Source organism: Brassica napus, chromosome C4, assembly GCF_020379485.1.
Source record: "Brassica napus cultivar Da-Ae chromosome C4, Da-Ae, whole genome shotgun sequence".
NCBI classification, from domain to species: Eukaryota; Viridiplantae; Streptophyta; class Magnoliopsida; order Brassicales; family Brassicaceae; genus Brassica; species Brassica napus.
The window spans coordinates 15726041-15792053 of record NC_063447.1 but is presented as its reverse complement, the minus strand read 5'-3'; the positions used below and the strand labels follow the sequence as shown (position 1 = coordinate 15792053).

Below are 66013 nucleotides of genomic sequence, written 5' to 3'. Positions count from 1 at the left end.
TTTCCGAGGATATTCCGAGGAAGGCTTCAGATTTTGTTCCATCGATCGATTGTTCAATCCAATCGATCGATCACATTCTTACGGCTTTCGTCCATCTGGTGATCGATCGATGCGTTTTTCAAAACAAACTCATCGATCGATCCAAAAACACAAGTTCCTCGGAATATTTCGAGGGAATTCCGAGGAAGCTTTGAGATTTTGTTCCATCGATCGATTGTTCAATCCAATCAATCGATCACATTCTTACGGCTTTCGTCCATCTGGTGATCGATCAATGCATTTTTCTAAACAAACGCATCGATCGATTCGTTTATAAAAAAACGTACAAGATTGAAACCCCAAACACTAGTTCCTCGGAATTTCCTCGGAATATTCCGACGGAATTACGAGGAAGACAAGGGTTTCCTCGGAATAGTCTGAGGAAATTCCGAGGAAATAGGGGTTGTAAACCGAAAAAACGTTTTTCGGTTTGAATAACACCTACATAACCCTTATTAAGTGTCTTACGTTACGTATGAAGTCTAAAATTTGTTCCTTACCCCTTAATTAACACTTTTCCGATTGTATGAACGAAATCCCACAACATAAGAGAAACACTTAATTATACGTTTTAATGAACGGTATAGGGAATACTTTCAATTAGATTTGAAATTTGTTATTTCATAGTTTATGCTAATCTATACAAAGAATCCTCAATGGTATACATTACAATTGTATAAGAAATGAAAACCCCCAAAAAAAATTGATGTTTTGAAACCCCAAACACTAGTTCCTCGGTATTTCCTCGGAATATTCCGACGAAATTCCGACGGATAGTAAATTATCCGTCGGAATTTCCTCGGCATATATTTTTATTTTACCGGGCAAATATTTCGCGAAAATTGAAATTATAATTCCGACGGAATTCCGACGGATAATATCCGTCGGACCCTAGGTTTTATAACCACGAGCCACTTCTTCTTCCCCATTTCTCTCTTCCTCCTCTGCGCGACTCCTCTCTTATTTCTCCGGCGATTTCCCCCTGAAATCCGACGATATCTCCGGCGATCTCCCCCTTTTCTTAGACAAATCATGTAAGGACCCTATCCCACTCTCTTAGGTTCTATTTGTTAGGTTTTTGTGGAGTTTTGATAGATTTTTGTTAAGGTGATTGGTTAGGACTGTGATTTTTGGTCGTATAATAGATTTAGAATTGTGATTTGGTTGAATAATTTGTTTTGTTGAATTGATTTATAATTTTTTTATAATTTTTTTATTTTTTTGTATTTATAAAATCGATTTTAGTATATAAAATCGATTTTGTATTTTACAAAACGATTTTTCTATATAAATTCGATTTTTTGGATTTTACAAAAAGACATTTGTATATAAATTCGATTTTTGGGATTTTACAAAACATTTTTTAATATCTATACAACTTTTTTGTGATTACAAACTATTATTTGGGATTTAAAAATATTTTTAATACATATATATTATTAAAACTATTTTTTGTAATTATTGAACTATTTTTTATTTATCAAAACTATTTTTTTTATTAGAACTATTTTTATATATTTATTAAATATTTTTAATATCTATAAATCTTTTTTTTGATTAAATTATTTGAGACTTTAAAAAAAAAAATAATTTATATATTTCTGTATTTATTAAATATATTTTTTTAATTTTCAGGTCTCATGATGATCAGATCTGGCCTCGACAGCGTCGTGGTCGTGGTGGTACGGGGAGCCAGTCTCGGGATTCCAGCCATTTTCAGGATTCCCCTTCGCCCCACAGCTCCAACCAGACATCTCCCTCTGCTGCACCCGCTGTTGCTCCTCTCGCTCCCGCTGCTGCATCCGCTCCTCCTCCTCCGGGTCCTTCGGGAGTGATGAGTGTTGCAGAGTTGGTTCAACAGCCCGGTCGTGACCATCTTCCATATCTCACTCCGTATCCACATGGACGGGGTCAAACATGGTAATTAAACATTTTTTTTCTTTAAATTTGGATTCATTATTAACCGTATGTTCTTTTTATTAGGTTCAACCGATCCGGGAACGGGATCAGCGCATGGATCAACCGTATGATGTACTCGGCCATCGACAGTGGACATCCGACTTTCACTCACTTCCCTACCGCCAAGCAGGTTCTGTGGTTTCGTCAGTTTGCGGTAAGTATTCTAATTTTTTACTTATATTTTTAATCTTTAATATAAATTTTCTACTAATTGTGTTTTTTTTTCAGCAAGAGTTCAACTGGAATTCCGATGAGACGTTCTTTATCTATCACCACTTCGTCCATAAAGTTATGGACAACTATGGGAAGCAGATCCACGAGTGGAAGAAGAAGTGGGAAATCAATAAGGTTCGATTTAATTTATTAAACAATTTTTTAATTTATTAAAATATTTTTAAATTTATTAAACTATTTTTAAATTTAATAAACTATTTTTTTTTATTATTAAAAGGTCCCAAAGTCGATGAACGACACGGTCTGGAAGGAGTTGTGTGCGCATTGGGATAAGGAAGAGACGAAAGAAACTTCTTCCACCAACTCCACCAACCGCAGGAGCGACCGTAAAGGGAAGGGCATCTACAAGCATAACTTGGGTGCTCAATCTATTGCCACTCTGGGAGATCGCATGGTAAGTTCAAACGTGTTTTCTTCAATTATTTGAGTTTCAGAATTTTAATTTATTATGCATTTCTTCTAATTTCTAATGTTTCTTTAATTTTTTTTTTTTCAAGGCGGAAGAAAATGATGGCGAGCCAGTTGATGATCTCGCCCTAATGAGGAGGGCGTATACCAACAAGAAGACCGGCCAGATTGATGACGGTCTTGTGAGGGACGTGGTCGACCTGGTCCAAACTCAGGTGGTAGACTAAGTGTCTCAGCTTCAAACCGAGGATGACGCTTCGACGGCTTCGACCAACTTGTCCCGGTTTCGAATCAACGAAATCGTTGAATCCGTAAATTCTTTTTTAAAAAAGTTCAATTCATTTATTTTTTGGTTTAAATTTGTAAATTTGGCTATTTTCTATTCAGTCGGTTCCAAAGAAGAAGGGACGTTTGGTCGGTTTGGGTCGTCGCACCCGGTCGGTTCCTCCTTCTTCTGCACCACCGCCCTTTGTTGATCCAGAAGTACTTACGGCTCAGTTGAAGGACAAAGATGATCGTATATCTTTGTTGGAGACCCAGATGGCGGCTCAACAGGCGGGCTATGAGGCACAGAGGAGGCTGAACCAGCAAATGATGGAGATGATGCAGAGGATGTACCCGAACGAAGTGTTCCCGGACGTGCCAGACCTGTAGTTTTTTTTTTTTCCAAAAACTCGGAATGTTTTATTTTTATTTGTCAAACTTTGAATATTAATTAATACGATTTCAATTTTAATTTTAATTTCCTATTTTCGAATTTAAATTTCAGAAATTTTATTTTTTTAAAAAAATTAATTATATTTTTTACGCGATCGATCGATCCGTTTATGGACATAAAGCCATCGATCGATCGATGATACAAAAAAACTTTCGGAATATACCGAGGGACAGGTTCCTCGGAATATACCGAGGAAATTTTCCCTCGGTATATACCGAGGGACGTTTCCCTCGGAATATTCCGAGGAACTGGTCCCTCGGTATATTCCGAGGAATATGTCCCTCGGTATATTCCTATCGATCGAGGTATATATGTCCAAAAACGCATCGATCGATGAACGTCCGAGGAGATATCCCGACGAAGCTCTCCCTCGGTATATTCCGAGGACTTTTCCGACAAACATGGGATCCTCGGAATTTCCTCGGAAGTTTGTTTCCTAGGAATTCCGTCGGAAAATTTCGATGGATTTCCGAGGAAATATGAAATTCCGAGGAATTATTTCCGACGACTTGTTTCGTCGGTATGTCGTCGGAATAACGAAATTCCGATGATTTTTTTCCTCAGAATCCTTGTTGTTTTCTTGTAGTGATATTTTTATATACAATAATCACATGCATCATGTATTTAATTGTAGTTCAGATATTGGAATAGTTAAAATATATCAATATTAGTATCTTAATAAAATTCAGAAATTTTAGGATAGTCAAATAAATATCTAAATAATTGGTAAACTGTTGAGATTGACTTTTTCTAAAATACATTCAACCGCATATTTCTTAAATAAATTAGATTTAAAAATGAAAAATGCAAATTTATTTAAATATATTATAATAATTTAATTCCAGAATATATAATATACTAATTTTTATAAAGTAACTTGTGTAAGTAATAATATACCATATATAGTATACTATATCACACATATGCTAGGTTTGTACGTATATATTATTCTATGGGTTGATTTGATAATAAGAAGTTTATCTTAATGATATATGTTTTAAATAGATCTAAAAAGGTGTTATATCACACATGTTTAGAGGATTATATCTAAAATAAGATTTTAAGTAAATAGAATTGATCCTTATTTCTAATGAAAAATGGATAGGTCCAAACTTAAATGACAACTTTTTAAGTAGATAAAAAATAGGACCCTAAATTAATAGATTAGATAATTAACGTAAATAAAATTAGTAGAATCCATTTTCAATTTTTTGTAACACTCTAGGGTCATCTGAGAATTTGATACATATCTATACAGTATTAATTTCTTACCCGGCCTTTTTCAAACTATAAATTAACTAAGAGTTATTTTTGGGTTCACCCCATAGGATGAACCTCTAGGTTCACCAGCCAATAAGATTTCATTATTTCAAATTCGATATCTTTTAAAAAAAAACAAAATATTATCAAGTTATATTAAGTTTTTAAAATAAAAAAGTACAAAAAAAATAGCAGCTACAGAAAAAAAAATTAAAAAAATATTTTTAACGTCGTCAGCAAAACACTAAACCCTAAATCCTAATCCCTAAACCCTAAATCCTGACCCCTAAACCCTAAATCCTAATCCCTAAACCCTAAATCCTGACCCCTAAACCCTTGGGTAAACCCTAAACTCTTGGGTAAACTCTAAGCCCTTGGGTAAACCCTAAACCCTTGGATAAATCCTAAACTCTAAATAAAAATACTAAACCCTTAATCCTAAACCCTAAACTCTTGAGTGTTTTAGTGTTTAGTGATTTTGATTTTGAGTTTAAGATTTATCCTAGAGTTTAAGATTTATCCTAGAGTTTAGGGTTTATCCAAGGGTTTAGGGTTTAGGATTTAGGGTTTAGGGTTTAGGATTTAGGGTTTAGGGATTAGGATTTAGGGTTTAATGTTTTGCTGACGACGTTAAAAATATTTTTTTTGTAATTACTACTATTTTTTATTTATTTCTTTTTACCTTTTAATTTTAAAAAGATAATATAATTTGGCACTATCTTGTTTCCTTTTTTAAAAGATATTGAATATGAAATAACACAATCCTATTGTTTGGTCTTAGGAGGTGAACGCAAGAATAAGTCGTTAACTAATGTATCCTTATATAAACATTTTATCACACTAGTCTTTACTTTGTTCACCAAAATGACCATTTCCATCACATTTAATCTTAGCACACATGAGCCTACCATATACCATGCGATCTTACAATTAAAACATAGAATTGGAACCCTAGATTGGGATAGAACTTACAAGTTAAGGGAGTTCAAACTTGAGCCAATCAAGAAGAATATTGCTAAGATCAACGGACGAAGTTGAATGAAGCAGGAGGATGAGTAGAACGAGATCGGGTTTTAAATCAATGACCAAGCGTCCAGACAAGTTTACCCATCTCGTCCCGTCCCGTACCGTTGCGGGTTAGTCATCGAGCGTGTCACAGTGGGCTTGTCCCGCGTGGGATGCGGTCCTCAGAATGCCAGCCCAAACCCGTACCACAGAACATATAGGCCTTCGCAGACCGTCCCGCGGGATGCTTCCTTATCAAACCGTCTACTACAGTTTCCTTCATGAATGTTCAAGTGGAAGAGTTGTGTAAAAGAGTTGTAGAAAGCTCATTAAGCTTCACTAAAGCCTTATCAAAATCAATGCCATAAAGCTCTGTTTGTGCTTGCGTTCTTGAGTTAAAAGCCTTTTTTTGTTATCAACATAAGATTTTATTAAGTTTGAATTTGATTGAGTTGTTATCTTTGTTATAACTTTGCTCAAGTGTTGTATGTCTTCATCAAACCATCTCTCTTTGTAATTCTTTGGATTTCAAAAAAAAATCGTGAATCACTTTGTCAAATTATACAAGTGACATGCTATACAACTAACTTTTCTCCTTAACAATATCATTGTAACCAAATTTAATTTAAGAAAAACATCATTTCACAGTACTGAAAACAAAACCAATAAACTTAAACAAGAAATTCAATATTGTAATAAAGCAATTCATAGTTGTGTGTAATAAAAAGAGAAAACCAAATCAAAACACCACCAGAGCTCGAATCGTCATCGCTGGAGCTGGAGTCGTCATCACCGGATCTCAAATCATCATCGCCGAAACTCCTTACGTTTTCTGGGGGAAAAGTCACAAGAATCGCTTTCTTCTCACTCTCTCTCTCTCTCTCTCTTTTTTTTCAGGTAAAATAAGAAATGGAAAAAAATGCGGGTCTATGTAATCCAGCATGACCCGTTTCGGTCTATCCCGCAAAAGGCTCAGTCCTGCAAAGACCCGTCCCACGAGGCCCGAAAATTTACGGGGCTAGAAAATCTCGTCCCAATACCGTCCCGCGGCATTCTTTTACAGGTCAGGCCCGCGGTCCAAGTCCATGATTGCCATCTCTAAGTTAGTTCAGTCCAATTATCTTGGGCTGTATACAATTGGGTACCAAACAAAACCTCATGCCAATCAAAACCAAAGCGCAAACAACAGACCCAATAACCGTATTGAGACCAAGTCAAATTGCAATTTGCAGTTTTATTTATGGTTCAGACCAAGTGGCCCAGTGTCGCTCTCAATTTCAGATTGGTATAAACCCATATTCAAAAACGCGGGCAAAGCGGCCGAGTAGCGATTTTGTCAAACTTGGGAAAAAAATCGGGTTTATTGATATCTTGCATATTTGCATTGTTTTAACCATCCATATTGTACACATTGATCATATAAATTAGGAATTAAGCATCTTTAGGATCCATATTGCATTCATGTCTTTATCAGGTACTGGAGTGTCCCATAGAGTGATTGGAGGTGTTTAGAAGCATTGTGGTTCAAATAGAGATGAAGAATGAAGTTTGGTCGAGTTTAGGAGAGTGCAATGCGGGTTGGACCAGCGGGTTCACAAACCCGTGTCGACTCATAAAGATGAAATGACTGAGAGCTCCAATGCGGCTTGGATCACGCGGGATGGCTTACCCGCGCACACGAGAATGGAGTTGCTCGACGTCTTGACGCGGGTTGGAGCACGCGGGTTCCCTTACCCGCGTCACGAAGAGAAGTAACCGATGGGTTCACGCGGGATGGAGCCACGCGGGATCGCCTACCCGCGCGCATGACGGAGAAGCCTCGACGACGATCCGACGCGGGTTGTGCCCGTCCATTTCTACCCGAGTCGAGACTTATCCTTTGTCGATTTTAAACAGTTTTTAAGGGCTTTTTAGACTTTTTAATGAAACCTTTAGGTTTTCTAGGGATTGTATAAATACCCTTGTTATCCCAAAGTTGAGACTTATCTTGTTTTCTATCTAATCACAAAGAACTTTTACGTGAAAGATCTACTCTTGATCATTATCTTTTGTGATTGCTTAATTATCTTGATCACTAATCATGATTAACACCAAATTATCATCGATTCTTTGGTTTATCATGAAGATTAGTGAGTAGTCATCTTTTGATTCATGGATTAGGATGATTAGGATGATTAAGTGATGATCTAGAATGTCTAGGATAGATTAATATGTTTCCTTGTTTGATTGAGTGAACTTAATGCTAATCTAGAGTTGACTATCTCAGATTAGAGATCTAGACATTTCATCGCCTAAAAGGTGTTCGATGAAATGTCTGAGCCAACTCAACATGCTTTTAACTTACCCCATTTGTTCTTAATGATTGCTAGCTAGACACAAACCAAAGAGATTTGATTTTTGATCTATGAGAGCAAATGAACTTTTGTCTTGAAAAAGAACTAGCTTAGAAATGTTATCTAGACTTAGGGAAATGTGTTGATTGAAGCTTGCCATTTTAGATTAAAACTTAGTCATCTAAAATCAAATTCCTATACCCATGGCTCCTCTTTTATTCAATTGCTTGAAAGTTGCTAGTTAGTTGATTTAGAATCTTGTTAGTTTAATGAAACCACTTCATTGAACTGAATGCACTTAAATTAAGTTTGAACATGCATTCTCTTTGCATCAAAATACTTAGAAATGGATTGACATCTTAAATATTACATGATTTGAATTATGACCCTTGAAAAGACCATTTCAAATTTGGCGCCATTTTCAATTCTAAGTTGATTTTGACATTGATATTTGGTCCTTACTTGAGACTAAGTATTATTATTATTATATCTAGTACTGATACTCTCTCCTAGCCCTTTTGTATCTCAGGTGCATGAACTTGCGGAGCAGAGGCCCAACAGACCTAGTTCCAAGAGTTGAAGATTTTAGAGCACTTGAAAGGGAGATTGCAAGGAGAAGAAGAGAAGAAGAGCAACAGGCTCACCTAGACAGATTGGGGTTTATGATGGATCAACATCAGAATCAGCCTCAAGATGGAGAGGGCATTGGCCAAGGAGCTGCCAACCTTAGGCCACAACACCTACAGCGCCAAGCAAGACCAATTGGCACACATGATGAGCCCAATATGCATGGGCATAGAGCTGGCATGAGAGCACCAGCTGTGGAAAACAACAACTTTGAGATCAAGTCAAGCTTGATAAACATGATCTTGAGCAACAAGTACCATGTTCTTGCCTTGGAGGATCCTCTAGACCACTTGGATAACTTTGATAACCTGTGTAGAACTACAAAGATCAATGGTGTCTCTGAAGATGCATTCAAGCTAAGGTTGTTTCCATTCTCTTTGGGAGACAAAGCTCACACATGGGAGAAGAGCCTTTCAAGAGATTCAATCACCACATGGGATGAGTGCAAGAAAGCTTTCCTCACCAAGTTCTTTTCTACTTCAAGAACTGCTAAGCTAATGAATGAAATCTCTGGATTCCATCAAAGGAATCTTGAAGGCTTTGGAGAAGCATGGGAAAGGTTCAACAGCTACATCTCTCAATGTCCTCATCATGGCTTCAATATGGAGAGTTTCCTTAGTACTTTCTACATAGGTGCTTTGCCTAAATTTAGAAGCCAGCTTGATACTGCTAGCAATGGTTTCTTGTTGGCGAGAACTGAAGCAGATGTTTTGGAGCTTGTAGAGAATATGGCTAAGAGTGATTCAGTCTACAGTGATGAGCATGATAGAAGCAACAGAGGCAGTGGAGGTGATGATACACACACAAAGAGAGAGTTGAAGGCTCTACAAGATAAGATGGATTTGCATCTTTCGGATAGAGCCAAACAAGAGAAAGTAAACTTTGTTGGTGAGAAGAAACAAGAGGAGACAGTTGTGGTTCATGAAGTTGATGGTCTAGAAGGTCAAGAAGAGCTATGTTTTGTGAATGCTAATGGGAAATGGTACAAGAAGAAGCCTAACTTTCAGTACAACACCTACCAACAAAAGACCTTTTACAACAACCAACAAGGTGGTTACCAAGCTAGGCAAAACTACTCTCAAGGCTTCTCCTCCAAAGGAAATCAGTCTACACAAGGCCAAGCCGGATCTTCTACTTCTGCTCCACAAGAGAGTAGCACTGATGCAATGTTGAAACAAATCTTGGAGTCTCAAACTAGAAGTGAGAAGCACATTGGATATGAGCTGAAGAACCTTCACACCAAAGTTGATGGAAGCTACAATGACCTCAACAACAAGTTCCTACAACTCTCCTCTCACTTCAAGGCTTTGGAGAATCAGTTTGCCTCTATGCCTTCAACCTCCAAGCGCCCAATGGGATCTCTACCAGGAAAATCAGAGCAGAATCCCAAAGAGTATTGCAATGTTATCCTCTCTACTACTATCCTCTCTACTACTTCTGAGATTAAGTTAAGTGATCATGAGAAAGAGGTGGATCAAATTGAAAGCTTCTTGTATGGAGCCAAATTTGTTTCCCATGCTGCAGCACAGATTGTGGATAAGATTGAACACAAGACTATGGAGAGGGTAAAGGCACAAGCTGAACTGAAGGTTGCAGCAGAGAATCTGAAGAGAGATGAGCACAAGGCTGAGAATCAAGTTGAAAGAGAGGCTGTGCAGAGTCTAAAGGAAGTAAAGTTGAAAGGAACCACTGAGGTTGAGCAGTCACCTTATGATAAGCTCCCATTTCCCCAAAGGGTCCTCACCAAAGCTCAAAAGAAGGTGATCTCTAAGTTCAGAAAGGACATAAGTGATGTAGGAATCAAGCTTCCAGAGATCTCACATATGCGGGATGCTCATGTTCAAATGATGCTCATCAGGGACATTCTAGCTCACAAAAAAGAAGTAGCAGAGCTTCTAGACATCTCTACTATGCAACTTGATCCACCAGTCACACATGATAGAGCCAAACAAGAGAAAGTAAACTTTGTTGGTGAGAAGAAACAAGAGGAGACAGTTGTGGTTCATGAAGTTGATGGTCTAGAAGGTCAAGAAGAGCTATGTTTTGTGAATGCTAATGGGACATGGTACAAGAACAAGCCTAACTTTCAGTACAACACCTACCAACAAAAGCCCTTTTACAACAACCAACAAGGTGGTTACCAAGCTAGGCAAAACTACTCTCAAGGCTTCTACTTCTGCTCCACAAGAGAGTAGCACTGATGCAATGTTGAAACAGATCTTGGAGTCCCAAACTAGAAGTGAGAAGCACATTGGATATGAGCTGAAGAACCTTCACACCAAAGTTTATGGAAGCTACAATGACCTCAACAACAAGTTCCTACAACTCTCCTCTCACTTCAAGGCTTTGGAGAATCAGTTTGCCTCTATGCCTTCAACCTCCTAGCGCCCAATGGGATCTCTACCAGGAAAATCAGAGCAGAATCCCAAAGAGTATTACAATGTTATCCTCTCTACTACTATCCTCTCTACTACTTCTGAGATTAAGTTAAGTGATCATGAGAAAGAGGTGGATCAAATTCAAAGCTTCTTGTATGGAGCCAAATTTGTTTCCCATGCTGCAGCACAGATTGTGGATAAGATTGAACACAAGACTATGGAGAGGGTAAAGGCACAAGCTGAACTGAAGGTTGCAGCAGAGAATCTGAAGAGAGATGAGCACAAGGCTGAGAATCAAGTTGAAAGAGAGGCTGTGCAGAGTCTAAAGGAAGTAAAGTTGAAAGGAACCACTGAGGTTGAGCAGTCACCTTATGATAAGCTCCCATTTCCCCAAAGGGTCCTCACCAAAGCTCAAAAGAAGGTGATCTCTAAGTTCAGAAAGGACATAAGTGCTGTAGGAGTCAAGCTTCCAGAGATCTCACATATGCGGGATGCTCATGTTCAAATGATGCTCATCAGGGACATTCTAGCTCACAAAAAAGAAGTAGCAGAGCTTCTAGACATCTCTACTATGCAACTTGATCCACCAGTCACACCAGTCACACATGATAGAGCCAAACAAGAGAAAGTAAACTTTGTTGGTGAGAAGAAACAAGAGGAGACAGTTGTGGTTCATGAAGTTGATGGTCTAGAAGGTCAAGAAGAGCTATGTTTTGTGAATGCTAATGGGACATGGTACAAGAACAAGCCTAACTTTCAGTACAACACCTACCAACAAAAGCCCTTTTACAACAACCAACAAGGTGGTTACCAAGCTAGGCAAAACTACTCTCAAGGCTTCTCCTCCAAAGGAAATCAGTCTACACAAGGCCAAGCCGGATCTTCTACTTCTGCTCCACAAGAGAGTAGCACTGATGCAATGTTGAAACAGATCTTGGAGTCCCAAACTAGAAGTGAGAAGCACATTGGATATGAGCTGAAGAACCTTCACACCAAAGTTTATGGAAGCTACAATGACCTCAACAACAAGTTCCTACAACTCTCCTCTCACTTCAAGGCTTTGGAGAATCAGTTTGCCTCTATGCCTTCAACCTCCAAGCGCCCAATGGGATCTCTACCAGGAAAATCAGAGCAGAATCCCAAAGAGTATTGCAATGTTATCCTCTCTACTACTATCCTCTCAACTACTTCTGAGATTAAGTTAAGTGATCATGAGAAAGAGGTGGATCAAATTCAAAGCTTCTTGTATGGAGCCAAATTTGTTTCCCATGCTGCAGCACAGATTGTGGATAAGATTGAACACAAGACTATGGAGAGGGTAAAGGCACAAGCTGAACTGAAGGTTGCAGCAGAGAATCTGAAGAGAGATGAGCACAAGGCTGAGAATCAAGTTGAAAGAGAGGCTGTGCGGAGTCTAAAGGAAGTAAAGTTGAAAGTAACCACTGAGGTTGAGCAGTCACCTTATGATAAGCTCCCATTTTCCCAAAGGGTCCTCACCAAAGCTCAAAAGAAGGTGATCTCTAAGTTCAGAAAGGACATAAGTGCTGTAGGAGTCAAGCTTCCAGAGATCTCACATATGCGGGATGCTCATGTTCAAATGATGCTCATCAGGGACATTCTAGCTCACAAAAAAGAAGTAGCAGAGCTTCTAGACATCTCTACTATGCAGCTTGATCCACCAGTCACACCAGTCACAATGATAAAGCCAAACAAGAGAAAGTAAACTTTGTTGGTGAGAAGAAACAAGAGGAGACAGTTGTGGTTCATGAAGTTGATGGTCTAGAAGGTCAAGAAGAGCTATGTTTTGTGAATGCTAATGGGACATGGTACAAGAAGAAGCCTAACTTTCAGTACAACACCTACCAACAAAAGCGCTTTTACAACAACCAACAAGGTGGTTACCAAGCTAGGCAAAACTACTCTCAAGGCTTCTCCTCCAAAGGAAATCAGTCTACACAAGGCCAAGCCGGATCTTCTACTTCTGCTCCACAAGAGAGTAGCACTGATGCAATGTTGAAACAGATCTTGGATTCCCAAACTAGAAGTGAGAAGCACATTGGATATGAGCTGAAGAACCTTCACACCAAAGTTTATGGAAGCTACAATGACCTCAACAACAAGTTCCTACAACTCTCCTCTCACTTCAAGGCTTTTGAGAATCAGTTTGCCTCTATGCCTTCAACCTCCAAGCGCCCAATGGGATCTCTACCAGGAAAATCAGAGCAGAATCCCAAAGAGTATTGCAATGTTATCCTCTCTACTACTTCTGAGATTAAGTTAAGTGATCATGAGAAAGAGGTGGATCAAATTGAAAGCTTCTTGTATGGAGCAAAATTTGTTTCCCAGGCTGAAGCACAGATTGTGGATAAGACTGAACACAAGACTATGGAGAGGGTAAAGGCACAAGCTGAACTGAAGGTTGCAGCAGAGAATCTGAAGAGAGATGAGCACAAGGCTGAGAATCAAGTTGAAAGAGAGGCTGTGCAGAGTCTAAAGGAAGTAAAGTTGAAAGGAACCACTGAGGTTGAGCAGTCACCTTATGATAAGCTCCCATATCCTCAAAGGGTCCTCACCAAAGCTCAAAAGAAGGTGATCTCTAAGTTCAGAAAGGACATGAGTGTTGTAGGAGTCAAGCTTCCAGAGATCTCACATATGCGGGATGCTCATGTTCAAATGATGCTCATCAGGGACATTCTAGCTCACAAAAAGGAAGTAGCAGAGCTTCTAGACATCTCTACTATGCAGCTTGATCCACCAGTCACACCAAACTCCCTTCCCAAACTAGAAACCCAAGGGAAGTTCACCTTGTCTTGCTCCCTTGGTAAGTTCACACTTGATGATGCTCTTATTGATTCTGGTGCAAGTGTGAATATGATCTCAATGGAGATGGTGAAGAGTCTTGGGATTGAAAACATGAAACCAAACACATCCTTACTAATGTTTGGGGACTCCTCTTCTACAACTCCAATTGGTCTCATCAAGGACTTTCCTTGGAAGATTGGAGCTTGCACCATTCCTATTGACCTCACTGTTTTGAAGATGGCAATTGGGAAGAGAGTCCCATTGATCCTTGGAACACCATTTCTCACAACAGTAGGAGCTTGCATTGACTTTGCCAACAAGAAGGTCACACTCCTCAATATAAACAAAGTTGTCTCCTATCCAATCAAGTCTCCAATGATGAATGTTGAGTACTGTGGAACCATCACTTGTGGAGAACCTTCCATTGAAAAGATTAAGGATGAAATGGTTGTTAGTGGAAAATAAGGTCTTGATGGAGAGTCCTCTAAAGAGATGTGTGATGAGCACTTGGAAAATGCTACAAAGGAGGAGGTAAGTAAAGCCACAAAGCCTGCTCATGACAAGAAGAAGATAATGAAAGAACCTCACCCTCCACCTCTTGATATGCTGCCACACACTCTCACTCTTCACCCAATGAAGTTCAAGGATGGAGCTATTGAGTACAAGATCAAATGCAAGGGAAAGTCTACACCATTCTCAAGTGCAAAGGCCATCATCACTCCACAGCTCCAAGATGATCCAATCAAGCTTCAAGAGCTTCTCTCTCAAGTCCTCACCATCACTCTTGAAAGTGGGAAGGATCCTCCTTCTCCACTCTCCGCTTGAGGTACCACACCACCTTTCCATTGTATATACCAGTTTTTCTTTGCATTTATCACTCTTTTCGGTATCTCCTTCAACTTCCTAACACAGAGACTGTGTGAATTAAGTTTGGGGGAGGTACCAAGTATTTGATCATGTTTCCTTTGATGATTTGAGTCTCATGCATTGCATTGTACATACATATACGCATAGAAAAACCAAAAAAGTTAAAAATTTTGAAAAACACAAAAAGAAGCATGTAGTTGCATCACTTGCACTTTTAGGATTGAGTTTAGAGCATATAGGTTGCATTCACGTGCATAGGGACAAATGATTTAAAATGCCTTGTAAAGAACTCTTGTCTAGAACTCAAAGTGACACCCTAGTTAAATATATCAAGTAGCTTAAGCATCTCTTGAAAGCTTTGCATGTTTCGAACCTTGAAAATTTTTCTTGAAACTTGTTTGCTTGCTTGATATTGGCATTGTTCTTAAAATCAGCTCCAATCTGAACTTGACTTGAATGAACTTAATCTCTCTTGCATATGGGCACTTGCATACTTGATCATGGATCTCATACACATTTGGGTTATCTTATTCCATTATACCAATCTTTGTTAACCTAAATGGCACTCCATACCCTACAACCCTAGCCATTCTTTGAGACCAAACATTGGATTGCTGAGGCCGCTTTTGATAGCTTGTCATGTGCAAAATTTTGAGAGTATTGGAGGCGAAATAGATTTGTTCTCATCTCTTGCTAGCAAAATGAGCTAGCATTTGGGGATGGTGAGAGGGGTTTGTGTGTTCTAAATGTTAATATCTTGGGTTTGGGGAGTGAGAAAGATGAACAAAAGAGTGTCATTAGAAAAGAAAAAAATAAAACTCTAGGGACAAAAGAAAAGTATGAAGCCCTAGATTATATACAAAAGACTTTCCTCCTTATATAAAAAGAAAAAAAAAGAAAAAAAAAAGGGGGAATCAAAGAGAAGGTGGGGAGGGAAAAGAGAAAGAGTTAGAGCTAAGTGAAAGAAAAAAAAAATTAAAGTCCCTAGTTGGTTGAGACAAGAGAAAAAGAGAGTTATTTATTGGGTGAGTGATGTGAGTGGGTGTTATTTTGGCTTTAAGATGGGGATGAAAAGGGTCGAACTTGTAATCACTTATAAAAAATGGGTAGAATGATGAGAATGGATCTATGTATGCATGAATTGCTTCTACTCTTAGATAAATTTTGCATAATGATCAAGCTCCTTGTTTTTGTGTGATAACCACCTTGAAATGACAACATTTGAACACTTATCTTCATTCACATTAGACCATTGCTTACCTAGCCAAATGATTGAGATCATGTGCCCATTTGTAAGGATTCACCTTGTGTGTGTGTGTGAATCAATGTGAGAGCTGGTTGAAGGAACTTGTTAGTTGATGAGTATTGCAACTTGTGTAGAGGCATAAGAGTGTGGATGGGCCTAGAGAAGCTAGAGTATAATAAGAGAGTTGCTCATGCTATTTGCTATGTTTCCTTAGGATGCTAAGTTGAGTTCTAGGAAGTGTTTCTTTTGGCTATGAGTTCTCACCTTCAAACCTCTCTACCTTATGAGTTCTTGTAAAGTCACTTGAGGACAAGTAAAGAACAAGTTTGGGAGAGTTGATATCTTGCATATTTGCATTGTTTTAACCATCCATATTGTACACATTGATCATATAAATTAGGAATTAAGCATCTTTAGGATCCATATTGCATTCATATGTCTTTATCAGGTAATGGAGTGTCCCATATAGTGATTGGAGGTGTTTAGAAGCATTGTGGTTCAAATAGAGATGAAGAATGAAGTTTGGTCGAGTTTAGGCGAGTGCAATGCGGGTTGGACCAGCGGGTTCACAAACCCGTGTCGACTCATAAAGATGAAACGACTGAGAGCTCCAACGCGGCTTGGATCACGGGGGATGGCTTACCCGCGCACACGAGAATGGAGTTGCTCGACGTCTTGACGCGGGTTGGAGCACGTGGGTTCCCTTACCCGCATCACGAAGAGAAGTAACTGACGGGGTCACGCGGGATGGAGTCACGCGGGATCGCCTACCCGCGCGCATGACAGAGAAGCCTCGACGATGATCGGACGCAGGCTGAGTGACGCGGGTTGTGCCCGTCCATTTCTACCCGAGTCGAGACTTATCCTTAGTCGATTTTAAACAGTTTTTAAGGGATTTTTAGACTTTTTAATAAAATCTTTAGGTTTTCTAGGGATTGTATAAATACCCTTGTTATCCCAAAGTTGGGACTTATCTTGTTTTCTATCTAATCACAAAGAACTTTTAGGTGAAAAATCTAATCTTGATCATTATCTTTTGTGATTGCTTAATTATCTTGATCACTAATCATGATTAACACCAAATTATCATTGATTCTTGGGTTTATCATGAAGATTAGTGATTAGTCATCTTTGGATTCATGGGTTAGGATGATTAGGATGATTAAGTGATGATCTAGAATGTCTAGGATAGTTTAATATGTTTCATTGTTTGATTGAGTGAACTTAATGCTAATCTTGAGTTGGTCATCTCAGATTATAAATCTAGACATTTCATCGCCTGAAAGGAGTTCGATGAAATGTCTGAGCCAACTCAACATGCTCTTAACTTACTCCACCAAAGACGTATGATGTTGGGGGAGTTTTGATAGTTGAATGATCTGTTCTTAATGATTGCTAGCTAGACACAAACCAAAGAGATTTGATGTTTGATCTATGAGAGCAAATGAGCTTTTGTCTTGATAAAGAACTAGCTTAGAAATGCTATCTAGACTTAGAGAAATGTGTTGATTGAAGCTTGCCATTTTAGATTAAAACTTAGTCATCTGAAATCAAATTCCTATACCCATGGCTCATCCTTTATCCAATTGCTTGAAAGTTGCTAGTTAGTTATTTTAGAATCTTGTTAGTTTAATCAAACCACTTCATTGAACTGAATGCACTTAGATTAAGTTTGAAAATGAATTCTCTTTGCATCAAAATACTTAGAAATGGATTGACATCTTAAATACTACATGATTTGAATTAGGACCCTTGGAAAGTCCATTTCAAATTTGAAATTAAATTGTTTTTTTTTTTTGAACTTGTAATCACTTATAAAAAAAGGGGGTAGAATGATGAGAATGGATCTATTTATGCATGAATTGCTTCTACTCTTAGATAAATTTTGCATAATGATCAAGCTCCTTGTTTTTGAGTGATAACCACCTTGAAATGACAACATTTGAACCCTTATCTTCATTCACATTAGACCATTGCTTACCTAGCCAAATGATTGAGATCATGTGCCCATTTGTAAGAATTCACCTTGTGTGTGTGTGTGTGAATCAATGTGAGAGCTGGTTGAAGGAACTTGTTAGTTGATGAGTATTGCAATTTGTGTAGAGGAATAAGAGTGTGGATGGGCCTAGAGAAGCTAAAGTATAATAAGAGAGTTGCTCATGTTATTTTCTATGTTTCCTTAGGATGTTAAGTTCAGTGCTAGGAAGTGTTTCTTTTGGCTATGAGTTCCCACCTTCAAACCTCTCTCCCTTATGAGTTCTTGTAAAGTCACTTGAGGACAAGTAAAGAACAAGTTTCGGGGGAGTTGATATCTTGCATATTTGCATTGTTTTAACCATCCATATTGTATACATTGATCATATAAATTAGGAATTAAGCATCTTTAGGATCCATATTGCATTCATATGTCTTTATCAGGTAATGGAGTGTCCCATAGAGTGATTGGAGGTGTTTAGAAGCACTGTGGTTCAAATATAGATGAAGAATGAAGTTTGGTCGAGTTTAGGCGAGTGCAACGCGGGTTGGACCACGCGGGTTCACTCATAAAGATGAAGTGACTGAGAGCTCCAACGCGGCTTGGATCACGCAGGATGGCTTACCCGCGTGCACGAGAATGGAGCTGCTCGACGTCTTGACGCGGGTTGGAGCATGCGGGTTCCCTTACCCGCGTCACGAAGAGAATTAACTGCTGGGGTCACGCGGGATGGAGCCACACGGGATCGCCTACCCGTGCGTATGATGGAGAAGCCTCGACGACGTTCTGACGCGGGTTGTGCCCGTCCATTTCTACCGGAGTCGAGACTTATCCTTAGTCGATTTTAAACTGTTTTTAAGGGTTTTTTAGACTTTTTAATGAAACCTTTAGGTTTTCTAGGGATTGTATAAATACCCTTGTTATCCCAAAGTTGGGACTTATCTTGTTTTCTATCTAATCACAAAGAACTTTTAGGTGAAAGATCTAATCTTGATCATTATCTTTTGTGATTGCTTAATTATCTTGATCACTAATCATGATTATCACCAAATCATCATTGATTCTTGGGTTTATCATGAAGATTAGTGAGTAGTCATCTTTGGATTCATGGGTTAGGATGATTAGGATGATTAAGTGATGATCTAGAATGTCTAGGATATATTAATATGTTTCCTTGTTTGATTGAGTGAACTTAATGCTAATCTAGAGTTGGCCATCTCAGATTAGAGATCTAGACATTTTATCGTCTAAAAGGTGTTCGATGAAATGTCTGAGTCAACTCAACATGCTCTTAACTTACCCCACCAAAGACATTTGATGTTGGGGGAGTTTTGATAGTTGAATGATCTGTTCTTAATGATTGCTAGCTAGACACAAACCAAAGAGATTTGATGTTTGATCTATGAGAGCAAATGAGCTTTTGTCTTGATAAAGAACTAGCTTAGAAATGTTATCTAGACTTAGAGAAATGTGTTGATTGAAGCTTGCCATTTTAGATTAAAACTTAGTCATCTGAAATCAAATTCCTATACCCATGGCTCCTCTTTTATCCAATTGCTTGAAAGTTGCTAGTTAGTTGTTTTAGAATCTTGTTAGTTTAATCAAACCACTTCATTGAACTGAATGCACTTAGATTAAGTTTGAATATGCATTCTATTTGCATCAAAATACTTAGAAATGGATTGACATCTTAAATACTACATGATTTGAATTAGGACTCTTGAAAAGTCCATTTCATTCATCAAGATAATTCGAGTTTTTGTGTGTTTAAATGTTTAAAATTGGATGTTAAGTATGAGATCTTCAACTTTGATTCATAAATGACAAGAAAACAACAAAAAACAGAAAGATTACGCTGAAATTTGGTTTGCGGCGTTGTAAAAAATTACAGAGGAAGTGAATTCCTAAAAAGAAGAAGACAAGATATTTACAGTTTTGCCATTAGTGATAAAAAAATAAAATAAAATACAAAAAGGGCTCACGTGGATTTGAAGTCATGACATCTCCATTATTATTGACTTTAGAAACCACTAGACCTGTCAATTTTTTAGTGTATTGCTTGTAGACGCATATATAATATATATAGTTATCTGAAAATTAAGAAAAATACTTAAAACTAATCTCTGATTAATCCCCGATTAATTTCCGAGTTTATGTCAACTCGCTAAGCCCATATCGACCGCCCGACTCACGCCTATCGTAATTTCAAACATGGGTATAAACATTAAATAAATCAAATTTTATTTCCCTTCCCGTGCCGCGAGCTTTGACTGGCTTTGACCAGCCTAGCGTAGCTTTATTTATCGCTTGGGACCAAATACGGGACGTGGCCATTTCAGATAAAAGAGATGATCATTAGTATATTCTATACATGAACGCCAAGTAACGCAAAGAATATATATATTTTTGAACATGCTTTAACCAAACACAAAATATTACCTTGGGATAAGGTTTTCATATTTATGTGTTTCCAGAAGAAAAAAAAAACACTTGAACACATTATATTAGGATATCGAAAAGAATCGACGGTAAAAATAATCCAGAATTTCAAGAACCATATATGATATCATAGCTAACACTTAACTAGCTAATTAAAAAAAAAAGTAATATATTGACATATATCGTATAAGACACTAGGGCTAAAACTCATTAATGTTGTTATTTATGGGTAAATAAAAAAACGTACTGATTATTAGTTTATTACATTAAAAAAATTAAACCCGACCCCATAATTTTCGTCCTCTTTAAAGATGTAGCTCGTTGAAGGCTTAAAACATACGATATGGTAGCAAGTTCCATGCAAAAGGACAACATATAATAACAACACTTCACTTTTCCTTTTTTTTCTCTCTCTCTCTCTCTCTTTTCTTTCTTCTCTCCAAGCTTCTTTAATGTCGGCTCTTCAGTGTCTCACTTTCCTCTTCTTGTTTCTTTTACTCCAAAACGCGACGTCAGCTTCGCCCCTCCCTCTCCGCCGGAGACCGGTTCACAACAACAGCACTCACAGCAACTTCGCTAAGCATCCACGACGTAGAGTGGTTTTTCCGGTGAACCGGAGTAGCTGCGACCTGTTCGCTGGCGAGTGGGTGCGGGACGCGACATACCCACTTTACCGGGTGGAGGAATGCGGCAGAGGAATGATAGATCCGGGATTTGATTGTCAGACTTACGGCAGACCTGACTCAGACTATCTTAAGTTCCGGTGGAAACCTTTCAATTGCGACGTCCCAAGGTTAACAAAACTCACTCACTAGTCACTAGCAGGCTATTTCATTAGACTAATACATTGATTTAAGTTAATGTTGTTTGTTTATCTTGCTTTTGAGCAGGGGCGTCCCTGAGATGTCCCTGGGGGCCTAAAACAATTTAGTGAAAGTCTTCTAAAATTTTTTTTTTTACAGATATCGGGGATTTTCTTTAAGTAAAATTTTTAAACAAATTTGGAGGCTCTATGCCAAGTTTTCAATTCGATGGGCTCAGGACCACCCCTGCTTTAAGGGACATTGTTATCGAGTTTATCATTTTTCTTTGAGTATTGAAACACACTCAAGCTTATGTTTAGAGACAGATTAATTTACGCTTAAGATTTACATCATAAATAATATTTGGATCATATATATCAGTGGTCCAAAAATTATTATATATGTACAACAACCACATACGATTTCTTATATGGTTATTGGACACTTTTATATATTTAAACATATAGTCGAGGTGTTAACAATCTTATGGAAGTTTCGCCTTTACGAGTTGAGTAATAAGTACAAGTTTAGTAGATTCGTTTTTATTAACAAAACGGAATTGATTTGCTGTTGTTGGGGAAGTTTGGTGCGATTAAGATGATTAGTTATTATTAGTTGTAGGGTCGACGCAATAATTTATATAATTAGTTTTAATGTTTGGAAAGCAGGTTCAGTGGGGTGAAGTTTCTACAGAAGATGAGAAACAAAACAGTGATGTTTGTTGGTGATTCGTTGGGTAGAAACCAATGGGAGTCGTTGATGTGTATGATCACTTCATCAGCACCGTTCATTCGTACAAATCTTATTCATGAAGATCCTCTCTCTACCTTCAAGATCCTTGTAAGTTCCAACACTACTTTCTACTGTCGGTTTAAGTAGGTCGAATTGGATAGAATTTTTTTTTTAAATCAATTGGATAGAATAAACTCGTGAAAATTGAGTCAGAAGTTGTATATTTACAAACGTCGTTGTCAAATGGTATTAGCTGATCAACTTGACGTCGTCGGTGGAACTTTCCTGGTCCAGTAAAAGGACAAAAGAAAAAAACTAATACCCTCGAAAACAAACATCAGTTACTATTCTTTTATACACTTAAATCTTTAAACTATCGTATTCGCTTACATTTCTGCAGTTCTGTGCATGCATATGAAATATTTTCTATTTTCAGTTACTTAAATCGAAGATCTACGAATTAGAACAATAAGGCCCTGTTCGTTTGGCTGTCGCTGGCGATAGCGACTAGCTGCAGTGATTAAATATCGCTGTTGTTGTTTGTTTCAGTATCCCTGACATAGCGATAGTCGCTAGCGAGCTCGATTGTTCGGTTAGTAATCGCTGCCGCTAGCGACTGATCTGCTGCTAAGTTGTTTGTTATGTTATTTCTATGACTGAACGTTAAATAAAATTACTTTAAACTTATAAATGACACAAAAATATAAATGCAACCTCAAATGAAATATTATAGTTTCATAAAGACAAAGTCTAAAGTAAATATAAAACTTAAATAAAGCATTACAAAATATTTTCTAGTATGGCAAACGACCTCCTCTACCCATCTCATTTGTAATGTAGTCACGTACACCTTCCATGGCTCTATCACCTGTTGGTTCATAAGGAGTATATCCACCATGAGCATGATCATCACTACTATCATCACTACTATCATCAGGTGATTCATCTTCATCATCATCACCATCACCATGAGAAGTATCACCGTCAACATTATCACCATGAGCATGATATTCTTATATTCTCTCCCAATGAACAAAATCAAAATCCTCTCGATGTGAATCACGTATGAAATTATGTAGTGCCATGGTTGCAACAACAAGCTTCATCCACTTAGTCAAACCAAGCAGGACAAATTCAGCCATGAAAACAAAAACCAACCAAACCAAGCAGCACAAATTCAGCCAAAGAATAATTAACAAAAAAAAACTTACGTCATTAGTCAATTTTGACATCCTTGTTTAAGAGTGATTCCTCCTAAAACCTGGAAAGGATACAAGAAGGAGCAACAATAAACATCAAAAACAATTAATGCGTTATGTATTCATTCACAGAAACTAAACACTAGCACAAACATAAGAGCAAAACCGACAAGCTTGGCCGCGGCACGAAGCTCCTTGGCCGCGAGAGAGAATCGAAGTGGAGTACTGAGAAACCCAACAAGCTTGGCCACGAGAGAGAATCAAAGTGGAGGATTGAGAATCGTTACAGCTTAACGGCAACAAGAGAAATATAGAAAATATTAGGTTTAGGTATAGGTTCATTAGTAGTTTCATTAAAAAACCAAGGGTAAAATTGTCATTTAATGGGTTTATTATTAAAATAATAAAACAAACGCTGGAAAAAATAGCGATTGAAAATCTTTGTCACTGCCGCTAGTGATTAGCCGCCGCGTTTGATCGCTCGTACAGCGATAGGTAAACGAACAAGAGATTAGCCACTGCCGCTGATCGCTGCCGCTAGCGACTGACAAACGAACAGGGCCTAACTGCTAGCTAATACAGTATATAAAACAAAACATGTTCTCTTAATTAATCTTTGTTTCAGGATTTAATGCAAATCAGTTTTCGCATTAAACTATATTTTATGTACGTAGTACGTTTACGATACTAAAGTTTTAATTGGTGATAAGATAATACAACTTTGGGTCTCACTGATGTATAATCCAATCATAATGAAAACAAGTTAGTGTGCTGAAAACAACATCAGGTATTTTCCTTAAAAATAATTGAAAAGTGACGTTTAGCACAAGAAATTCATATTAGCTTTTATATCCAACCTCTTTATCTCAAACTACTAATTTCGAATTTTGCTAATACATGGATGCATCAATGGCAGGATTACAACGTTAAAGTGTCATTCTATAGAGCTCCTTATCTTGTAGACATAGACAAAATTCACGGAAAGACAACTCTTAAACTCGACGAAATCTCTGTCGAGGCATCGGACGCTTGGCGGAAGGCCGACGTTCTGCTGTTCAACACTGGTCACTGGTGGAGCCACACAGGGTCTCTACGAGGGTAAGCTAAATTGTTACCTCTATTTTCACGTAGCTAGGGCCTAGGGTGGTGGTGAAAAGATCTTTTGGGTTAACAAAATTTGAGTGAAAAGTGAAAGTTTTGAGGGGAGTGAAACAGGTGGGAGCAGATGGAGACAGGAGGGAGATATTACGGCGACATGGATAGGTTGGTGGCACTAAGAAAAGGACTAAGAACATGGTCTAATTGGGTCCTTCGTTATATCAACTCTCCTCTCACTAGAGTTTTCTTCCTCTCCGTCTCACCCACACACTACAAGTATGTACCTCTCTCTTTTTCTTTTTCCAAGCTCATTTTGTTTTATATCCATTTTTATGTTCAAGTTAGTAACTCATGTTATATGACATGGTGGGTTCTTTGATGAGGTTCCCTCATATATAAGCACATGTAGTGTTGCTAATAAATAAATCACCGTGCTTTCAACGGCAAAGTAATTTTTGATAACAAGAAATATAATAAAACACATGCATTGAGTTGAGAGTTTCTAGATGTTGCCAAACCATATTAAATACAGTATACACTATCTAGTTGGCATTCTAGTTGCTACCAAACTACTATAGACTATATTAGTAGTGTAGTACTAACCATTGTGGCCTCAAATTTGCTAGCTAGCCAAAAAGTCTATACGTGGATAAAATACGTGTTTATGAACAATTATTTCATTAGAAATTACTAAAATGGATAACGATGAGACTAGTCTGCTGATAAAGGTCCACATATGAGCTGTGTGTGTTCATTTAAGGGCCCAAATAATAGTCCAATTGATTTAGTTTTGCCAATGAGAAAGTTTCTCATTTGCAAGTTGTAAAGCAAAAGGATATATAATGTACACCAAACATAACATTTAATGTTGTATCCTACCATTCCTACAAACATTTATAATAGAGTTCACTTGCAATAATTTTATAAAAGATTTAGCTTTTGTTTTTCTTAACATTTATCAAATTGTGATATTAACTTATTGGATTCTGCAATTGCAGCTTTACTTAAAATCTAGGGAATAATAAGTAAAATATTGATTACAAACTTGATTACTTGATGTGAAAATGTGATGCAGTCCAAATGAGTGGACTTCAAGAGCAAAAGCTTCAATAGCTCAAGGAGGAAAAAGCTGCTACGGCCAAACGACACCGTATAGTGGAACAACGTACCCAACAAGTTCATATGTGAACCAGAAGAAAGTGATTGATGAAGTGGTGAAAGAGATGGATTCCCATGTCTCATTGATGGATATAACTATGCTCTCTGCTCTTCGAATAGACGGTCATCCTTCAATCTACAGTGGAGATCTCAATCCTTCTCTGAAGAGATTTCCTGACCGTTCATCGGATTGTAGCCATTGGTGTCTTCCTGGTCTCCCCGATACTTGGAACCAACTGTTCTATGCTGCTTTGATGTTTTAAGATCTGACTAATCAAATATCATCCAAGTGTATCTATTGCAGTATAGTATGTTTTTATTGTAAGTTGTTATGATTAACTAGACGCATAATTGTAATCCGCGGGAATCTTTTTCTGCAACACTTCTTCAATGATTGTTATTAAGAAATGGTATCTTAATCGACTGAAAGAACATTTTTAGATGGATCAATGGGAAAAAAAATTAAAGGACCATTCATTAGGCCTAAGATCCCAATTTTATTTTAATAAAAAGTTTTTACACTGGGTTTAAGCTACTAATTTAAAACACACCCCAGTTGCAAGATAATTGTGACTCACATATTTTGGGTGCAGTACAATTTCGTCGTTGTAGTTTCGGCCATTAGAAAATCTTATTCGACGGATTGAAAGGGACGATTGAAGGTATTCTGTTGTCAGAAATTGTTTAAGCTTGTTAAGTAGATCGGGATGCAAAATATATGAAGGCATTCTCATCTTTTGGTTTGCTACTCGCCTTTGATTGTTAACCATAGTAGCCTAGGCAAAAGTTAGGATTTAACTAGGTTGCACTTGATGTACACAAATGTTATAATTGAATATAATTTTACATTCTTTTTACAAAAGGTATTCGGTTATTTCACTCATTTTAGATGTAGCTAATGACTATAAACTGGGAATGAATTTTAGTTGACGGTTAGAGATAAATATATTTAATGAGTCTAAGACAAAAACAAATACTCCCCCCGTTCCTAAAAGATAGACTTTTTAGTATTTTCACACATATTAAGAAAACACATTAAACTATCATAATAAATGTATCGTTTTCTGTAATTTTCAATTTTCAATAACTTTTAACCAATAGTAATTCAATAAAGACAATTAATTTTCTTGAAGTTTACAATTTTTTCATAGAAAACACAAAAAATACATCTTTCTGAAACAAACATTTTTTCTAGAAAATCTATTATTAAGGAACGGAGGGAGTAACAAGTTTCTGGCCTCTAACAAGTACATATTGTATAGGATTTGTTGCCCATAAACTTCACTAGAATCGAAGAAGATCATAAGCACTAATGGATCTGTTTTCTACTTTCTGTTACACATGCATAAAGCATTCTCTCTATCTCTCTAGAAAAGATAAGCAACAAGAAGAAACCCTATATGCCACAACAAGATGAAGAGAAAGCGATAAAGTTTTAAGTCTAGTTACTTGTATCTCAAGTTTCTGCCGACTTGTATATTTTGTTGGAATGGGCCCAATATATGTGCATTATGGGCAAGAGTGATAATCGGGGTGGATGCTACATACTTTCTCTTCGAACTCAATGAGAGTGGGCTCAATCAAAATGACCTTATTTCCCTTTTACATGCATGGTTGGTTGAACTAGGTTCTTTTGTGAATCTCAAAGCATTGGGCTCGCTTACCATTATGAAGTTTAATGCATAAATATTTGCTAAAAACATTTGAAGAAAATTTCAGTCGATTCAACGGAATACTACTATATTTAATCAAAACTAAACAACTAAAAAGTAAAACAAAGACAAAAACGAACGGCGGACCGTACAAGTGCAACAACTACAATTTGGAGTGGGAACCTTCTTTGCTTGATTAATCATTCTATATGGTCAACGAATATATACTCATCTTGATGACCAAGTCCAATCGTAAAAGTAGAGGTCTTATAGCTGACTCATTCTTTAGCTGAAAACAGTATTCGAACACAATAGCCAATCATACAATTACCGATTAATGTAATGATTCAAACTAATGATGTTATATATATATATATATATATATCTGAGAGTTGCCATCAAAAGACTATAGTCGCCGTGAGCGACCGAGAAAATATCTAAACAAGTATGTGCATAGAAATATAAAATTGTTTACTTTCTGGTAACTGAAATCATCTATTAGATAGAATTCAGACCAAGTAATGGAGTAACTTATGTATTGGAAAAAAATACCACATACAAATTATGAATTGGTACTCGAGAAGAATAAGACTGTTACTTGCTAGCTAGCGCATTGTTTTATTCATGACACGTGAGAATGTTTGTAGTCTATGTCAATGTTTGCATGCTCTTTCTTTAGAACCTCTCTCTTCCTGAAGTAACACTCGTACCTGTAACAAAACTAAAATTAGTACTAGTTTAATACAGTATATTATAAACAAAAGCATTGGTAATGGTATAATAATGTTTGGTCTTATGATATTAGCACATACTGGTTTTCTATTTATTTTCTCTCATAATTATTTTCTTAGGGAAATGCAAGGTCATATCTCTGTTGCAATTAAACCCTATATATTTTAAAAAATCCCATATATATATATATATATATATATATATATATATATATATATATATGTGTGTGTATTTTGTTCTATATGAAATTTGCTACTTTGCACCATATATATGTATGTAATTTTAATTTGTACTCCTATAATTAACATACTATATTGTATGAATTGGAAGATCATATTTTTATAAATTTACAATAATATATTCTGCAGAAACATTATTGAGTTTCCGTGATTTATATGCATTTTAATGTATAAATTTGGTAATAATGGTTTTTAATAAAACTTTTATTACGTATAATTTAATTCACTTTTTTTGATATTTGATCTGCGATTCCGGAAAATACGAGTTCGGTTCTTCCTTCTACTCTTATTCATCTTTGTTGTTAGTTCTTCTCCATCAGCCAATTGTGAAGCCCTAATCTAACTTTAACAAGAAACATGCTCTGGAATTTTTCTGTATTGATTCAATGGACTGTACAAACTTCTTAATACAGGAAGAAAAAAATGATCTACTTTCCTAAACGTATGATCTCTAAGAATACTAATATAATGATAATTAATAGTATCGGATATAAGTAGAGATAGTTAGATAATTTGTTCATGGATACCAAAGTTTGATCTTTGTAGCACATAAAAGGATAATATTCCTTTTCCAACGAATACCGTTTGTAAGAATAGAACTATCCGTTACAATTTTCACAACTCATGAAATTTGTACACACACTCTTATGGAGACACTTGTATTGGAGTACCTATTTTTATTAGAAGACCTCGTGTGAATTGAGGTAATTAAAGGTTTTGATTTCACAACGGTCGCCAGTGGACACCGGAGAAAAAACAAACAAACAAAGAAGGCTCCTCCTCTCAGTCTCCAACGGTCACTTGCTAAGAAGCTGCGACTGCGACCAGCGAAAATTATATACCAAATCAAATTACAGCACGTAAGCTATAAAGGGACCCACAACAGTCTTAGAATCTGTTTCCATTCATTATTTAAGAAGAATAAATAAATCTAAAAAGTGAAGAGTTATCAATCAACACTTCTTTAACACAGATACGTTACCTAGTAGTAACGCCACATGCCCAAGTAGACGTGTTCTTTACTTGTACTGAACTGTCCGTTTTACCCTCACAATGTAGACCAAACTAAAAATGCTTACTTCAATCGTTGTTCTGGTTTGAGGGCGGTGAATTACAATTTTGCCCTCTAAGATTCTCCTCTGGTGTTTTGCTGTGTTTTCTTGAATTTTAATCACCGACGAGCTTTTCTTATTATTTGAAATGGTCTTGAATAGTTCTACTCCACTAGGCATAATTTGTTTAATGTCATGTACAATTAAGAAATTAAACCGAAGGATCTTTTGCACATTTTATGCATTGTGAGAGGGGAAGTTCTGCTTGGTGGATACTTTTGATAAAAGACCAACTCACTTTCCAACAAAACAAATAATAAGACACTTATCATCTAATATTAATCCAACTACTCTACATTACTTATTTAATATAAATTATTATTATATACATTTAACTCGTATAATATATATACAAAATTACCATAAAACATACAAAAACAATTATGTTATTTTACTTTCTCCCAATAAAAAGCAAAATAAAATTCTCTTTTCTGGTCAACAGAGAAATTATATTTTTGTTACCCTCAAAAATAATAACTTTTGTAAGAAGGCGAAGAGGAGGACACCAGAAGAATTGCAAAGGGCAGATACGTCTTTTCAAAAGTCAATGACAGAAACTAAAGTTTGAATAAAGAGAAGCGGCTCGATAAACACGGACTCCATTAATATTCTATTAACTCATCACCTTCTCTCTCACTCTTTATATTTAAACCTCTTCCTCTCTCTCTCTTTCCTCATTATATTTCTCAAACGACGAAGGTAGAGAGAAAAAAAACAAGACACAGATCAATCTTCAAGCTCGAGTTCTCTCAAGTGAGTTAAAACTAAACCATGTCTTGTTCCGTCGCTGTCTGTAGCTCCCCGGTGTTCTCCCCGTCGTCGTCTCTTTTCTGCAACAAAGCCTCTATTCTCTCTTCGCCTCAAGAAACCATCTCTCTCACTCTCTCTCATCTCAAACCCTCCGCGTCCTCTCCCTCCTCTCCTTCCGCGGCATCCCCTAAATCTCCGTTCCGTCTCCGTTTCCAGAAACCGCCGACCGGATTCGCTCCTGCGCCGTTAGTGCTAGGAGGATCCGACTCTGTCTCCGCCGGCTCCTGTACCGGTCAATCTCCTTCCGCCTTGAAGAGGAAACGGCCGACGAGGCTTGATATACCGATTGGCACCGCCGGTTTCGCATCTCCGGCGTCGGAGGAGAGTAGACAGGTGGAGAGGGAAGGCGATGGTTACTCTGTTTACTGCAAGAGAGGGAGGAGAGAAGCTATGGAGGATCGTTTCTCCGCTATGACCAATCTTCGAGGAGATCGCAAGCAGGCAATGTTCGGAGTTTACGATGGCCACGGAGGAGTGAAGGCGGCTGAGTTTGCGGCCAAGAACTTAGATAAGAACGTTTTGGAAGAGGTAAGTGGTAAGAGCGGCGCGTCTGAGATAGCAGACGCGGTGAAATGCGGTTATTTAACCACAGACGCTGCGTTTCTTGACGGGGAAGACGTTAAAGGCGGTTCCTGCTGCGTCACGGCTATGGTCAGAGACGGGAACCTCGTTGTGTCCAATGCCGGTGATTGTCGCGCCGTCATGAGCGTAGGTGGCGTCGCGGAGGCTCTTTCTTCCGACCACCGTCCGTCTAGAGACGATGAACGGGAGAGAATTGAAACCACGGTGAGAATCTAACGTTAGTGAAGCTTTTTGTATTAGTTTGTGGGTATGGAAAGTTTCTAATAATAGATTAATCATTTTTTGCAGGGTGGATATGTGGATACGTTTAATGGTGTTTGGAGAATTCAAGGATCTTTAGCTGTATCAAGAGGGATCGGCGATGTTCATCTCAAGAGATGGGTTATAGCCGAACCAGAGACAAAGATGTTGAGAATTGATCAGGACCACGAGTTCTTGATCTTGGCATCGGACGGTCTATGGGATAAAGTGAGTAACCAAGAAGCAGTAGACATTGCTCGTCCCTTCTGTGTAGGAACCGAGATGAAGCCATTGTTGTTAGCCTGTAAGAAGCTGGTCGATCTATCGGCTTCACGAGGCTCTTCGGATGATATTAGTGTGATGTTGATCCCTTTGCGTCAGTTCATCTAGAAAGAGAGGGAGAGACGGTTTACTTTGGTTTAGCTTTATTTAGAACAATAATTCATTTATTTATTCTTTCTAACGTAGTTATGATCTCAATGTGGCCGATGTACTTGTATGAATCGAGCATTGGTCGGATTTAATCTAATTATCAGTTCGTTATTATTATTTTTTATATATTTCAACACAAGTGAGATCACAAAACTGCATTTTATGTGAAGTAGAATTGCACCTGAAAGTAGCTTACAGGTTGTGTAACTTTTCTTTCGTTAGTTCAGGTGTTTAAAACTTGATGTGATCGTACAGTGGGAGAAGATTGAGTTCTCAGTAGAAGATTAGTAGTAAATTTTTTCGAAAGATGTTAGTAGTGTGTATGTGTGAGTTCTGGTTTGTGGCTGAATTTGTTATTCATCGTATCCAACAATTTAAGCATGATTTGTGGTCTAGACCTTCGTTTTTAAGATGTCTTTAAGCTCACTTTGCTTTTTAGTTACCTTAGAATTTAAAAAAGATGCACACAGGCATGTTTATTGCAGGTTTCTTAGGTTAGAATTTTTAGCGTAATATAAAATACGGTTTCCTAATTTTTTAACTTAAAAAGCTAAGAGACGTCTCTTATATCTCTTACTTAAGAGATGTCTCTTATATCTCTTACTTAAGAGACGTTTCTTAGCTTTTTAAGTTAAAAGCTAAGAGACCGTATCTTATATTACGCTAAGAATCTCAACCTAAGAAACCTGTAATAAACATGCTCTAATTCAAAGAGAATCGAAGCTTGAATCAGAACAAAATAAACGGGAAAATCGCATAAGAAACCTTCAAGTTGGCAGCCACTTACACTTTAAACTCTGATAGTATTTCACAAACAGTTTAAACCTTCAAATTGACAATTTTATCAAAAAAAACCTCCAACTTGACTTACTTGTTCATCAAATCAAAACGGTAACCAGTACTGTTCAAAATCGATGACGTGTCGGTTTTCTTTTTTTGATTTTTTTTTAAATTATTTTATTAACAGAATAAATATTAAAATAAACAAAATATAAAAATTCATAAAAAAATTCAAAACAAATCATTAAAATCACTAAAAATTCACAAAAAAACAAAATATTCACCAAAAGTTTTAAAAATTATTTTATTAATAAAATAAATATAAAAATAAAAAATTCATAAAAAATTCAAAACAAATCATAAAAAGTCAATAAAATTCACAAAAAATCAAAAAATTCACAAAATATTTTAAATTATTTTATTAATAAAATAAATATAAAAATAATCACCCACAATTTTACAAAAATAAAATATTCACAACAATATTTAAGTATAAAATACAGAAAATATAAAAAAAATCATTAAAAATCGAAACAAATCACAAAAACTCACAAAAATCAAGAATAAAATTATATGTGGTTTTATAAAAGCGACTAAGGAATAACGTGCATTGAGTGCTATAAACTGGCTACCCTCAAGCTATCATTAGTATACATTTTTCACTTTAACAATCCTGAACTTTTCCAAATCCAACCAACACACACATAGAACATAACAGATTAAAAAAAATATCCAAAATAACAGTCAGTCTCTGGGTTATGATTACTCTAATTCAGATTTAAAAAATTCATTATCTTCAAATGATTCTCGTGAATGATTTGTTTTAAATTTTTTATGAATTTTTAAATTTTTTGAATTTTTATATTTATTTTATTAATAAAATAATTTAAAATATTGTTTGTGAATTTTTTGAATTTTTCTGAATTTTATTGACTTTTTATGATTTATTTTGAATTTTTTATGAATTTTTATGAATTTTTTATATTTTTTATTTATTTTATAAATAAAATAAAATAATTTTTTTGGGTTGAATATTTTGATTTTTTTGTGAAATTTTAGTGATTTTTATGATTTGTTTAGAATTTTTGTATGGATTTTTATATTTTATTTATTTTATACTTATTTTATTAATAAAATAATATAAATATTTTTGTGAATCTTTTATTTTTGTAAAATTTTATGATTATTTTTATATTTTGTATTTTATCAATAAAATAATTTAAAATACTTTTTGTGAATTTTTTGAATTTTGTGAATTTTATTAACTTCTTATGATTTGTTTTGATTTTTTTTATGAATTTTTTAATATTTTTTGTATATTTTATTTTTTTATTAATAAAATAATTTTAAAAAAATCGTGAATATTTTGATTTTTTGTGAATTTTTAGTGATATTTATTTTTTTTTGATTTTTTTTATGAATTTTATGAATTTTTATATTTTCTTTATTTTAATATTTATTTTATTAATAAAAAAATTCAAAAAAAAATCAAAAAAAAATAAAACCGACACGTCATCGATTTTGAACTGTATCGGTTACTGTTTTGACTTGATGTACAAATAAGCCAGGTTAGAAATTTCTTTTGATAAAAGTGTCAATTTAAGGGTTTAAAGTGCCAATGAAATATTTTCGGGTTTAAAGTGTAAGTTTAGTTTAAAGTGCCACTTTGAAGGTTTTTTTACGTGATTTTCCCCAAAATAAACTTATATATTCATCTAACTATAAAGCTTTTTTTGTTAGCTTGAATCCATAAATCCAACATGAATGATGAATCGTATTTGCGATGCAACGTGAAATCGACATGACATGTGACGCTGGTCAAAGAGTCATTCTACCAATATCATTTAGAACCAAGTAACCAACAAGGTTCAAGAGAACATTATTGAGAAATTACCCAAATAAATTTATCAATGTTGGGCCAAACTCAAAACCAAATAACCCGGAATAATTTTTTTCTTTTGTCACATGTACTTTAATTTCTTATCAACTGTATTTCTATTTCAACCTATTCATTCATTGGTGCTTTCTACATTAAATCTTGATACACATTGAAGCTACGACAAATTACCTAAGAAATCTTATTTATATAGCACACATATCCTAACAATGTTGTCATGTATTATTAACAAGAGTGAAATAGTTTACAAATTGTGTCTTGTATTGAAACGCATAATTTGCAAGAGATTATGAGACGAATTCCACAAAAATTTTTTTTTTGCAACTGATTTTTCTATTTAAAAGCATGAGAATACAAAAAACACGAATTGCAAGCTGAAATTATGCGAAGAAGAGAAACATTGAAACAAAGAAATAGCTTACTGGCTTTTACCAAAGATCTAGAGTCTGCCTGAGAAGTCGAAAGCTGGAAGCAAAAGAAAAAAATTCTCCACATGCTGCCGAGGTGAGCTGGGTCACACATGGCCACTGGACTACGGAAGAAGGAAAGGCTCATTTACTTGCTTGGTTAATTCTTTCAACCAATTAGTACACACCGGTAAAAGTTAAAACCCTTAAACCCAGAACACTTCATCATCCAAGTCTAGTAGTACATTGACCACATTTTCCGTCTCCACATAAGAGTTCGAACCAGAATACCAGATCAATAGGTGGTATGTTTCTTAGGATATACCACAAAGGCGATCACCTCTAAGTAACTTCTGTTACCTCTAAGTAATCAAACTTTGATTTGATAATATAATTTACATTTTATCCAAAAAAAAAAATGTCATAAATATTTATCACACTCTTTTTTAACATATCAAAACAATATTTTTTGTGCGGTGATAATTAATACCGACATGGAGAAGGTCGATAAAGGATAAGATGAACACATATAAGAAAAACAGGATTGTGTTTGTGAAAGAGCAAGAAGACAATGGTCAAAGTAAGAACGGAAAAACAACACGTGAAAGATAAACACATGTTTATGTGTTGTAGGCGGAGAACACGTTGCTGTTTTTTGTTCTCTCAATGGACCCAAACCGTCACGTTGTTAAGCCTTTCTGTTCGTTGTTTGTTTTTTCTAATTCAGTTTAGTCCCACACACATCATGTGTGTTCCACCAATTCAATTCAGTGTAACTAAACTAAATGTTTGTTTACTTACTTTAGCTTCTATCTGTCGAATTTATTTCACTGTTCCCCTTATTGTCAAAAACAAATATACGAAGATGAAAGCCTAACAAGCAACACTATGACCTACAAGATCGACATAAACCTGTTGAAGTGAAATGAAAATATCTTCTTACTTAAGAAAGTGATTACATAAGGCCTATATATATACAACAATCTAAGCTAAGGGAACTTAGACAATTGGTACAATCACGTATGTACATCTTAACCAACCCGGATATGTCCCAATCAAACCTAACTTTACTTGTAATTTTCTTCGTATATTACTTTAGAAAAATTCATGATTTTCACACCTATATCATCCCATTACAAGTCAAAGTCTGTTTCATTTTGTTTGCTCATCTCGTTTACAAGAATGACGCTTGGAAAGAAAAAGTTGTTGAGTTAGACTTCTCAACAAACCCATTATTAAAAAAGAAACAAGCACTCGCATCGCATGCAATTAAATATGCACGATATCGAAGACATAGTTCGTCGCCTACAACTGGCCATTGGTTGGCATTTACTATTCTTTAGACGTTAGAAGTTGTGTCTTCGTGTGTGGTCCATCATTTTGTTAAATTGGATATAAGCTATAGTGAACCAAATCATTTACTATTCTTTAGACGTTAGAAGTTGTGTCTTTGCATGTGGTCCCTCGTTTTGTTAAATTGAATGTAAACTATAGGAATCAAATCCTTTACTTCTATAGTAACTTGTTTGTAACTCAGGAATTAATTAATGAATTGGAGGGAATCGTAGATACGTTATACGTGCAAACAATTCGAATTATCTGATTCTCAGCATTGGTTTAATGTTTTAATCGAAAAATGCATGTCTAGAACTTTTTATGGAAATATTCATAAATTTTTAGATTCACTAACCAATAGAATTTCATTATTTCAAATTCGATATTTTTTAGAAAAGGAAACAAAACATTGTCAGGTTATATTATGTTTTCTTAAAAAAATGTAAAAAAAAATAAAAGTTAGAGAAAAAAAAATTAAACAAAATATATTTTTAACGTCGTCAGCAAAACACCAAACCCTAAATCCTAATCCCTAAACCCTAAATCCTTGGGTAAACCCTTGGATAAATCATAAACTCTAAATCAAGATCACTAAACACTAAAACACTCAAAGTTTAGGATTTACGGTTTAAGGTTTTAGTGTTCAGTATTTTTTATTTAGAGTTTATGATTTATCCCAAGGTTTAAGGTTTACCCAAGAGTTTAGGGTTTAGGATTTAGGGTTTAGGGATTAGGATTCCAAAGGTTTAGGGTTTAGTGTTTTGCTGACGACGTTAAAAATATATATTTTTTTAATTCTTTTTTTCTGTAACTACTATTTATTTTTTACTTTTTTTTATTATAAAAACGTAATATAACTTGGCAATATTTTGTTTCCTTTTTTAAAAGATATCGAATTTGAAATAATGAAATTCTATTGGTTGGTGAACCTAGCGGTGAACCCAAGAATAATTCATATTCATTTAGGGCATCTCCAACTCCACTCTATTTTCTACACCAAACTCTATTATAGAGTAAAATCTTCTCCAATCCCACTCTATATCCCACTCTAAAATAGTGTAACTCTATTTCTTACTTTATATTTGGAGTAACTCTATTTCTTACTCTATTATAGAATGAAACATTTTTATTTATACTTTAGTCCTTTTATTTTTTAAACTTTTCGTTTTGTAACTATTTATGTAATTTAATTATGCAACCATCACATAATTCTCTTCCAGACAATATATAAACGTTTGAAACTTGTTATTATTAGCCAAAGAAAACAAGCATTAAAGTTAAAAGTAATTTTATAAAATTAGCCAAAGAAAACAAATACTAAAATTAGAAATAAGCAACACAACATAAATTAAAATCATAGATAATTGTGATTTAATATTCTGGTAAATTGCTTCCACATCCACCAAAATTGTTAAAGTATTGTCCAAATGAGGTAGATGAAAGAGTAGCTTCTTGTTCATTTTGTTGACCACGTCTTTTTTGTAAAATTTGTGTTTGTTCCTCTTGAAAATATGCACAAACTTCTAGATCTTGCACTGAATTCATGTCACAAAATAAATATTTTTTTTCTTTTTCCAGCTCATTCAAAGCAGAATTCTTCTTTTAAATCTCCAAGTGATATTCTCGTTGTGCTCTTGTCTTCTTTAGTTGTTCCAAAAATTCAGCATTTCCTTCTTTTAAGGTATTGATAACCGATGTTATTTGATCACAAGTTATAGATTGTTCAACGATTACTTTTCGGAGATGTCGGTGTACAATGATGTTATGTTTATAAGTAAAAAATATTAGTCATAAAATTATATATATATATATATATACATATATATATTTAAGAATATTCTTTTTTAGAGTTAAATATAGAGTAAACCATTGGATATAAACCCTACTCTATTTTAGAGTTACTCAATTTTAGAGTAAAAACTACTCTAAAATAGTGTAAACCATTGGAAATGGTCATACCTGTAGGCTTACTCGGATGCTTCGACGATAATCACTACAAGAAAACACAAGTTTAGCGAGAAAACTTAACGAGGAAAAGTAATCCTCGTAAGTTTACGTCGACTTTACGAGGAACTTACGAGGAAATATAAAATCAGCGTTATTTCCTCGTAAAATAACGATGAAATCATTTTGTCGTAAAGTCGATGTAATGTCACGTGGCTTTTACGAGGAAATACGCTTTCCTTGTAAACTCGACGTAAATGTAGCGTGTACTTTACGAGGAAATATTTTACGTTTACTTAGCGAGGAAATTTTGAATCCACCAACTTTGTAGTTGTAACACATTTTTTTTCGGTCACCTAACTAAATTTCGTCGTAAATTCCTAGGAAAATTACAACTACCAGATTCGAAAATTTCCTATAAATATGGACATTTGAACATCATTTTAAATACACCAACAAGACAAAAAACGTGAAAGAAAAAAAAAATGTCGGGCTCCGGGAATAATTTTGAGTTGCGGAGGTGGCTGTATATGCATAGAGATGCTAACGGGAGAGTGACAAAAGAATACCTTGCGGGGCTGGAGACAATTATGCATCAAGCAGATTCCACACCGCTCGCCCAAGAAAGTGGTAAGATGTTTTGTCCTTGTCGACAATGCAACAATTCAAAATTAGCAAATCATGAAAATGTTTAGAAGCATTTAATAAATAGAGGTTTCACGCCAAATTATTATATCTGGTTTCAACATGGAGAATGTTATAATTATGATCAGAAAGAAGCCAGTAGTAGTAATTGCAATTTTCAGGAAGAACTGGTTGATCATCATTTGCATAATGAACATAATTACCATCAGGAGGAGCATATGGTAGATTATGATAGGGTTCATGATATGGTAGCTGATGCATTCGTAGCTCATGATGAAGATGAAAAAAAGTTTTATGAAATGTTAAATGCGGTGAATCAGCCACTTTACAGTGGTTGTAGAGAAGGTCTCTCTAAATTGTCGTTGGCTGCTAAAATGATGAATATTAAAACTGATCACAATCTACGTGAAAGTTGCATGAATGAATGGGCAAACTTGTTTAAAGAGTATTTGCCGGAAGACAATGTGTCTGCTAATTCTTATTATGAGATTCAGAAACTGGTTTATAGTCTTGGGTTGCTTTCGGAGATGATAGATGTTTGCATCGACAACTGCATGATCTACTGGGGAGATGATGAGAAGTTAGAAGAATGTCGATTCTGGAAGAAGCCACGATTCAAGCCGCAAGGACGGGGACGTAATAGGGTACCATACCAAAGGATGTGGTACCTACCAATTACAGAAAGATTGAAAAGATTATACCAATCAGAGCAGACTGCTGGAAAGATGAGATGGCATGCCGAGCATACTTAGACGGATGGTGAGATGACTCATCCATCAGATGCAAAAGTCTGGAAACATTTTAACAAAGTACATCCGGATTTCGATAGCAATAGACGGAATGTGTATCACGGATTATGCACAGATGGATTTAGTCAATTCGGAATGTCAGGGAGACAATATTCTTGACCAGTCTTTCTTACGCCATACAACCTGCCATAGGAGATGTGCATGCAACGGGAGTTGCTATTCTTGACCATATTAATACCTGGTCTGAACCATCCAAAAAGGTCTCTGGATGTTTTTCTACAACCACTGATAAAATAGTTGAAGGATTTGTGGTCAACAGGGGTGAGGACGTATGACTGTTCAATGAAGACGAATTTTACGATGCGAGCGATGCTTTTGTGGACCATAAGTGACTTTCCTGCCTATAGGATGTTGTATGGATGGACTACACATGGGAGATTAGATTGTCCATATTGTAATGGAACGTCAGATGCGTTTCAACTGAAGAATGGTAGGAAGACAAGTTGGTTCGATTGTCACCGTCGATTTCTTCCCATTGGCCATCTGTACCGAAGAAACAAGAATTTGTTTAGGCACAAAAGGGTTGTGAGAGACACTCCTCCTCCATATCTAACTGGAGAACAAATTGAAGCGCAAATCGACTACTACGGAGCTAACAAAACAGTTCGTTGTGGTGGTAATTGGCATGTCACTCGTAATATGCCTGATTCTTACGGTGTTCATCACAACTGGCACAAGAAGAATATATTTTGGGAGTTGCCATATTGGAAGGATCTTCTTCTGCGCCACAACCTCGATGTGATGCATATAGAGAAGAATTTCTTCGAGAACATCATGAATACAATATTGAATGTCCCAGGGAAGACAAAAGACAACATAAAATCGAGGTTGGACTTGCCGGATATTTGCTCAAGAAGTGAGTTACATATAAAAAAGCAATGGACAAGTTCCCGTTCCGATATTCAGATTGTCTTCAGAAAAAAAGTCGGTGTTGTTCAACTGGGTGACATCAGAAGTGAAGTTCCCCGATGAGTATGTTTCAAATCTCTCTAGATGTGTTGAAAATGGTCAAAAGTTATCCGGGATGAAGAGTCATGATTGTCATGTCTTTATGCAATGACGACTTCCCTATGCATTTGTGGAGCTACTTCCAACAAACGTACATGAAGCACTTGCAGATAGTATATATAACGCAGTAATTTTATAATGGTTTAGTTTGCAATAATATATGACTAATATAATGTGTTTAATTGTTTTTTGAATATACAAGGAATTGGAACATTTTTCAGGGATCTGAACACATGCACTCTTAAAGAAGAAGTCGTGGTACAGCTTCAACAGAACATTCCAATCTTATTGTGCAACTTGGAGAAGATATTTCCTCCAGGATTTTTTTACGTCATGGAGCATCTAGCTTTCCACCTCCCATATGAGGCATTGCTTCGTGGACCTGTACATTACGGATGGATGTATCAGTATGAGCGAGCCATAAAATATTTGAAGGGAAAAGCAAAGAACCTCGCAAAAGTTGAAGGTTCTATAATTGCTGGAAGTTTGACGGAAGAAACTTCTCACTTCACATCGTACTACTTTGGGTCAAAAGTACGTACCCGGAAAAGAGCTCCAAGAAGATATGATGATGGTGGTGTCGCGCCAACATATGCAGTTGCTGGTGTTCCAGACATCTTTAGCCAAATTGGACGACTCGGTGGAAAATTAAAAGAGGTTTGGAGGTCGAGTGAACAAGACGCTCATAGTACACACACCTATATTCTACCCAGTTGCGAGGATCCATTGATGCGTTATTTTGAAAGGTAACATATATGGACACTTCTAAACACATATAAGTATAAATTATATAATTGCCAAATATTAATTAATATAAAATGTGATCTTATAGCCTATTCATTTCTCAAGTCGAAGAAGCATTTCCATGTATATCCACAAGTGACGTAGACAAAAGGAAAGATCAACACTTTATTAAGTGGTTGAAGAATCGAGTATTAACTCAAACTCTTAATTTTTCAGGTCGATCAAACTCTTTTTTCATACATGATCTTTATTTCAACGTTCTCTTTATTTTTTCAGGTTGATTATGACGACGATGCAGATTATCCTAAGTGGTTACACGAAGTAATTCAATCTCCACTTGTAAAGGTCACCACATCACAGATGTATTTCACACGAGGCTATACTTTTCACACATATGAGTATGGTAGACAGCGGGCGACCAGAAACTATGGAATATGTATGAAAGGGAAAACAGATTTCTACGGGATCTTGACCGAGATTATTGAAGTCGAATTCCCAAGGATATTGAAGCTGAAATGTGTCCTCTTCAAATGTGAATGGTTCGGCCCCGTTGTCAACAGAGGTGGTCGGTTTAACAAATTCGGTGTAGTTGATGTCAATGGTGGACGAAGGTACAACAAATTCTTTTTTTTGCCATACATGAGCAAAATAAATTAATTTCTACGTTTTCTATATTTTTGCAGTTACAACAAATTCGAGCCTTTCATCTTAACTTCACAAGCAGACCAAGTTAGCTTCCTTCCATACCCTCGGATGAGAGAATCGGGAATAAATTGGTTAGCCGTGATCAAAGTTAAACCTCGAGGACGAATCATCAGTGGAGAAGAACCATCATTGCAAGAAGAACAGATAAAGGAAGTCGAGGAACCTGAACAAGAACTTGATGACATCCTTCTCATTGATACGCATAATCATGAGTACGAAGATCTTACCGACGATGCCACGAACGAAGCTGTTGAAGACGAGTTTAATGAAAATGATGATGTTTCTAGTGATGACGAGAATGTCGATGTATCCGATTGATGTATTTGTTTTAATAAGATTGATTTTCAGACTTAATGCATGTGATTTGATGGATTTAATCATGAAAAACTATTTATATAATTTGATTTTGTGTAAGGTAATGGGAGTTTGTATTAGAAATAAGAGATTGAGATTATAAGTTAAGGAATTGTGGTTTTAGAATTTGGGGTTTGGAATGAAAAAAATAGATTGAGGTTAAAGGGAAGATGGGTTTGGGGTTTGGAATATATGAAGTAGAAGATAAAGAAGATGGGGTTTGGGGTTTCGGATGTTAGGGATTTAAACATAATTCTCGTAATTTCCTCGTAAGATAACGACGAAATTACGACGAAATTAAAAAATAAAGAATGCGGGACTCGTTAATTCCACGTAAGCAAAACTCGTCGTAAACAACTCGTAACATAACGAGGAAATAACGATGAAATTAAAAAATGAAGAACGCGGGACTCGTTAATTCCACGTAAGCAGAAATCGTCGTAAAAACCTCGTAACCGGAAAACACGGGCCTTGCTATTTTCTCGTAAAATAAAAACACGGGCCTTGCTATTTCCTCTCTAATTTGATTAGTTTAGGGTAGATTAGAGACTGCCGTTGTAATATATGAAAAAAAAAGAGATACTAGAATCACATGTGGGAAGAAACAAGGTGAGACCTACGTAAGTCTAGCCTTGTCTCCGCCCACATGTGTTCAAGTATTTTCTTCTCCTTCTTTTTTTTCAAATCTTTCTAATTTGAGAAGCAAACTGGTGAGTAATTATCTCTGATTTGAGAAGCAAATTGGTGAGTTTATCTTTGATTTGAGAAGCAAACTGGTGAGTATTTGTAGGAAATTTCGAAAGGTTTTACGACCAATTAGGTTCGTCTCTTTTCTCGTAAATAGAAAAGCGAGCCTCGCTAATTCATCGTAAATGAAGAACGCGGGACTCATTAATTCCACGTAAGTAGAAATCGCGTAACCAGAAAACGCGGGTCTCGCTATTTCCTCGTAAAATAAAACGTGGGCCTTTGTGATTCCTTGTAAATTTACGAGGAAATTACGAGGATATGTAATCTCTTATGTATACTCACGAGCGCTCACACTTTATTTCGTCTCAAATTCCTCTCCACTTCCTCTCTATTTCGTAGCAATGGTAAGTCTCTCTAATTCCTCTCTAATTTGATTAGTTTAGGATAGATTAGGTGGTTAGTGTAGGGAATTTAGATAGGCTTACGGATTTTATGTTAATTAGTGTTGATTAGGTGGTTAATGTAGGAAATTTAGCTAGATTTATAGAATTTGTTGTTTATAAAATTTGTTAATTACTGTTGATGTTAATTTTAAAATTTTAATTTTTTTTCCAGACGGTTCGAAAGAACTGACATACTCCCCATTACAGAGAGATGTTCGGTCAGCCTGGTAGTCGTTTAGACCCGTCTTCTTCAGCTCCTAGTTCTTCTTCAGCTCCCGGTTCTTCGGATCCGGAGACTGTCCCCTAGACTCAGTCTTCTCAGAGAGTCTCTCGGTCGGTTCCTCATGTGCCTCCTCCGATGGCTCCTCCGACGATGCCTCCTCATGTGCCTCCTCCGATGGCTCCTCCGATGCCCGCCGAGATTCATCCCGATTTGATGGTGCCTCTGAGTGCTCCTTACTCGCAGTACACTGTCGACGACCTTCTCGGTCAGCCAGGCAGAGAAGGTTTACCAGTCATAGACCCCGACCGACCAGACGGAACTTTGTGGTATGTTACATTTAAAAAAAAAATTATTTTTTTTTGAATTCTTTTATAACATTAATAAATAATTTATACTTTAAATTTGTTTTTTTAGGTTTAGGATTGACGGATGTCTTGCATTGGACGTAACCGACACGATCAAAGGTTACTTCTCCATGCCACATCCGAACTGGAAAAAGACGCTGATCTATGTCAGAAAGACGTGGTTCAAAATTTACGCTGTAAGTAACTATTAATTAATTATATATACTTTAATTTTTTCATGATTTATATTTTTTTAACTAATTATTAATTTAATTTTTTTTACAGCAAAAATTTCATTGGTCCATGAGGGTCAATGAGAGGGTGAGGAAAAAGTTTTACGCGAAGGCGAAAGTTCGCTTGTTGGACACGGTCTCCAGCTGGAAGGGTGACGGGATCGTGAAGGTGTATGAGCGTGGCAAACCCGCTGAGCTCACCACAGATGTGTGGGATGGCCTCATCTGTTATTGGCGGGATCCTGAGTCCATTAGAATCGCCCAGTCTTGCTCTACCTCCCGTAACACGGTAGATGAGCACGGCCACGGGCCGATGCTTCACTCTACAGACCAAAAATCCCACGCTGGTGTCCGTTTGGAAATGGCAATTAAATATTTTATTTAATTAACTTTTTAATATAGATATATATATATATATATATATATATATATATATATTCTAACTTTCTTAAATAGGCAAAAGAGACGGGACAACTCCCGTCTCTTTTGCAACTTTACGAGAGGACCCACAAGAACAAGGCGGGCCAATTTCTAGATGGCAAGTCCGAGGAAATCTTCAACGACTTGGTTGCTCAGGTTGACGACCGCCAGACCCAGCTGATCCAGCAGTCCACCGACGGATTACCCGTCACCTTATCCACACTTGAAGTGGATAAGATTTACGAGGAAGTAAATTTTTTAAAATTTTAATTTTTTTTATTATTCATTAATTTAACTTTAAATTTTTACTAACAATATTTATTTTTTGTTTTTAAGGTTGTCCCTAAGAAAAAGGGACGTACGTTGGGGATTGGTTCCGTCAACAATGTTCCGAGAGCGACATCGTCTTATGGTCAGACACGGGAAAATGAAGTCATTCAGCTGCGTAGAGAGTCCGCTCAGCTGCGTAACGAGTTGGACTCGACGCGATCTGCGTTCACAGCTGGTGTGGGTGGAGTCGAGGGCTTCTTGGACGTTATAGCGGCCACAAATCCGGAATGGGAGTCCTTGTTGAGGACATGCGACAAAAAAATCTCATTCCAGGCGAGTCATCATCCGACACACATGCCGAGGCGGATGTAGAGAGGAGGAGTGATGAATTCTACCGGGCGATGAACGACTCTTAGTTCTTTTTTTCGGTTGTTGTATTATAAATTCAAAACTTATTTATATATAAAATATTTTCGTATTGATATTGTTTTTAAATTTTAATTTTATTAATAAATTAAATAATTTTAATTATTTTTTTTAATTATATTTTTAAATTCTTTAAAATAATAAAACGAAGTGAATTCGTAGCTAATTTACGACTTATTTACGTGGAAAGTTTACGAGGAAATGACGAGGAAGGTTAAACGAGTATTTTACGAGGAAATACTTTCGAGGTATTTATGTGTACTTTACGAAGAAATACTTTCGAGATAAATACGTGTAGTTTACGAGGAACTACTTTCAAGGTATTTACGAGGAGGATATATAGCGATATTCTTACGTGGAATAATTACGTGGTCTTTACGACGAAATATGGTACTTTGTCTTTACGACGAACGAGTAACGACGAAACATGTTTCCTCGCTAATTCCTCGTAAATCCTCTTTTACGACGAACTCACGAGGAATACCGCCGTCATTAAACTTATGTTTTCTTGTAGTGAATAGTGACCACTAATTAGATTGATTGTTTGCTTTCATCTATTTACATTTGGAAAAATCTATCAAAATACCACGGTTTTGTTTACATTCTGGTTTTAAATCATGGATAACAATATTTTATCAATTATAGTACATGTAATTTTGCATTCAACATTGTGATAGTCCATACCGCCTCAACCACGCTTGTAATGCTTTGCACCGTCTACATTCTTCAGTTTTGTACTGATGCAAGCCTGCAACGTTTACTACCGTTCGGATCGCGTTATCTTTGTGATACGAAGATCAGCGCGTGCATGATCTTGAATTAATCCTATATAAAAAAGTTGAAGATGATGTTGTCAGAGGTTTCTTCGGAGTTGCAATAACATAAGCATGTTATATTTGTCGGCCACCTTGATTTCGAGTTCTTTCTGCTTCGTCTTTGTCTTCTCCTCCCACAACACTTATCAGCATAAACAGCAACTTATGTCTCTATTGTGTTTTCCTCTTTGACATGCATTTTAGTCGGGGGTGTTCAATTTGGTAAAACCGAATTGTACCGAACCGAACCGAACCGAAATAGACAATATGGTTTGGTTTTGGTATATACCATATAAACCGAATGAATATAATTTTATAAAAACCGTAGGATTTGGATATGGTTTGGTATATAACCGATTAAACCGAACAAACCGAACAAAACCGATTAAAAGTAGAAACATGTAAATATGTATCTATTTTATAACAATACATGAAAATCTATTTGTTACATAAGTTAAATTTGTGTTAATAACTATTACCATAATTTTATAGTAATAAAGAACCTTAATTTGTAAAACACTTGAACTATAATTAAATAACAATACATCGCAATTCAGATATCTTATTTTCTAAGTCTTCTTTTGATCTTTTTGCTTTATTTTAGTCTTCGCTAAATTAATATAATATGAAGATTATAAATTTGATGGACAATAATTAATGAAAAATTTTCACAACTTTTTTCTTATCTGTAAACAAACAGAGTTTCGTGTTCAATTGAAAAAACATGACTTTAACGAATACTAAATATGGAAGAGTGGAAAAACTTTTCTTTCATGTTTCTGTTTTGTTTCATATTTTTATTTTCAAAATTTCAAGCTTTGATTTTAGTTATAGATTTGATTATTTTATTTGATGGTAGAAGCATTTTTACTTTTTTGTTCATTTATTTGAACATGTAATATATTTTTAACAAATGATTGTGTTGACAATATGATTCTAAAATTCATATAATATGATCTCAAACTAAATAATTATGTCTTTTTGGTATAAAACCGAATAAACCGAAAATCAACGGTATATAAACCAAACCGAACCGAAGTGAATATGGATTTAGAATGGTAGTTATATTTTACTAACCGAAATACCGAAAACCGAAAAAACCCGAACCTAAACCGAACCGATATCCGGATTGAACACTCCTAATTTTAGTACCCAGAATACTATTTATTTATTTAAGGCAATTATAAAAGCAAATCATGACATAAATAATATATTGTCTCTATCTTACTATCTTAGCTTTTTCTTTTAATAATTTTCTCCTTTTCAGAGTAAATGCATGACCTTATTACTTTAATCATAAACCATACATGTATTGTGTAGATTTCGATTAGAAAATTGCGTAAAAGTTTAGTAGCAACGAATGACATGTTGCACTTGCATTGTCTAATATGTTTTCCAAGTGGATTGCTCGATCTGTAACTTGTTAATATGGTATGGGTCCATTAAATCTCAAGATAATATCTTATTTTTGGACTGTATTTGAAAGGATATACAACAAGTGGTGTACCGTTAATTTAATACTTCACGTTCACGGAAGGGCAGAGATCTCCAAGAAGCAAACAAATAAAATAAAATTTTATTTTGACAACATACATATGAAACATATATGATAGTTGCGGCGGATTTTCCCCCCAAAAGTGACGTTTTCTTAATAAGTAAATACCATAGGTCATAAGTGGATGGCAAGTGAATAGAAGCAGCAAAAGTATTTGAAAACCTAATTAATCAATTAAATAGTTGACAAAATGTAATTAATTAAACAATTCGTAACTTTTTTTTGTCAACTCATGAATTAGTAACTATTAAATCTAATAAAAATATCGCTGATGAACATTTTTTCTTGGTCAACATTATTCGTGAATAGCCGTTCAAATTAAAATAGCATTTTTTATTTTTTATTCTTCATTCCCTCAAGGATCACGTTGAGTAAATTATCTGTTTTATCACCTAACAAAAGAACAAAAAGTCATATTTATAGTAGAGGTGGTGGTGGAGGTGGTGAAGGCACGTCAATAGTGCAATCTTCTAGCAAAAAAAACATAAGTGAGTCCGGACAACTGGAGTCTTTGGTTCTCTGTTGGAGATCGTGGACCAACAATTTCGTGACACGTAAGGTTCACAAGTTAGCCCCACCAAAGATTTAGTTCTTTAGGTTTAGATGCGCAAGTGATAAGTGAATAGTAGTGATGAACCTCTCTCTCAATCTCATGTCTCATATCAACTTCTTTGGACAACAAACTCTGTCGCTACGCGCTACTAACTCGCTTCCAGTTTTCATTTATTCGGTTCGCTAATTTTAGAATCCCATGATTTGCGTATACAGTACACACACTGTACTGCCGATGGACCCTCATCGACATTGATGATTGAAAATGTTTAAGCGCTAATAATTAGTTGGACGATAAAAAAAAAGTTTTGAAATGGTTACGGCATTAATAATAGATATACAGTTTTTGAACGACACGAAGACATGCATGCAGCTTAGTGGTTTTTATTAGTACGATCGTTATATCCCATCTGATTTCACATTTGTAAGAATACAATGTTACATGTTCTTTGAATGATATATTAAAACGAATTTGTTAGAATACATTTTACATGTTATTTGAATGATATTTATAAAAAGATTTGTTTTTACTATAATGGATATAAAAACAGAAGCCTGCATAATTCCATCTTATTCAAGTACTCCGATTGTATATATAGTATATTATGTTTTAACTTAAAGTTCTGAAAATGAGATGTATATTGATATTTTCAGTGTTCTAAAAATTATGACAGATCAGTCATAAAAAACGAATTTTCTAAAACGAATTTTGTAAAAATGGGTTTAGAAGACCTAAACAACACTATGTAAGCTCAAGATGTGAGCAATGTTTAGTGTGAGTTACACGGACAGTGGACTGTGTTAAACATGGTGGATAAAACAGGTGGAAACTGTTAGTCGAAGATAATGACCCTAAATTCCAGGGGTGGGCGTTCGGGTACCCATTCGGGTTCGGTTCAGACCTATTCGAGTTTTAGGTTTTCGGGGTCAAAGATTGCATCCCCATTCAGATGTTTCTAAATGTCGGTTTGGGTTCGATTTCGGATCTTTGCAGGTTCGGTTCAGGTTCGGATAACCCATTTAAATTATTTTTTAAAATTTTAAAATTCATTATATATTTTTAATTGCTCAAAATCTATAAACAAAATAATATATTAAATATAAATTTGAATAACATATGACAAAATACCTAAATTTAACATATAAATGGGTTCGATTTGAATATTTGGATAGAAAATAAATAAATATTATATTTCGATTTGAATATTTGGATAGAAAATAAATAAATATTATATTTAAAATATTTTTGGTGTTTTGAATATATTTTATTTATTTTAGACATTTACTTTTGATTATTTTTATATATTTTCAAGTATTTTGGATAACTTAAAAGTATCAATTATATTTTGGATATTTTTAATATACATTGGATATAAAAAATAATTAATATATTCGGATACATTCGGATATCTAAAATATTTTGGTTCGGATCAGGTTCGGTTTTGGTTATTTAAATACCAAAATTTTGAACCCGTTCGGATACTTAATCAATTTTGGTTCGGATTCGGTACTACTTTTTCGGATCGGGTTCGGTTTGGTTCTTCGGATCCAGATTTTTTTCCCAGCCCTACTAAATTCTACCAGGTTTGGCCAGGTGGCAAACAATAAAAATTGGGAAGATTTATGTCTTTCACGATATATACTAGTTAGTTGTAGTATATATAAGAAATCAAGCATTTCGACTAACCCACGGGTTTTGGGTTTAGATATCAAATTCTAGAGTGTGTTCTGAAATGCGATCATTTGAGAGCAAGTGGTGAAGACATCTCGACCATTGTGCTTTGGTTAGAGTAAGAATTGGTCTATTTCTAGTGACGTTGAATAAATCGGATTAAACAGATCTAAGAAAATTGTTTAAGGGATTCTTAATATACAAGTTGCTTTTTTGGTATTGTTATTGTTCTATCTATTATTGGTATCCATCATAAATTACATAATTACCGTCTAGCGGTGTTTTGAACATTGGTATTTTCAAATAAAAGATCAAGAATTAGAAGTAGTTAATCGTACAAACTACTTTGCCATCAAACTCTTTCACTTTTCGGCGAAGTATCCAAAATATACTCGTTATACAATATACCATAAGTTTAAAACCATCTTTGTTTATTATGCCACCATTGTTTCATTATCTGAATTCAAATCAGATATAGAGTACATCTGTATCTGTAAGTTGATAGCCGAGAGCTTCTAGGACAGGTGGTCTGTGTACCACGTGAATCTTCCAGGCATCTCGGATTTGATCCGCGCCTCCTATGGTAAGGCTGATGGGCCAATGGGCCAATTGGGCCGGTCCGTTGTGGCCCAGTAATAAGTTAGACAAAAAAAAGTATCTGTAAGTTGATAAATAAAGAAAAAGTTCGATGAATATGATTGGCTTGCTACGTGTTGGATTAAAGTATCACGATTGCAAGAATAGTACTTGATTGGTAGATTACCACCGAATATTCCATGTCTGATCGTGTAATCAACTCCAGTCAACAAACATAAAACTATAACGCACACTCAACCAACAACAAAAGTCAACAGAACAAACGTCCGAAAATCAATCGACACGTTTAGTTAGTTTGCCGTTCCACGATTCGTCGGAGAGATCTCATCACACTTTAATGACTTCAAAACAGTTAATTAAAACAACCGTTTTATTTTGTTGAAAATTCAAAAGAAAAAATTTGACAAAAATAACTGACATTGCTTAAAAACTAGAGCCGTTGACATATCAAGTTTTATCCTTTTCATGTAACAAATCAACGTACCTGATCAGACCGCAACTTGTTCCTTAAGGGATAATATGGAAAGTACTACAGAACATCCCGAGAACTTCTCCAAGTGTCGTAATGACGTCAACAAACTGTTTCTTCTAGTTATCCATTTGTCTAACTAAAAATACATTTAAACTTTATTTCCCAAGTGGGAAACTTTTTTAAAATGGCTTCACGATTTCAAAATTCAGAAAGACAAGTAGAAAAGAAACGTCCACGTCGGAAACTAATATAATTCCAACTTTATTTCTCGTTCACATTTGGCACTTCGGACACACCTATAAATACACCCGTCGTGTGTCCTTGAGAATTTACACACGAAAGTTAGTTCAAAGCAGATATGGAGAAACAGAGCACTTCTTCATCATCATCTTCTTGGATTCGAGGTTCTTGTATTGGAAGAGGATGTTTTGGAACCGTAAGCAAAGCCGTGAGTAAAATCGACGGTGAAGTTTTCGCCGTGAAGTCAGTAGATCTCGCCACGTGTCCTCCCTCTCAATCAGAGTCGCTGGAGAACGAAATCGCGATCCTCCGCTCTCTCAAGACTCACCCGCACATCGTGAGGTTCCTCGACGATGACGTGTCTAACGAGGGAACGACGTCGTTTAGGAATCTCCACTTGGAGTATTTACCGGAAGGTGACGTGGCTAACGTTGGTAAAATCGTTAACGACGAAACTCTCCTTCGGCGTTACGTTTGGTGCCTCGTCTCTGCTCTCGGCCACGTTCACGCTAACGGAATCGTCCACTGCGACGTGAAGTCGAAGAACGTTCTCGTTGTTAACGGCGGAAGCTTCGTTAAGCTTGCGGACTTCGGCTCGGCAATGGAGTTGGAGAAACCGGCGGCGGAGATTGCTTCGCGTGGAAGTCCGCTCTGGATGGCTCCGGAGGTGGTGAGGAGAGAGTACCAAGGACCGGAGAGCGACGTGTGGTCTCTTGGCTGTACGGTCGTCGAGATGCTCACCGGAAAGCCAGCGTGGGAAGATCACGGTTTCGACTCGCTGAGTCGAATCGGGTTTTCAAACGAGTTGCCGTTTATTCCGGCGGGTGTTTCGGAGCTCTGCCGCGACTTCTTGGACAAATGCTTGAGACGAGACAGGAGGCAGAGATGGAGTTGCGAACAGCTTTTGGAGCATCCGTTTCTATGTCAAGATCATCATCACTTGTTGTTCACTACCGAGTCGTCTCCGCGTTGCGTATTGGACTGGGTCAACTCGGAGTTCGAGGAAGAGGAACAGAGCGATGAGTTGAGAGTTGAATCTATGGTCTCAGCTATGGCAAGGATAAGTAAACTAGCGACGATCGGAGGAGAGGCAATTTGGGAATCTAATGGTTGGACTGAGGTTAGAGGCAATGCTTCCGAAGAGTCAGGGGCACAATGGGAATATCCGAGCTCAACAAGGGCAGAATCGGAATTAAATATATCACCGGAGTCTACCGGTGACACCGGTACACGGACGGTGAACGAAGACTCAGAGTTGACGTCGGTGATAACGTGTGAAATATTGTCGTTGATGGTGTTACTGGTGGTAGAGAATATTCAGATATATGCCACGTTTTACACCAATGTTTTTATTCGTATTCTGTATAGTTGTTATCATAATCAAAATAATAAGAAGACGAAGTTGCGCAAAAATCTATCGTTCATTCTCAGCCTTAACTTTTTGTTCGGTATTGCATGTGATTCGGATCGGTCTATCTATCTCATGAAAACTCTTTTACGTGGTGCGATGAGTGTCCTAACTCTCAACTGTGTACCTCTTTTTGGTGATAACTCTCACTTGCACAACTCAATCTTGGTTTGGTAGCTTCTTGACCAAATATTTTCTATAGATCACTAGAGATGAACTAAGACCACAAAATTAGTAATGATTAGGCCTAATTGTGATGAGGGGTTACCATGAAATTTGTCAGCATAACGTTAATGTTGTTGTTGGTATAAATAAAGTTGTTAGGTCAAATAGTCGATGTGAGCTATAAACTTTGATCAGTTTAGAAAAAAATAAAATAAAACAGGCAATAAACAAGGAGATAACGAGAGAATGGAAGATGACTATGATGAAGTGGTGGGCAATGCTGGCTTACCACAACTCCACAAGTTTTCAATAATGAGAAAGGTATCAACATAAACTATACGCTAAATGTTAAAGAATATTCCATTCTCTAATTCAGAGCTTATCTATACTCAAAACATTTCCTTTTGTTTTTCTTGTTGCTACGATTTTATTGGATAATTGTACTAATTAAGATAGTTGGCTATCCCGCACGAATACTAGATATTTAATTTATTACGATTTTATAGCAATCATTTGTATGGTTTACGCCACGGACCGGGCCTGACTCAATGCTCAATAGTTTTAGATTAATTAATTATTATACTTTATACATAGCCAACTTAAGGTGGCTAATGTAGTCAAGTTTCAGCAATATGACCAATAACAGATGAATAACCCAGATCAGATACTTTTTGCTGAAAAACTCTACACTAGACATTCTTGAAATCCTGTAAAATTCTAAAAGCTGTGAGAACAAAGACAAGGCAAATAATAGTAAAATCCAATAAGAGATTTAAGAGAAAACATAATAGTAAGAGTGTAAGACCCAGTAAGTAAATAAAAAAGCTAGCTTAACACTAAAAGAAATAAAAGTTTTCCGAAGAACAAAACTTTTAAATAAAAGAGAAATTTCGTACGATAACAATTTTTAGTTTATTTTCACAAAATAACATACAATGAAGAAAATGACCAAAATAAATTTTATTAAAGGGTAAAAGTATTTTTTTACTATAGGATTAACTAATCTAAACTTAGGGTTTAAAGTTAAGAGATGAAATTTTGGAGTTAAAGTTTACTAAAAATTTCAAAATAAAAAGAAGCTATTGTGTGACAAAAACTAAAAAATAGTCACTTGAGAGAATTGCCCTACATAAAATGTGTATATAAGTTTTTACTAGATTAATAGATTGTGTTTCTATATTTCTCAAAAAAAAATCTTTAAAAAACTAGATTTATGATTAGTTGCCGATCAACTTTGTTGGCTTAGGGGGCGACTGGTTTTCCCGCTACCACCCGCAAACGCAGTTTTTGAGATTGGTAGCGGTTGTCGGCGGTTTGCAACAATCACTCAAATCGTTTCACTACAAGAAAACACAAATTTAACGACGGCCAAAATCGTCGTTATTTCCTCGGAAAAGAAGACTTACGAGGAAATGGCGATGAAAGGCGTTTCGTCGTTATATGATTGTCGTAAGAGAAGATTCGTCGCCATTTCCTCGTTAATTAGCGAGGTTATATTTTCCTCGTAAAGAAGAATTAAGTTTTCGTCGTAAAGACCACGTGGGGTTTCCACGTAACGCGGTCGTTGTGCTTCCTCGTAAGAAACTCGTAAATGATTCGTCGTAAAAGACCCGCAAAAACCTCTAAATAAATTCGTCGTAATAAAAACGTAAGGAACACGAAAACAATTCGTCGTAATAGAATCGTAACTAAATCCACGTAAAATCCTCGTTAATTGTTCCTCGATATTTCGTCGTTAATTTTCCTCGTTAATACATCGGGAATTAGCGACGCAATTACTTTGTTTTCTATTTACTGAATTTATAAATAAAAATTATATTTATTTAATTTATTAATAAAATTTTAATTGAAATTAAATCGAATAGAAAATTTTTTTTTGGCCGAATTAAAATGAAATTATATAATATATAAATAAGTTTTGAATTTTAAAATACAATAACAAAAAAAAAAACTAATGCTGCATTGCCGCGTCGTAGAATTCCTCGCTCCTTCTCGAGAGATCTTCCTCGTTGACTTGCACGGATGTCTCGCCTGGAATGGGGTTTTGTTGTCTCATGGTCCTGAACATGGCCTCCCATTCCGGATTTGTGGCCGCTATGACGTCCAAGAAGTTCTCGAGACCAGTCATACGAGCTGTGAACGACGATTTTGTCGAGGCCAACTCGTTTTGTGTCGACGACAGCTGATGTTGTGTCGTCTCCAACACGTCGCGCAGCTGAGAGACTTCATCATCCCGTCTCTGGCCATAAGAGGAAGTCGCTCTCGGAACATCGTTGACGGAACCAATCCCCAACACACGTCCCTTTTTCTTGGGAGCGACCTTAAAAAACAATAAAATATATATTAAAATTTAAATTTTAAAGTAAAATGGAATTAATAAAAAATTTATATAAAATTTACCTCCTCGTAAATTCTATCCACTTCTATTGTGGATAAGACGACGGGTGATCCGTCGGCGGACTCCTGCGCCAGCTGGGTCTCACGCTCGTCAATACGAGCTGCCACATCATTGTAGATCTTCTCAGACTTCTCATCTACAAATGCGCCCGCCTTGTTCTTGTGGGTCCGATCGAAAAGTTCCATAAGAGTCGGTAAACGTCCCAACTCCTTGGCCTAAAAATAGTTAAGAAAGTTTTTATTATATATATATATATATATATATATATATATATTAAAAATCAAAAAGTTAAATATTTAAATTACGTACCATTTCCAAACGGACGCGGGCGTGTGGCTTTTGGCCCGTACTATGTTGCATCGCCCTGTGGCCGTGCTCATCTACCGAGTTACGGGAGGCGGAGCAAGACTGGGCGACTCTCATGGCATCAGGATCCCTCCAGTAACGGATGAGGCCATCCCACACGTCCGTGGTGATGGTTGTGGGTTTGCCCCGCTCATAGCCCTTCACGATCCAGTCACCCTTCCAGTTGGAGACCGTGTCCAACAAACGTTTCTTCGCCTTGTCGATAAACTCTTTCCGCACCTTCTCAGTGACCCCCATGGACCAATTAAATTTTTGCTGCAAAAAAAAAAAATATTAATAATTAGTTTAGAAAAATAAAATTTAAAAAAATATAAATCAGGAATAAATTGTAAAAACTTACAGCGTAAATCTTGAACCACGTCCTTCTGATGTAGATCGGAGTGGATTTCCAGTTGGGATGTGCCATGGAGAAGTAACCTTTAATCGTCTCGGTTACTTCTGTTGCAAGGCAGTTATCAACCCCAAACCTGGAAAAAAAAACAAATTCAAAGTTTTAAATATTTATTAAAGTCACAAATGAATTTTAAAAAATAAATGTAACATACATACCAAAGTGTTCCTTCAGGTCGGTCGGGGTCTATGATCGGTAAGCCTTCTCTGCCTGGCAAACCGAGAATGTCCTCAACAGTGTACTGAGAGTAAGGACAACTCGCTGGCACCATCAAATCAGCATGAACCTGATGGGCGGGCATCTGAGGAGGCACATGAGGAGCTGGCATCGGAGGAGGAGCTACCGGAGGAGGCACATGAGGAACTGATGGCGATGCCGTAGAAGAAGGCGAGACTCTCTGAGAAGATTGAGTCTCGGGGACGGTCTCCTGCTGACCCGAAGAACCGGGAGCTGAAGAAGAACCGGGAAGTGAAGGCGGGTCTAACCGACTACCCGGTGGACCGAACATCTGCGAGTAGTGAGCACTACGCTGATGTCTACGAATAGTCTGCAAAATTTAAATTTCTAAATTAAAGTCAAGAGTAAATAAAAAATTATGAACAGTATTAACTACGTAATTAATAAAATGAGGAAACCTAAATTTTGTAAACTAAATTCCCTAAACTAACCACCTAATCTAAATTCCCTAAACTACTTAGAGAGGAAAGAGAGTTACCATGTTGAGAGGAAATGGAGAGGCTGTAGAGAGGAATTAGAGAGGAAATGAAGAGGGCTGCGGTTTCGCCTATATATAGGATTAGTGTTCGTCGAAAATTCGTCGCAAAATAACGAGGAAAGACAGAGGCCCGTCTTTCGTTTTGTCGCAAGGCCCAAGCAAATTAACGAGGATATACAGAGGCCCGTCTTTTATTTAACGTCGTTCTTGCGATGATTTTTGTTTTATCATCGATTTTACGTGGGCCCGTCTTTCGTTTCGTCGCAAGGCCCAAGCAAATTAACGAGGATATACAGAGGCCCGTGTTTTATTTAACGTCGTTCTTGCGACGATTTTTGTTTTTATCATCGATTTTACGTGCAAATAGCGAGGCTTTTTTTGCTAACCCCTAAAATCTTAAACCCCAAACCTCAAACCCTATCTTTCTTATCTCCAAACCTCAAACCCTATCTTTCTTATATTTCTTATCTAATACTTCATATATTTCTAACCCTTTAACTTCAATATATATATTTTTTTGAATTTGAAAGGTTTAATACGTTGGAAAACAATTTTACAAATTTTGAATTTGACGTATCACACAACAAATCAAACACACGCTACAAATCATATATGAAAGGTTTAAAAACAAAAAAAAAAAGAGAAGAAGATATTTGAATACAAATGATGTAGATTTATGTGGGCTACACTTACGTATCTCGTCATATGTGTTTCCAATATCTTTCTTCTCTTTTTTTTTTTAAGTTTATATAAAATTGAAAATTAATTTTTTTTTAGTTTATATGAAGTAGGATGGGGAGTTTTAGGGTTTGCACATTTGGGGTTTAGGGATTTGGGTTTCATTTTAGTTTAGGGTTTATATTTACCGACGAATTAACGACGAAAAGTAAAATAAAAAAGCTAACCTCGCTCATTCCACGTAAGTTAACGAGGCTCTTACGACGTTTTGGTCTTACGTGGAATAAGCGAGGTCCGCTTTTTTAATTATAAATCGTCGCTTAGTCCACGTAAGTTACGAGGCTCTTACGACGTTTACTGTTACCGTGGAATATGCGAGGTAATGTATTATAAATCGTCGTAAAATTCCCGTGAGATAACGTGGAAAGTACGACGACTGTCTCTAAACCCCTAAAACGAAACCCCAAATCCCAAACCACATCTTCTTTATCTTCTACTTCATATATCAAACACTTCTATCCTTTAACCTCAAGCAATTCATTCTAATCCAAACCGAAAATTATAAAAACACAATTCCTTTACTTATAATTAATGTCGATATCTTATTTATAAATAAACTCCCATTATCTTTAATTATATATAATAAATCAAACTCATACAAATATGAAATACATTAATCGGATTCATCGACATTCTCGTCATCACTTGAAACATCATCATTTACATGAAACTCGTCTTCAACAGCTTCCTCCGTGGGATCTTCGGTAAGATCTTCATACTCGTGATTATGCGGATCAATGAGAAGGATGTCATCAATTTCTTGTTCAGGTTCATGAACTTCATTTATTTGTTCTTCTTGCAATGGTGGTTCTTCTCCTACGATGATTCGTCCTCGAGGTGTAACTTTGATCACGGCTAACCAATTTATACCCGACTCTCTCATCCGTGGGTATGGAAGGAAGCTAACTTGGTCTGCTTGTGAAGCTAAGATGAAGGGCTCGAATTTGTTGTACCTCCGGCCACCGTTGACATCTACTACACCGAATTTGTTCAACCGAACACCTCTATTGACGACGGGGTCGAACCATTCACACTTGAAGAGGACGCATTTTAGCTTCAATATCCCTGGGAATTCGACTTCAATAATCTCCGTCAAGATTCCGTAGAAATCTGTTTCTCCTTTCACACAAATTCCATAGTTACTGGTTGCCCGCTGTTTACCATACTCATATGTGTGAAAAGTATAGCCTCGTGTGAAATACATCTGTGATGTGGTGACCTTTACAAGTGGAGATTGAATTACTTCGTGTAACCACTTAGGATAATCTGCATCGTCGTCATAATCAACCTATTTAAAAATAAAAAGAACGTTGAAATACAAATCATTCATGTATGAAAATTTTAAAAGTATTTGATTAATACCTGATTCTTCAACCACTTAACAAAGTGTTGATCTTTTCTTTTGTCTACGTCACTTGTGGATATACCAGGAAATGTTTCTTTGACTTGTGAAACAAACATGCTGTAAATTCACATTTTACATGAATTAATCTCTCTCAATTATATAATGTATACTCAATTTAAGTTACCTTTCAAAATAACGCATCAATGGATCCTCGCAATTGAGTAGAATATAGGTGTGTGCACTATGAGCGTCTTCTTCACTCGACCACCAAACCTGTTTTGATTTCCCACCAAGTCGTCCAATCTGGCTAAAGATTTCTGGAACACCAACAACTGCATATGTGGGCGCAACGCCACCATCATCATATCTTCTTGGAGCTCTTCTTCGGGTACGTACTTTTGACGCAAAGTAGTACGATGTGAAGTGAGAAACTTCTTCTGTCAAACTTCCAGCAATTATAGAACCTTCAACTTTGGCGAGGTTCTTTGCTTTTCCCTTCAAATATTTCATGGCTCGCTCGTACTGATACATCCATCCGTAATGTACCGGTCCACGAAGCAATGCCTCATATGGGAGGTGGATAGCTAGATGCTCCATCACGTCAAAAAAGCCTGGAGGAAATATCTTCTCCAAGTTGCACAATAAGATAGGAATGTTCTCCTGAAGCTGTTCTACGACTTCTTCTTTAAGAGTGCGTGTGCTCAAATCCCTGAAAAATGCTCCAATGCCTATTCCAAAAACAATTAAACACATTGTTAGTCAAATACTATTATTGTAAACTAAACCAATTTAATATTATTGTCCTATTGTAAACTACCTGCAAGTGCTTCATGTACGTTTGTTGCAAGTAGCTCCGCAAATGCAAATGGCAGAAGTCGTTGCATAAAGACATGACAATCATGACTCTTCATCCCGGAGAACTTTTGACCCTTTTCAACACATCTTGAAAGATTTGAAACATACCCATCAGGGAACTTCACTTCTGATGCCACCCAATTGAACAAAACCGACTTTTTTTCTGAAGACAATCTAAAAATTGGAACGGGAACTTGGCCATTGCTTTTTATATGTAACTCACTTCTTGAGCAAATATCCGGCAAGTCCAACCTCGATTTTATGTTGTCTTTTGTCTTCCCTGGGACATTCAATATTGTATTCATGATGTTCTCAAAGAAATTCTTCTCTATATGCATCACATCAAGGTTGTGGCGCAGAAGAAGATCCTTCCAATATGGTAACTCCCAAAATATACTCTTCTTGTGCCAGTTGTGATGAACACCGTAAGAATCAGGCATATTACGAGGGACATGCCAATTACCACCCCAGCGAACTGTTTCGTTAGCTCCGTAGTAGTCGATTTGCGCTTCAATTTGTTCTCCAGTTAGATATGGAGGAGGAGTGTCTCTCACAACCTTTTTGTGCCTAAACAAATTCTTGTTTCTTCGGTACGGATGGCCAACTGGAAGAAATCGACGGTGACAATCGAACCAACTTGTCTTTCTACCATTCTTCAGTTGAAATGCATCTGTCGTTCCATTACAATATGGACAAGCTAATCTCCCATGTGTAGTCCATCCAGACAACATCCCATAGGCAGGAAAGTCACTTATGGTCCACAAAAGCATAGCTCGCATCGTAAAATTCTTCTTCGTTGAGCAGTCATACGTCCTCACCCCTGTTGACCACAAATCCTTCAACTCTTTTATCAGTGGTTGTAGGAAAACATCAAGTGACCTTTTTGGATGCTTCGGACCGGGTATTAATATGGTCAAGAATAAAAACTCCTGTTGCATGCACATCTCCGGTGGCAGGTTGTATGGCGTAAGAAAGACAGGCCACAATGAATATTGTCTCCCTGACATTCCAAATGGACTAAATCCATCTGTGCATAATCCGAGGTACACATTCCGGCTATTGCTAGCGAAATTCGGATGTACTTTGTTAAAATGTTTCCAGGCTCTTGCATCTGATGGATGAGTCATCTCACCATCCGTCTGAGTATGCTCGGCATGCCACCTCATCTTTCCAGCAGTCTGCTCCGATTGGTACAATCTTTTCAATCTATCTGTAATTGGTAGGTACCACATCCTTTGGTACGGTACCCTATTACGTCCCCTTCCTTGCGGCTTGAATCGTGGTTTCTTGCAGAATCGACATTCTTCCAACTTCTCATCATCTCCCCAGTAGATCATGCAGTTGTCGATGCAAACATCTATCATCTCCGAAGGCAACCCAAGACTATAAACCAGTTTCTGAATCTCATAATAAGAATCAGCAGACTCATTGTCTTCCGGCAAATACTCTTTAAATAAATCTGCCCATTCGTTCATGCAACTTTCAGGTAGATTGTGATCAGTTTTAATATTCATCATTCTAGCAGCCAATGACAATTTAGAGAGACCTTCTCTACAACCACTGTAAAGTGGTTGATTTGCCGCATCTAACATTTCATAAAACTTTTTTGAATCTATGTTAGGTTCTTCATCTTCATCATCATGAGCTACGAATGCATCAGTTACCATATCATGAACCCTATCATAATCTACCATCGGCTGATCCTCCTGATGGTAACTATGTGCATTATGCAATTGATGATCAACCGGTTCTTCTTGAAAGTTGCTATTACTACTACTAGCTTCATTCTGATCATAACTATAACCTTCTCCATGTTGAAACCAGATATAATAATTTGGCGTGAAACCTCTATTTACTAAATGCTTCCAAACATTTTCACGATTTGCCAACTTTGAATTGTTACATTTCCTACAAGGACAGAATATTTTACCGCTTTCTTGGGCGAGCGGTGTAGAATCTGCTTGATGCATAAAACGCTCCAACCCAGCAAGATATTCTTTCGTCACTCTCCCGTTAGCATCTCTATGCATATACATCCACCTCCGCAACTCGAAAATATTTCCCAAGCCCGACATTTTTTTCACGTTTTTTTTCTTGTTGGTGTGCTTAAAATTATGTTCAAACCTCCATATATATAGAAAATTTTCGAATCTGGTAGTTGAATTTTGCTAGGAATTTACGACGAAAAATTAGGTTGGTGGCAAAAAAAACGTGTTAAGTTGGTGGATTTCTCGTTCTTTCCTCGTAAGTTATTTCCTCGTAAAAATCATGCTAAAATTACGACGAATTTGCGACGAAACACATTTTTCTCGGAAAAACCACGTCAACTTACGACGATACTACGAGGAAAAGCTTTACTCGGTATTTTACAAGGCCATTACGAGGAAACTTTATTTCCTCACAATTTCATCGTTAAGTCATCGTAATTTCACGAGGAATAGTTTTCCTCGTTAAATTTCCTTGCTAAAACTGTGTTTTCTTGTAGTGTTTTAAACCGCCTCTAACCGCTCTGAATCTCATAAATTCAAAAGCTGGCTCCAGCTAGCGTTTGCGGTTGCGGGCGGTTGCGGGAGGGTAAATTTTTTTTTTTTTTTAAAACAATATATATACAAAAGTAAAAAATATTTAATAAAAAATTTAAAATTGAAATTATGAAAATATTAAAATATATTTATTATATTTTAATTAATATTATAAAAATTTTATAATAAAAACAATTTCAATAAATTTTCAAAAATTAAAATTATAACTTTCTAAATAGAAATTTTATATTTATTATAATTTTATGATTTTTGATATTTTTATAATTATATTAAATTTAAATATTGTTAATTTATTATTTGACTATTACCGCATTTGGTAGTTAACCAGTCATAAGTCACCCGTAAACACACCAATTTTTAACTGCAGTACCAGTCGTACAAATCTCTTAAAACCGCTAGAAACCGCAACCGCCCGCATCCACAAACTCCCGCAACCGCAACCGCAACCGCTGCGTTTGAACCAGTCACACCCTTAAACAACAGCAGGGCCAATTCTTTCATTTTTGTACTTGTAATTTTTTTTCTTACTTCTACATCTTTTCTCTATCTCTTAGCATATTTGAAACTTTTGCTATGATTTATTCTCAGATTTGTGGATTTAGCTTTGTCGACGTGACAACTTCTGTTTGGTATTTGATCTTGTATAGTTTTCTTTGTTTGCTTTGGCAATATTTGTGTTTCATCTGTTCTGTTTTTTTTTTGTTATTTGCTTGTTGATTGAGAGTAGTTGATTTTAGAGTTTGTCTTAGTTAGTCTTTATCTCAGCAACGTCGAAGCAATGACTTGGTGGTGTGTGGTGTGACCAGAACGAAAGTTATCATATTTGAGAAGACGCTTGTTTCAAGCTACCTCCCCATCTCCCAGCTACTACAGAGTCATTGGCATTGCCTTTGAATAGATGATCTTTTCGATTTGTTTTCTGCTCATGCTGTTCCTCAATGGTTTTTCTTTCTTGAAACAATATAAAGAGGTTGAGATTTAGTGGCTTCAAGACAAAGGTGCAGTTAAGTAGAGGATTTTCTTCTGGGGTGTTGTTTTTTCTAGGTTCTAAAAGTCTTGGGTTCATCAAATTGGTTTCAGTGTTGTCATCGCGAAGTTCATTCTTCTTTTCATTAAGAAGTCTTATGCGTTGCATGTTCTTTGTTTAGTTCAATGCAAGAATTACGACTAGTCAAAGGTAAGTAAGTCTAAGTTATATTATCTTATTTGATGGATTGTTCTTGGATTTAGTTACTGTTTTATTTAGTGTTTGTTTCAGTTTTAGTCTTTGTTAGCAGATAAAATGACTAGCATAGCACTGAAATTTTTTTATCACAAATATAGCCTCTAAAAATAAAAATGACCAAAATAGCACTTAATGTTTTATCAAAAGAGATAAATATATACTTATACCCTAATGGTAAATTAATTTAGACATTAGGGTTTAGAATTAAGGGGTGGGGTTTAGGATTTATGGTTTAGGGTTTAGGGTTTATGGTTTAGAGTTTAGGGTTTAGAGTTTAGGGGTGGGGTTTAGGGTTTAGGGTTTAGAGTTAAGGGATGGGGTTTAAGATTTAGGGTTTAGCGTTTAGGATTTAGGATTTAGGGTTTAGAGGTGGGGTTTAGGATTTAGGGTTTAGGATTTAGAGTTTAGAGTTTAGAGTTTATAGTTTAGAGTTGGGGAGAGGGGTTTTGGGATAAGATTTCAAATTTTGAAAAATAAAAAAAAATTTAAATCTTTCAAAAGATAAAATGTTATTTTGGTCATTTTAGTTTTTTTAAGGTTATTTTTGTTACATAAACTTAGAAATGTGATATTTTGGAGATTTGCATTTGTATGTAGAGAGAGTTACATTGAGAGACACATTGTGACTTTTGTTTTCCTTAATAGACACATTCTCTAGTTGGCACACATTCTTTGGCCAACTGTAATTTTTCGGACAAAAATAACCCTCCTTTTGTCTAAAGAGAAGTGTGTTGCTTTTAAAGAATCAAACTTAAAATTCTTAAGTTTCCGTTCAGTTGCAATAAATGACAAAGGGGTTAAGTCAAAAAGTAGGTGTATGGGATAAAGTTAATTGTTTTTAGTCGTTGGATCTGTTTAAAAGCTAAAAGATCTAACGGCAGCGAATATGTCAGTGCTACGAGGGTGTTTGGTAGATGGTGCGAGAGAAGGTAAGCAGATTTCGCTATAACTCTATAACGTTACAAACTTCGTATTCTTTTATACAACTTTCTGTGGATACAATTTATATGGACATGAAAATGTTACAAAATTTTATGTGGGCAAATTCTGTGTACACAATTTGGTGGGCAAGGCTGTTACTTTGACTTGGATGGGATTGGCGTGGATGCATGTGAAGCCGTTGTGTGCGTATTGAATCAGTGGTTAGGTTTGTAGTGGACACGCAGCTGTGGACATGAGATGAAGGTAGGCATGAATATGTAATATGTTAGTTAAATACCAAAAGAGCCACACATACTCAGTTCGTGGAATTAAAGTACATGAATAGACATAAGCCTAACGGCACATTAAGAGCAAAACAAAAGGTGTCCATTAGGTGTATCATGTGTGGCGACATGAGGCGGGTTGCTAAGGTTGTTGTGGTTTGGGTGAGTTGTGGTCGGGTAAGTCATGGTTAGGCGTCAGCTGTTTGGCAGCTTTATGGTCAGAGGGACGGGCGATGTGTGGTCAGGAGTGGAGTGGTTGCGAAGTGTGTGTTCGGGCGATGTGTGGACGGGGATTGTGTGGTTGTGCGACGAGCAGTGGTCAGACAAGTTGTGAAGTGGTGAGGAATCAAGGATAGGTGGCAAGTGAATGTCGGAGTTGAAGAATAAAGGATAAAACTTTTCTACAGATTTAAACAGAAGAACATAGAGTTGAGGTTTATATCGAGAACTCAGACAAAACTAAACCACCACTTCCTCCTCCTCATGTCCTCCACCTCTGTATCCAAATCCACCACCATAGCATCCACCATCACAGCATCCACAACCACCTCCTCCTCTTCACGTCTTCTACTTCCGTATCTACATCTGCCACCACGGCATCTACCATCGCGGCATCCACCACCACAATCAGACAAGAAACTAACTTTTCATATATGAATCTATTAGATATATCTATGAAATTAGGAACAGAGAAACACGATTGAGAATGGATTGGAGTTTATGGATTCATGGTGTGACTCACCAATGGTCGAGGATGAAGAGCTGGAGAGGCTAATCCGGCGGAGCAGTCTCAGATCGAGTGAAAGCTAGAGGTGGAGACATAGTACGAAACGTAAATCACCTTCCATGAAGAAACGTAAATCACCTTCCATGAAGAAACAACGGCGGCGGAGACATAGTACGAAACGTAAATCACCTTCCATGGCGGGTTTTTCTCAATCGACGGTGGTTGGCCTTGGTTGATGACGAAATCGACTATCGCCGGAGAGGATCTGATTTTTAGAAAGTTGATTAGGGTTTCTGAAGTTTGAGTTTTTAGATCTACAAGAAGTCGAGAGAAAGATAAACTTTGTCTCTTGGAATCTACAAAATGAGAGTGAAAAATCTATTATTTGTTTTATTGTTACTAGTTAGGAAAACCAAGAACCAGTTATTCTGCTTAGAGAATTCATGAAACCCATTTTCACTAAGAGTTGAGGGTTAAGCTAGACATTGCACTAAGAGAAAGTGTCCACTATAACTAAAGTGGCTTAAAGTGTAATTCATAAGATGAATTGTGTCTGTGGGCGTAAATCTTTCTTGTATGTATCCCGTTTGGTTAAGCTTTTGATTTTCTCTTTTGGGTTTGGTTTCTAGAGATTCTATGGATTTCACGGTCCTTTGATATTTTGATCGTGTATTCTATCTATCCAGTGTTACTAATGAAAATCAGATGATGAAAAAAGGTATACTCATACAAGTTCAAGATCAGTCTGAATCAAGTATCAAATATTCTGAATCCAAAAAGAGAAGTATGATATTGTCTTTTCTTCTGATCAAGCACTTATTCTGGAGTTTCATTAGCAAAGAGGCTTGAATCAAACGAGTATCCGGTTTAATATGTGACCCACTCGGTTTAAAGTCTGGATTACGGTTAGCTTATTTTTTCGCCAGATTTTAATCAGCTTACTTATACAAACTCTAATCCAGATTGCTTCACACAAAGCGTTTTCTTCTCCGTCGATCAACAGTGCGTTCAGGTACGATCTCTCTTCCCTGAGTTGTTTCTGCGCATTGCCTTGTTCTCTCTGACTCTGTCTGTCTCTCTCTCTCTCTCTCGGTCGATATTGTGATCGATTTTTATTTGATATCGTGACTCTGATCTCGTGCTACGTCTAATTGAATCGAAATTCTAGAATCAGCTCTCAACATTCGCATCCATTTCTGCCAATCTTCGAATTGCATTCGATTTGTGTGTTGCAATCGATTCGATTAGCAAAAATTAGTGATCATCGGCGGCT

At 36.4% G+C, this 66013-nt stretch overlaps 4 protein-coding genes and 1 non-coding gene across 7 annotated transcripts in view; 4 read left to right on the top strand and 1 right to left on the bottom strand.

The window, feature by feature from the left end:
- Positions 1–9074: 9074 nt before the first annotated feature.
- On the bottom strand, positions 9075–9181 carry LOC125586642. The gene has a single exon (XR_007323179.1). It is a non-coding gene; the product is annotated as a small nucleolar RNA R71 (small nucleolar RNA).
- Positions 9182–20621: 11440 nt separating this feature from the next.
- LOC125585386 (protein trichome birefringence-like 45) lies at positions 20622–25688 on the top strand. The gene is made up of 5 exons (XM_048754332.1): positions 20622–21083; positions 21762–21933; positions 23941–24122; positions 24240–24398; positions 25198–25688. The coding sequence occupies exons 1-5, from the start codon at positions 20743–20745 to the stop codon at positions 25541–25543; spliced, it is 1200 nt and encodes a 399-aa protein (XP_048610289.1). The 5' UTR covers positions 20622–20742; the 3' UTR covers positions 25544–25688.
- Positions 25689–29614: 3926 nt separating this feature from the next.
- LOC111205149 (probable protein phosphatase 2C 25) lies at positions 29615–31193 on the top strand. Its single transcript, XM_022700574.2, has 2 exons — positions 29615–30611; positions 30696–31193. Exons 1-2 carry the CDS (start codon positions 29787–29789, stop codon positions 31035–31037), a joined length of 1167 nt encoding a protein of 388 aa, XP_022556295.1. The 5' UTR covers positions 29615–29786; the 3' UTR covers positions 31038–31193.
- A 19459-nt stretch (positions 31194–50652) lies between these two features.
- LOC111213073 (mitogen-activated protein kinase kinase kinase 18-like) lies at positions 50653–52259 on the top strand. Its single transcript, XM_022714732.2, has one exon. The coding sequence runs from the start codon at positions 50778–50780 to the stop codon at positions 52242–52244; it is 1467 nt and encodes a 488-aa protein (XP_022570453.1). The 5' UTR covers positions 50653–50777; the 3' UTR covers positions 52245–52259.
- A 13334-nt stretch (positions 52260–65593) lies between these two features.
- Positions 65594–66013, top strand: part of LOC111205436 (protein transport protein SEC13 homolog B-like) — a 1550-nt gene continuing 1130 nt past the window's right edge. Inside the window, exon 1 of one of the 3 annotated variants that reach the window (XM_022701242.2) lies at positions 65594–65752. The gene's annotated coding sequence lies outside the window, so the exon portion shown is untranslated. The remainder of the gene's footprint in view (positions 65753–66013) is intronic. The other 2 variants (XM_022701244.2, XM_022701243.2) reach the window with 2 other exon arrangements.

Bases quoted from the DNA above. Each gene is read 5' to 3' on its own strand.
- LOC125585386 (XM_048754332.1), top strand. From the start codon at position 20,743: ATGTCGGCTCTTCAGTGTCTCACTTTCCTCTTCTTGTTTCTTTTACTC. The intron at 21,934-23,940 runs GTAAGTTCCAAC...CATCAATGGCAG, and splicing joins TCTCTACCTTCAAGATCCTT to GATTACAACGTTAAAGTGTC. The intron at 24,399-25,197 runs GTATGTACCTCT...AATGTGATGCAG, and splicing joins GTCTCACCCACACACTACAA to TCCAAATGAGTGGACTTCAA.
- LOC111205149 (XM_022700574.2), top strand. From the start codon at position 29,787: ATGTCTTGTTCCGTCGCTGTCTGTAGCTCCCCGGTGTTCTCCCCGTCG. The intron at 30,612-30,695 runs GTGAGAATCTAA...CATTTTTTGCAG, and splicing joins GGGAGAGAATTGAAACCACG to GGTGGATATGTGGATACGTT.
- LOC111213073 (XM_022714732.2), top strand. From the start codon at position 50,778: ATGGAGAAACAGAGCACTTCTTCATCATCATCTTCTTGGATTCGAGGT.